Here is a 72,089-nt window from a genome sequence, read left to right as displayed (position 1 = left end):
AGAACCGGACTGAACAAACTAGCGTTGAGGTGCTCTGTTTCTTCAATGTTTCGTATTTCCTTCAGTTAATGGTATAATGGGCGCGAAGAGGCAGACATGTCTCTCTAAACCTTTGGGCTTACAACCTCAGCGTCCACGTAGGTAACGGCGTTAGCGAAATGTTTACCATTTTGACAGTAGGACAACATTGACTATATTTAGAAATGTTTGGGACACAAATAGGACGTTTAAAACGTTAGGGATATGTTTGAGACTTACCCCAAACGTTGGGGACATATATGATACTTTACTCTTATTTTATAATTTTTTGTTATTACCTTAATTTTTTAAATTCGGCCGATTCGTAATATTTAGGATAGACCACATAAGGTGTGTTTGGCAACTATGTTGTAAAGGACAAAAATGCGTTTAATTTTTGTGAACGCCATTAGTTAATATTTTGCATACATTTTTTTGACTGTATACCTGATTTTATATCCTAAAAGCGTTTACTTGATTCACATGAATTCGCTGGTTATTATTGGTTTTAATAATTTTCTCCATAATTTTATTATCATCATTAACAACTTTTTATTATATTTTAACCATTTTTATTTTTGTTAATTTTTTTAATTTTTTGTTAATGTAAATTATTGATTTTGTTAAAAGCACAAAATAAATAAAAAAAACTGTTTATACATAATAATAGGGTCACAAGTAACATAATTTTATTGCTCAAAATAAGTGTAAATAAAATAATACTGCGAGTTTTAGCACAATTATAAATTCGTTTTTATTTGATATTGTAAAATTTATAAATTAAGTAAAAAATTAAGTATATTTAATAATAAAAATATAACTTGTAAAAAATTAGAACTCAAAACACCCATGAAAATAAAATTTTTGAGAATACTAAAAAAGAGTACTAATTTAAGTTTATTTTTTATAATGTAACAAATAATTATTAATATTTACTACAAAAGAATATTCAAAATTATCAACTTTTATATGTTATTTTTAATTGGATAAATAAATAATAATATAAAATTAAAAAATTATTGACGTATTAAAACAGAGTACTATAAAGTAACAAAAAAAATACTATAAAAATACTATATAAAAAAGAACAAAAAAAATTAACTAAAAGACTAAATATATTTAAAAAAATATTATTATAATTTAATTTTATAATTCTTTAGTTGTTAACTAATTATAATGCAATAACTGATTTTAATTAATATTACTAAAAAAATATGCATTCTACCAACATTAATGTTAATCTACAATTACCAAACATAAAGCATATTTTGTTATAATAAATCATAAATTTGTTTATATAGTTATTTAATTTTTTAGGAGATAATATTTTCATGTTAAGTAACCGTACAACGACCGTAACCGCCGTTAGAGCCGCCGAAATGCCGTGTCTCGATGTGGCTAATCCCTGTAAGCCGTAACAAGCCCAATAAAAGCAAGGATACGGATTATTAGAGTGTTGTAGTAAGCGGTAAATCTTTTTCATAGTACTTCCTCCTAGTAGATAAATCATTCTGGAGTTTAATACAGAGATGCAAGCGATCGATCAGGTAGCAAGATTATTAAGTGGGTTTCTAGGAAGTTTGGGTGTTGACTTTCAGCATTTTCCCATTAACGAAGACAGTTGAAAGACAATGGACAAAGCTCTGAAGGAACATGCATACGACACAATTAAGGTATCATATTAAATTTCGTAACTTTTTATGTTATGTAAAATTAGATCAAATTTCTTATTCTCAAATTTTTAGCGGACCTTTCTATATGAGGAGGATGACCACGGGAAAAGAAAAAAGGTAATGATTCAAAGGCTAGGAAAAATCTGGAAGGAAGCAAGAAATCACTTATATCATAAGTGTTATGACGAGCAAAAGAGTTGGGAAGAAAATTTAAAGAAGAAACCATCAGGAATAAATGTACAGCAGTGGAGATGGTTCATTAACTATCGTTTGAAGGAATCTACTAAGGTAATTAACATTGAATTCATACTCCATTTAGTGTTGTAATTTTAAACATTTTGCATAACCGAATAAAATGATTGATTGAAAGTGATAGTTGTAAAAGGCCAAAAAACCAATCAAATAAGTTTCTAACCGTAAAAAAAACTGGGACAATATTAAGGGGTCATTACTTTCTTGTTTGCCTTCTGCATGATTAACTGTATTTTTGTATTTATTTATAGAAAAAGTGTAGACAAAATGCTCTAAATCGGTCGAAGCAACTTTATACACATACTGGGGCTCTAAGACAACGGCCAGGCTAAGGGATGAAGAGGTAATTATGTGTATTATCTTTCATACATTTGCTTGTGGTTTGTGATATAATTCTGTAACATGTATGATTGTGTAAATATTTAATGTGGTTACAGGAGAAAAAATAGCAAAGGCGCATTGGTAGAGGAGAGATGTTTATTATGACTCATAAAAAAAGGGATGGCTCGTATATGAATGATGATGTGTGTGTTGTTGGGGTAAGTGTTGGCTAAGAATTATTTTTGCTCTATTCATGTTACTAACTTCGAAATCACAACAACCAAACTCTTGTATGTCTGTAGGAAGCGATTGCGAATATCGAGAGCCAAGATGGTTCCTCGAAGGAGATTTCACTTACTGATTCGCTTGCGCAAGTTCTTGGAAAGGAGCATTTAGGACGAGTTCGGGGGTTAGGTTTTGGACCATGTGCGACCGAAATTATTTGTAACATGACCCAACAATCGAACTCTGGAGTGCGAATAGGAGAGTATAAGAGGGAAATTACAGAATTGAAGGGAGCAACAGCATAACAAAAGGCAGAGATTACAAAATTAAAGGCAGTAGCAGCAAAACATAAGGCAAAGGCAGCAGAAGAAATGGAAAAGAGATAGACCATGGTGAATCTGGTAAAATACATAATCCAACAGCAAGGAGACACTTTGCCACCTGAAATTGATGCACAGCTGAAGTCTTTGGAGAATGGAGCACAATAGGGATCTTTTAACAATTAAATTTTTTCTTCTTTCCTTTGTGAACAGTATACTTTGAGATCAAATTATTATCAACTATTTTATTTTGTCATCTATATATATGGATCATTTGGGATATCTTAGTATTGTGTTTTATGTCAAGTATGTTTTTTTTTAATTGTAATTTCAAACATAATCAGTTAAATTAATACGAAACATTTTTAAATTAAAATATGTCATGAATGTTGATCGTCATATGAACACAAAATTCAAATAAAGTATTTGTTTGAAAAAAAATTACATTTAGCGGTAGTTACTGGTGAATGCTGCAAAATCCAATTTTTTAAACAAAATTATATAGCGGCGGTTAACTAACCGCCAGAAAATGTTTCTCAACCCAGCCCTGGAAAGCAGCAGCGGTTCTCAACCGCCGCAAAACGTATTTGCCGGTAAAACGAGGTTTGGCAGCGGTTATTCCGGCGGTAAAAAAAACCACCGCTAAAGGTTTGCCGGTGCCTTTAGTTTCAGCGGTCACTTACCTATTGCTATAGACAGTCAAAAAATCGCCGCTATCCGAACTTTTAACCGCCGCTATCTGCCGCTCCTGTTGTAGTGATTTTGGCAATGTGTTTAACGATTTTTTTTCTTAATCTGTTATATCCGTAAAAATTAAAAAAATCGTGTTTGTTATTAATTTAATCGATTTATTTGATACTAATTGATTGGTAAAAAATGAATGGAGTTAAAAATTCAATTGAAAATATAGCAGAATCATTGAATTTACTTATTCTTATGGATACTCGGATAATATCACTAATGTGCACTGTTGCCATGACCTCCAAACTTAAATTTACTTGATGATTTCGTTGTATTTTATTTACTACAAGGAACAAAGTCATGTAAAAGTTTAAAAGAACTGATTTCCATAGTTAAAACACCAATAAATTTTTGTTTTATTATCATAAATTTTTGAGGAGGGATGATGAGAATTTCTTAGAGACAGCACCGACATTGAAGTAAATGATGCCGGAGTTGGGGACATCGAGACGTTGCTGTCGTAATGCAACACGCTCTCGAACTTGGTGTTGCAGGCTTAGTAAAGGTGCACCCAGAGCCATTCGTCCGTGCCCAACTCAAAATACGTCATTCCCTTTAGGGCTTTGTAGATCGTCATCGCGTTCGAGCTGTTGTATAATAAAATCGATTTCATGAATAATAGAATCGATTGTCTCATGAGAAATTGCAAAATAAAAGATTTTATTCACTAACTAATCAATTTTCGGATAAAACAATCAAATTTTTTTTTGAACAACGTAAGATGAAAAAGGACTCTTTCACGAACTAATCGATTACTACAATGAAAAAATCGATTGGATCTTTGCAGATTACAATTTCTGCAACTGCGAAGATTGCATAACGATGAACAAAAATTAATAATCAAAGAGATGGATAAACGATGAACAAATTAATAATAAAAAGATTGATAAACGATTACAATTGTAGAATTAGACAATTAAAAAACAAATTAATGATAGATTATGTACTAATTATTAACCTTAGTATTGTAAAAAAAAAGATTATGATATCTAAATCAAAATAAAATTGAAAAAAATAGAAGATACAATTTTAAAATAAAATAGATGAATAATAAAATAATAATTTATAAAATTAAAAATAAATTTTAAAATTAAATAATAGATAAAAAATTAATTTATTAATAATATTAAATAAAAACTATTTAATAATTATTAAAAAAAATAAAAAATTATACTTTATTACTAGAATTATTTAATAGTCTAAATATTGTTAGACTATCAACACTCTTATGTAATAGGTGGTTTTTTTTCTTCATAAGTTGGTTGATTCATTTTTGTTAGATTTTCTTTTCTTTTTGTTGAAATTTTTCAATTGTCAATAATGGTGATCAAATACTTGCGTATTCTTAATTAAGGTGGCTAAAATTTGGTCATATGAATCGCACCGTTCTTAACTCCTTATGATGATTAAGTTAGCTATAATAATGCGTAGATGTTGATATTTATCCAATTTGTCAATTGTTTTCTCAAAGATATATTTTTTATTGCATAAAAGAACTTTATACCTGGAGTACATTATGTTCTCCTAGAGTACATTATGTCAAGACAAAAGAATTTTCCAATCGAGATGTTAAATAAAAATAATCTAATAGGTAAAGGAGAGAAAGAAAACAATTAAGAAAGAAAGAAGTTCCAAAGTGCTAGTTACTATTGTTCATAGAGAAGGTGGTCTGAGAAATGATGTCGCTGGTATTTCTCCTCCAACAATATCGCCTGAGACTGAATTTTCTCAGGTTCCTGGCGTTGGTCCTCGAAGACTAAAGCGTTCCGCGCCAACCAAATCTGCCATAGAAGGTAAGCCACCTGAGCACTTTTGATTCTGAAATTGGGTTTGGATTTCTCAGCTTCCATGAATTGACTCCACCAATCCCAAGCTTTTAGGTAAGGGTCGCGGGGAATAATGCTAGCTACTGGGAGCTGTTCCAAATTTGAAGAACTTCTGGGCAGGAGACAATGGCATGCATCGGTGTCTCCGGTGCTGATTGATAGCGGGGACAAAGGCTGCTAACATGTGGTAATTTCTCGTTCAATTTTGCTTTAACTGCAATGCCTTCATGGGCTAATCTCCAAGCAAATAATTTGACCTTTGGTGTTACTCTCATTTTCCATAAGGTCTTCCACATTTCTGAATCTGCATACCGGGGATGGAGTGAATTCACTGGAGGGTGAAAGAATTGGTATGCTATACTATACCCATAATTTACCGAGTACTCTCTTGAGTTGTTATTGCACCATATAATCGAGTCTTCCTCTTCTGTGATAGGAATTTGTTGAATTTGCTGAGCTGTGTCTAGTGGAAAGGCTTCCATAAGGAGTTGCTGATTCCATTCTCCCTCGGCTGTGATTAGCTGTCCAACCCAGGTAAGTGATTCATCTCTGCATTCATTAACTGCAATGCGAAATGGTGGTTGGTCCCCAAACCATGGGTCTTATCTGATTCTGACAGATCCCTGAATTGAAACTTTGCACTTAACTCCTTTCTCCAAAATTTTCCTTCCTTCCAAAAGACTCTGCCAAGCCCAGGATGGTCGATTTCCTGGATTGGCTTCTAGATAGAATCTGTATCTGAAATACTTATTCTTGAAGATTTGGTAGAAAAGAGAATGTGGTTTAGTCATCAGCCTCCATCTTTATTTAACTAATATGGCTAGATTGAATGCCTTTAGGTTCTTAAACTCCATACCCCTAAAATTCTTTTCTTTGTCAATTTGTTGTTAAAGCCGAGTTTGTTATTACGTATATTTACCTAGTCAGATATTTGACAACTGTAATGTTAGTAACTAAATCAAGTTATCAACTTACGAAAGTTGTAGGTCTTTCAGAAGTCTTTTAAGAAATTGTTAAATTTTTACAAGTTTATCACTATCGTAACCGCCATTTAATCATTTTTATGAAGCAAGCTTTGCTGGAACCTTTTGAATAGTTTTTTTGTAATGAATACTCAAATGAAATTTGTCTCAAGTTTTTAAAGTGGCTATTGAAATTTTAATTGTTTTAATTTAAAATTTAATTTTTTTTGATAACTCACATTACTCTTTTAACTAATTTTTGTTGAAATTGTATTGGCGTAATATATGCTGATGTAAAAAATTAGTACTACGTATTAGAATAAATTTTGACTAAAACGAAGTGATGAAATATCTAATAATGACATTTAGTAGGTTAATATGAATAATAATACCACGTGTCTTAATATAATTTGTTCACATGTCAATTTAGTATTATATATGTTACAATATAATTTATCTATTTATTCTAATATATATGTGACACTAATTATTTATGTTAGTATACTATGCTAATACGATGTTAATAGAAACTAATTCACAAACTAACATGAAGATCTAAATTAAGATCAGTAAAAATTCAAAAATCAATGATCTTAATTTAGATCTTAAATTTTTAATTTCTAATCATGTTAGTTTGTGAAGTAATTTTTATTAACGAATTTTTATTTTAATAAATAAATTAATTATAATAATTATCGAAATAAATAATTTAAAAAATATTTACCGAAATAAATATCATTTTTTATCAGTGTAAATGAGATAATTTTGTATATATCTCGTTTACAGTGTAAACGAGATAAGACGGGTAGACGCAAAACGTGTATATTTCGTTTGCAGTGTAAACGAGATACATGTATTTTTTTTTTAAAAAAATTGAAATTAATAAAAAATATTAACATTATCAATAATTCAAACTTTTAGCATACAATTAGTACATAAAAAGGTTGGTAGAAAAGATTAAAATGGATATGCTTGATCAATTAGTACTAAAAAAGTTGATGAGATAGTGGGAAGAGAATTAAAACGATTATCTTATTGCTTTTCTATACTTTTGTTTTGTGCCTTCCAAGTGTTTGATAAAATACTTGGTTGAATTTTAAATTAGCTTTTTATGTTCTTAGCTTAGATTGAGTAAATTGGAGACTCTTGAATGGTCAAAGTCTCTTGTTGGTTGGTGATTAAAACTTGCTAGTTGGCTTGAGCTTCACTAACTCTAGTATTTGATTAGGACTTGTAAATTAAAGTTGATTTTCTCACTTGACTTACTTTCAATTGTTAGAGGTTAACTAAGTGAGTGCAATTTACATCTACCGTTGCAATTGATATTGATAATGAGGATAGGAACACGTGTGAGATAACATTTCAATTTTCTTCCCACTATCCCATCAATCTCTCATAACGATTGACAAACCGTTATTTTTATTTTTTAAATTTAAATCAATTCAATTGGATCATAATTTAATTTAAAATTTTTAAAATAAATATATTTGATCAATTAATACTTAAAAAGAATATATAAAAAATTTTAGTTATTAAAAACTCATGTATGTGGTTTCAAATCTGCACGTGCCTTTTACTAAATGTGTCATTGTTTTCATTATAAATAAATAAAAAAAAAAAACTCTCGTTCTAAACAAAACCTAATATTTTTTAAATAAATATTTTATTTTAAAACTTATTAAAAGATGTAATAAAATATATTTATTTTTTGATAAAACTAAAGTATAAAAACTGTACTTATTTTAAAAATGATGGAGTATAAAAAGCGCTTGGTTAAGTAAGTATAATAGCTAATTTATCAAATATGTCTATTTTAAAAATTTTAAATTAAATTATGATCTAATTGAATTGATTTAAATTTAAAAAATAAAAATAATTATTTGCTAATTGTTAGGAGTGATTGATGGGATAGTGGGAAGAGAATTGAAACGGCTATTTCTCAGGTGGATAGTGGGAGATAACGTCGGAGATAATCGTTTCAATTCTCTTCCCACTATCTCATTAACCTTTTTGAGTACTAATTGATCAAACATATCCATTTTAATCTCTCCTACCAACTTTTTTATATACTAATTGCATGCTAAAAGTTTAGATTATTGATAATGTTAATATTTTTTATTATTTTCAAATTTAAAAAAAATACATATATCTCGTTTACAGTCGTTTACACTATAAACGAGATATACACGTTTCGCGTCTACCCGTCTTATCTCGTTCACACTGTAAACAAGATACATGCAAAATTATCTCGTTTATGGTGTAAACGAGATAAGAGAGGGATATTTTTTTGAAAGAAAAGCTCAACACTACAAGTGGAGCGTAAAGGCGTCTGACCATAATAACAAACAAAATAACCAAAACAAAGGAAAATAACAACCTTACTAAGAATAAGGATAACCCATTGTCGTCTTCGGCATAGCCATCAACAACAAAAGGGGTCCGCACCAATCCACTCCCTATAATTCATAAAGCACATGTTGATTATCTCCTCAACCCTTCTACCTTTATTCTGGAAAATTCTTCTATTCCTTTCCAACCATATATTCCAAATTATAGCACAAAAGCACACCATCCACCTCTTGCACTCCTCCTTCCTGGTAGATAACTCAGTCCAGCTTAGAAAATGCTCCTTTAACGTACCCAGGTAAGACCATTGTCTACCAACATAAGACATCCAAGCACACTAAACCTGCCAAGAAAAGCTACAGACGAGAAACAAGTGGTGCCCATTTTCAACACCTTCATTACACAAAGCACAAAATTTATCTTATTGGTTAATGATTCCAAGCCGTCCCAGTCTCTCTTTAGTGTTGATCCTGCCAGACAAAACAAACCAGACAAACAATTCCACTCTTGGAGGCACTAGACCTTTCCAGATAGACTTGGTGAAGCTATAGCTTGTGACTTCCTCTGGGGCCAATTCCGCTTGCAGCACCTGCACAAAAGAGTTAGTTGAAAAAACACCTTGATTATCATATTTCCAGACCACTCTATCCTCTCTATCATATGCAAGTTTAACCAGCCTTAATGTATCATACAGCTGGTTTAGCATATCTAACTCCCATTGGAATAGATCTCGCCTCCATAGAAAGTTCCAGTTCCACTCAAGCCCATCCCAAAACCCACAGTTCCCTATCACTGATCCCCTTTGGTTTGAAATCGAGAAAAGTCGTGGAAAACGATCTTTCAATGAGCCTCCCATAAGCCAAACATCCTCCCAGAATCTCGTGCCTCTCCCGTCGCCAACCTCCATAGACAACCCTATGATTAACTTCTGTCTAACTTGTTGATCCATGCCTTGTAATTGAAAGATATCCTTCCAATGACCCCCCTTGACCGGTAAGGCTTGGGTGGACAGAAGCTCATTTGGATTCAGGTTGTTACATGAGCATACCACCTTTTTCCACAATGGACATTCCTCCTTAGAAAAGCGCCACCACCACTTAAACAGAAGCGCTGCATTGCGTACCATAGCATCCCCAACTCTTAAACCGCCTAATTTTTTAGGAGCCTGCACAACATCCCACTTAACCAGAGCCATACCGTTCTTCCCATCATCTTTACTCCATAGAAACCTTCTCTGCAGAGAGATTAGTTTCTCTGCAACACCTTTAGGCATCTTATACAAGCTCAGATAGTAAACCGGAAGGCTATTCAACACCGACTTGATGAGAACCAACTTACCGGCCTTATTGAGAGCCTTGGCTTTCCAGAGACTAAGTTTTTCCTCCACTTTGTCTATTATTGGCTTTCAAGTCTTCACCAACCTTGGATTTGCTCCTAGTGATATACCCAGATATTTGACTGGAAGAGAGGCTGCCTTACAGCCCAGCACACCACACATTCCTTGTACCCACGACTCTTCATAATTAATAGAAATCAAACTCGATTTGTCAAAGTTGATGCTTAAACCTGACATTAGTTCAAAGCAGCGAAGTAGCCTCCTGTAATTCTTGATAGTCTCTTCTTTCGATGGGCAGAACAGTATAGTATCATCTGCAAACTGAAGATGAGACAACTCGATGTGATCTCTTCCAACCAACAGCGGAGATATGCGACCATTTCTAATAGCCTCTCCAATCATCCTATGTAGGACATCCACCACGAGGACAAATAAGAATGGAGACAGGGGTCACCTTGTCGCAAGCCCCTTTCCATTTTGAACGGCTTAGAAGGTGAGCCGTTTATCAATACTGACATCGAGCACGTACTGATGCATTCCAGAACCCACCCTCTCCATCTTCGACCGAACCCCATCTTTTGCAAGACAATGTCAACAAAATTCCACTTGACTCTATCGTAAGCTTTCAGGAAATCTAACTTTATAATTGCTGCTTGCTTCTTCTTCAGTTTGATCTACTGAACCGTTTCACACGCAATTAGGGCTCCATCATGTATCTTCCGGCCATTGAAAAAGGCACTCTGGGTCTCTCCTACCAATCCTGGCATTACTGTTCGCATTCTCCTTACCAGCATCTTCGAAATAACCTTATACACACACCCCACCATGCTGATCGGCTGCAAGTCTTTAATTTCCTTGGCACCAGTAAACTTGGGGGCCAACACCACCCAAGTGACATTAGCATCCGCCGGTAGCCTGGAGGATTGGAAGAAAGCCATAACTGCTGCAGTAAAGTCGGCACCAATTTTGTCCCAACACTTTTTAATAAAGTTCATATTATAACCATCACTACCTGGCACATTGGATGATTCACAATCCCAAACTGCCTCTCTAACCTCCTCGAGTGTCGGAAGCCTCTCTAAAGCCAGTGCATCTTCCTCACTGATCATTTTTACCAAACCATCTCTGAATCCCATCTTAGGAGACTTCTCTTGGTGATACAACTCCTTGTAAAATCCCCTAATGGCAAGCTTAATTCGAGCTTGATTCCTTATCAATCTTCCGTTAATAACCAGAGCATCGATCCTATTATTCCTCCTTCTTGCAGACGCTAGATTGTGAAAGTATCTCGTGTTCTTATCCATATCCCTCGCATGCCTAGATCTTGACATCTTTTTCCAGTGTAATTCTTTTCTCACATACAATTTCTCACAACATGCCACTAGTGCCCGCCTTCTTGCTTCCAACGTTCCATCATACTCCCCATCACCCACCCTATCGTCTATCTTCTTAATCCCTTCCTCAAATTTCATGATTTTGTTGTCTATGTCACTAAACTTGTCTCTATGCCATCTTTTCAGCGGAACAGACAAAGCCTTCAGTTTATCCGTGAATTGTACCTCTCCTAACCCTCTCCATTCCTCCTTGACCATCGTTAGAAAACCTTCATGTGTAAACCATGAATCCAAACTTCGGAATGGTCTTGGTCCGTCCCTAGGTCTCTTATCTTCCACAATTATAGGGCAATGATCTAATAGACCTGTGGACCACCTCTCAATCGAGTCTCCGGAAACTCCTCCAGCCATTCTACGTTAACTAGTGCTCTATCAATACGACTGCATGACCGTCTTCGAAACCATGTAAACTTCCGGTCAGTAATCGGCAAGTCCACCAAACCCATGTCGTTTATCCAGCTCTTAAAATCTTCCGCTGACAAAGGTAGGCTATCAGAACCTCGCCTCTCCTCGACTTGTACGATTTCATTAAAGTCCCCCAAGAAGCAGCAGGGACCCTGGCACAGCCCAGCTACGTAACTCAATTCCTCCCACACAACAATTTTCTCATCTCGAGTATGGGCACCATAAACTAAGAAGAACGCACAGTTACTATTATTTTCTGACAGCATCCCCTCAACACACAGCCACCTCTCACCTTTGTAGCAATTACTCCTTTTAAAACAAACATCATCCCATATTAGCAACAGTCCTCCAGACGCTCCAATAGACTCTACATACTCCCACCCTGTATCATTTTTCCATAATTTCAACACATCAAATCTCGTTACTGTCTGCCTTTTCGTCTCAACTACACCTAACATGTTCAAACTGTGTTTTCTCCTTAGGTCTTTTATCATTCTACACTTTCCATCTCCCCTTAACCCCCTAACATTTCATGAACAGATAATCATTTTGAGACATTATTACACACCTTTTTATGAGTTTTGGGCCTGCTTCGTCTTACCTTCACCTTCAACTTTGCCATACGTCTTTTCCGCGCAATTTCCTCATTTTGTTCTTGTAGGATAGATATGATGTCATCTTCTTCGTCGTATAGCAATGCTCCAGATTCCTTTGCTAACTCCCAAGTTTTTATGTTTTCTATCCGCTGCTCTTCCAATCTTGAACAACTGTTGTCCCTATCCTCGTCATTAATACCTTTTCCTTCTTCCCGGAGGTAGCCTTCCTTATCACCAATTCTGTTGCCCAAGAGGTTAGTTTCTAGGCCTTTATTGGTTAAATCTTCAGTAACCTCCCTGTTTTCAGAGCTGACTCCATCAATAATACCATCAATTGCCCCTGTATTTGTAGCCCCAACCCCTTGTATTCCCTCTTCCACTATCACTGCCCCGTCAACCCGTTCATGGTGTGTACCATCACAACAAACCCTAGCCAGTGCATCATAGATCCTTTTGGCTGCTACCCGTTCACTGTCAGCACCACCCCTGGCTAGCGCACCACCGAAGGCGAGTTACGTGGCTTCTCCCTACAACGAATTCCGCTGCGGTTTGGCTGAGTCCTCATGGGAAACTCTGTCTTCAGCACCCCTGGTGGCAAGGGTATTCGTCTTCACCCCATCCCCTACCGCGCTGCTCTGATGGCGCGGAGAGGCCACCGCACCGGAGAGCATCAAACGGCAGTCGCCGTCGCAAGTCTCATCCTCCTCAGGTCTATCGCACTCAGCCCCTACCACATGAAGATGCTTTTGCGGCGTATGCACAAAGACTGGCCCAGTGCTTCTGCTGGGTCCCTTGCCAACCCGACCCAGCTTGGAGTGACCCAGCCCAATACGGCTTCCATCAGCGCCTTTCCTGGATCTTACTTCATTTGGGCCACATTGGGCCACATAAGTAACAGCATGTTCATTAATAATAGAATCCCCATCAATAATTTGTTCATTACCATCATATGTTGCTCCGCTCTCCATCATAAGAGAGGGATATTTATTTCAATAAATATTTTTTAAATTATTTATTTCGGTAATTATTATAATTAAATTATTATTAAAATAAAAAATTCTTCTATTAACATCATATTAACATAGTATACTAACATAGATAATTAGTGTTACATACATAGATGGTTACAGGCTTATCTATGGAGATTGGTGATGGGCGGCGTACGCGGTTTTCGGAGGATATTTGGTTGCCTGTGGGCCTTTAAAAGAGTGGTTTTCCAGACTTTTCTCTGTTTCAAACCAATGTGGATCTTTTATAGGGGATTGTGGGTTTTTGGGACGGGTTAGACTGGATTTGGAACTTCCAATGGAGGAGAGAGTTCTTTCAATGGGAGTTGGGACTACTGGGTCAATTACATGAGACATTAAGACCTGTGCAACTAGTAGTAAACAGAGAGGATAGAATAGTATGAAAATTTGATAAACAGAGAGTTTATACAACTAACTCATTTGTTCAGGTTTTGCAGGAGGCGATACTCCCGGAGGAGGTGACAAGCTACAACTTTACAAAGACCATCTGGAAAAGGTTAGTTCCACCTAGAGTAGAACTATTTGCTTGGTTTGTCCTGCTAGGTAGGGTGAATACAAAAGAACGATTAAGTTGCTTGGGGATCATTAACCAGGATGACAACATCTGTGTCCTATGCAATAAGTGTGTGGAACACATGCACCACTTGTTCCTATGCTGTGAATTTACCTGGCAGGTGTGGAGTGCTTGGTTAGCAATGACTGGACAACAATGGTCTATAATGTCTATTCCAGGGTTAATGAGAGAACATTTTCTAGGTTGGACAGAATGGCCAAGGAGGAGGGAGGATAGAGAGCAACGACTGACGTGCTTCTGTGATCGTTTGGAACATCTGACTAGAGAGAAATAGAAGGATATTTCAGAATAAAAGTAAAGGTGTTGAAGAAATCACCCACATGACTGTGTTGAGCCACAATGAGTGGAGAGGTGTAGACCCCTTTAGTTGTTGATGGCAATGCCGAAGATGACCAAAGAGCTTCTTTTAATGTTACTAGGTTTCTTTTATTTTGATTGTTTTTCTGTTTGACTGCTCCACAGTATTGTGTTAAACTCTTTTTTTTCAAAAAAAAAAAAAAATACATACATACATGTTAGAATAAATGGACAAATTATATTGTAACATATATAATACTAAATTGATATGTGGACAAATTATATTAAAACACGTGGTATTATCATTCATATTAACCTACTAAATGTTATTATTAGATATTTCATCACTTCGTTTTAGTCAAGATTTATTCTTGAGATTCAAGACAAATTTTATGATGAATTTAAATATTAACTCTTTTTTTAGTTGAATTTTAAAAGTCGAATAAAATATTCTATAGAATTATTTACGTGAGTTGTGATCTTAGATCAATTAATCTGTGGGTTTTAACCTACATGCGAAAATTTTTTAGTGCGGCAAATAGATAAGTCATAGTACTAGGTATTAATTCATTTTCAATAAATTTAGAAAAAATATATTAGTTCTATAACTAAATTAATTACTATATATTTATATAATTAGTTATATATTAATTTATATTTTTAATTAATAATTAATAATCAGAATAATTCAATATATTATTTTAAAATAATTAAATTTATAATAAATAAATAAATATATTTGTTTATATTAGTAAAGGCTTTATTACGTATATATTAAAATTATCTACCAGTATAAAATACATGTTCGAATATAAATATATATTAAAAATAAATTAAATTACACATATATTTATATACAAATATATTAACAGCTAATTTTAGTAACTGATTTTGATATACGAATAATATTTTTCATTAGTAAAATATGTCTTTTATAAGATAACAAATATCTATTTCTATTTGTGACTAATTAATGATTACTTAATTAGTAATTAGCTTTTTCTTCTTTTTTTATTATTATTCTATGATGTACGGGCACTGACACGGACACGGGACACGACACGACACGGGACACGCCGACACGCGAATTTTAAAGTCTTACATGACACGGGGACACGTATATATATAAAATATAAAATATTTTTTAGATAAATTGTAATGATATTTTTGGATATTTATTGATATTAAAATATAAATTAAAATTTTTAATTATTTTTAATGTCTTATTTTAATTATATCAAGTATTTAAAATATTTTTTGTTTTAATAAATAATAATATATATTATATCTAAATTTATTTTCAGAATATATGTTAAGAATAAGACTGGACACGCGGATACGTGATGGTATTTAGGTGTGTACAGACGTGTCCGGAGAAGAATTTTTTATTGTTTATTAAGACACGGTTGGACATAGCAGACACGTGTGTCGGACGAGTGTCGGTGAGTGTCATATCCGAAATGTGTCCGACACGCGGACACGATAACTCAACGAAGTGTCCGTGCTTCGTAGTTATTATTATTTGAGAAAAGAGTAAATGAGTATCTAATCTTTTAGTTTAAACACAAATAAATTTTCACTAATTAAAAATATAAAAAATATTTTTTATTTTTTAAATTTTTTTTAGAAGATTTGTTTATTTTTATATATTTTGAATAAAAAAATTTAATTATTCTGTATTTTTAAAAAATTATTTTTATTTTTAATTAATAAAAAAATGTATTTATCTTCGAATTAGAAAATAAAGAATTTATTTGTTTTTTTTTTATAACTGAAAATTCCTCGTACTCTCTCGTTTAGTTATCAAATTCGGTTTGATTTGGTCGGTTCGACTGAAAACCCGGTTACCTAGTTATCTGGTGGAACCGAATTATTTGTCGAATCATTTAAGTAATAAACCCAGTGAAAATTGGTTCGACTCACCGGATTTCATAAAAAACAGTGACTCGGGCCGGTTCATATAACCCAGACCGGTTTTTTTAATGGAAAACAGTGCTGTTCTCTTCATCACTTACTCCCCTGCGTTGTGGTGCCCTAACCTAGAACCAACACCCATCTCACATCTCTCTTCTCTCGCCACTCTCTCCCAGTCTCCCTCAAGCTCGCGTCGCCACCTCAAGCTCGCGTCGCCGCCTCAAGCTCGTCGCAAGCTCTGTCGCGCTAAGCTCGTTTTCCTGCTTCGGCCATCAACACTTCCTCCGTCGTGAGTATGGGTTTAGGGTTTCAACTTCGCCCCAAATCTTTCATCAACGCTTGCTTCATCTCTCTAAACTCTGAAGCAAAGTTCAAAATCACCCAACTAAACCGTAGGTTCTCCCTGCAACGGTTCTGTTGTAGTGCCACTGCTGTCCATGCTGTCGGCGCCTCCGCGTCCTCTTTTGTAACCTAGGCCCTTTCTTGTAGCTCGGCGTCCTCCTTTCCCCTGTCCCCGCCCTCCCTGACTTCTCTGTTCGAGGCTTGGAGCAGCTTGTCGCCGTGTCGCCGGTCGCCGTCGTTTCGCCGGTCGCCGTCCGTATCTCCGTCGAAGGTTAGTGGCACTGCTTTCACTTCTTTGGTTCTTCTCTTCCTTTTATGCTCTTTTTGCTGATTTTTGAATGTGAAGTTGTGAATGGATTAATGAAATCAAATAATTGATTTTGTGCTGCTGCTCTTTTTTTAATTCTTAAAATTTTTGTTGAAATTTTCTTGCTGCTGCTAAAAAAGGATTAGGGATTAGGGATTACTTGTTGCTATTTTGTAATTAGGGATTACTTGCTGCTGTTTTGTAATTAGGGATTATGCTCAGTTAGCTTTATTGATTTCAGGTTTAGTGTGATTAGGGATTACTTGTTGCTGTTTTGTAATGTTTGTTGCTGAAGCTAAAATGGAAATCAAATTAAATGCTGTTTGTTGCTTCCATATATTTTCTTTGATAATATTTTTCCTATTATAAATTATGGTTTTGAGTCAAAACTTTATATTTGTTTTGTCTGTAGTTTGATTTGAGATCATTAGATCTGATCCGATCCTATTAAGTTCAAACTATGGGTTTGGATTTTTGGTGTAGAATTGTTGGTTACCTGTTTGAAGTGTGTATTTCTTGAAATTGGATATGTTTTGAACTGGATTGTGATTTTATGCTGCATTAGGTATTGATAGTTCATCTTGGGTGTAGTTTTGGGATCATTTACTTGTTAATTCTCGGACATTCAGTTTAGTAAGGATCTTCTTGTACAAATTTGTTATCTTTCTTTAGGTTCCTTATAGATTTATTGGTAATAAATCTATATAAATGCTGGATCATTTTGAACTGGAGAGGTATCGTAGTAATAAAAGACCGACAGAGCACATCCAAGAGCCTATCCCATGGTGCATGCTTTTTGCCGATGATATCGTCCTTATGGGAGAGTCAAGGGAAGACCTAAATAAGAAGTTGGACTTATGGAGAGAAGCTCTAGAAGTGTATGGTCTGCGTATAAGCCATAACAAGACAGAATATATGGAATATAAGTTCAATCTGAGAAGGAAAAACCCTAATATAGAGGTGAAGATTGGAGAAAACATCCTACCAAAAATTAAAAGTTTTAAGCATCTTGGGTGCATCATACAGGATAATGGAGAGATTGAACAGGATGTAAATCATAGGATCCAAATAGGTTGGTCAAAATGGCAGAGTGCATCTGGTTTTATATGTGACAAAAAAAATGCCTTTAAAACTTAAAGGTAAATTATATCGCACTGCTATAAGACCGGTTATGCTTTATGGTACGGAGTGTTGGGTGGTCAAATGGGAGCACGAACATAAGCTGAGTGTGGTAGAGATGAAGATGTTGAGATGGATGAGTGGTCATACGCGATTGGATAAAATAAGGAACGAAGATATAAGGGAGAGAGTTGAAGTAGCACCCATTGTGGAAAAGATGGTTGAATCGCGTCTCAGGTGGTTTGGACATGGGAGAAGAAGACCGACAGAACACCCAATCAGGAGGGTGGATGAGATGGAAGATGGAGAAGGGGTGAAAGGTAGAGGAAGGCCTAAGAAGACCATCCATGAGGTGGTCAAACGAGATCTACATGTAAACGGTCTCTCTGCAGACATGATACATGACAGAGAGCACAATGGCGTCATTTGATTCATGTAGATGACCCCACCTAGTGGGACAAGGCTTTGTTGTTGTTGTTGTTGAACGGTCCCTTTGCTAGATCATTTTGAACATGTCTGTTGGCGTAATTTCACTTTGTAGTATATATCATTATATCTTAAATGGTCTCTGAAGTCTTATCTTTGAACGAGGTGTTTTTGTACTCTTTATTTTTAGTTAGACCATTTTCAAGATGGAGTATTATTTTTTCTTCTTTTCAGTATATATAACATTATTACCTGTTTTTATCTGTCTAGGTGGCCACAAGTCCACAACTCAAGGAGTATATAGGTTATGTAATATTTCTACAGAAATTCAGGCATAAATATGAACAAAACTTCTGTTTAAATATATTTCTTTTATTTGTCTATAGAGATTCAGACATAAATATGAACAAAATTAATATTTGATTATTATTATTATGTTTATAAAGACTTACATTTTAAATTTTAATACATAATTTTAATTTTATTTATATAATTTTATATTTTTTTTAATTATGATCGGATCAACCGGATGAATCAGTAACTTACCGGTTGAACCAGTAACCCAGTGACCCAGTCATATGGGTTGATTGTCGGTTCGATTCTAATAAGTATGCTCTCTCGAACTCTCTCCTCTGTTTTCTGAACTACTGGGCTCGATCCCCCATTTCTAACCAATTTGGAAGAAATAAAACCAGCTAGATCTAGCGGTACAATAGAGTCATTCTCTTCCAGTTCTTTGCATTGAAAACAGAAGCAAATTCATAATTTGGTTGAGTGATAATTCTTTTCTAGTGAGTATAATATTCTAGACAATGTGTGTAATAAAATAAGATGCCATCATTTCTCTTGTTCTTTTAGTTAGATAATTTTACAATAAGATACCATCGACATTGGTTAATAATTCACAAGGAAAAGCTACTTCTTGTGATCACTTATGACAGTGAACACAAGGTGCTAATCTTACAATAAATTTCTTTCATGTTCGCTTGATTTGATGGATTCTCCCACATAATTAGTTCTCTTACTTGGTTCTCAATCTTTATGATTTCTCTCACCAAGTTACTAATGCAGAATCCCAAGCAACTGTAATGAAAAAGCATTTCCTCATCTCTGTTAGTGTGAGTTCTGCTAGTTACGCCCTCCAGGTGTTTGAAGAAAGTCCCCAAAATGATTTCCACGTCCTCATCTCCAATCAAGAATGTTTCTGCATTGGGATATTCTCCTGACTCAATATCACAAGGAAGATTTCTTTTCTTCAACTCTTTCTCTAGTTTCTTAAGCGACTTCATCTTTGTTATCTCTTCGAGGCATTTCAATGTCGGGCCAACTTTGTTCTTAAAATTCTCTATAGTCTCATTCATTCCGTTTCGTAGGTCGACCTCGGATCCTCCATTACCCTTCTGTGATAATTGTGTGAGTTGTTCCACTGAGTATGCCACAAAGAGTAAGAGGTCTGCTGTCCTTGATAGAGATTCGAGCATCTTTCGGTAGCAAGCACCATGAAATGGAAGGAACCAGAAATTTGGCTCCAAATCAGCTTCTGCTATAAATGCTTCCAGTTGACACACCAGAGATTTCATCTTATTTTGTCCTTCTCTTAGTGCTTGAGAACTTATAGATGGCATTGGCATGTCTTTGTTAATGCAATCTTCAAGTGTTCCCAAGCTTTCCGAAAGTGCAGTTTTCGCTAGAGTAGTTGCTCTTGAGGGACTCACTAGAATCTCTACAATGATGAAGCAAACGAGTCCTATCGTGGCCTCGGTGATTCTCGTTATTGCGAATTGAGTTGGAGGGCCGTAATGCTTCCTACCAAGGATAAGTGAGGCTCCTATAACAGCTGAAATCGCACCAGATTGCCCATACATTTTGCTATGCCTAAGAAAAGTATAGAAAACCAGCCATGGTATAAGAGGCAACAACCTCAAATCCGCATATTTATGGAAAATGGAGCAACAAAGAACCCCATAGATTGATCCCATTGCTGTTCCCTGTCCGCGCGCATTTGCAACCGAGAACGTTGGTTGGCGTCTAGTATCAAAACTGATAGCGATTGTGAGTCCTGACCAATATCCATTTTCCTTATTATATGTCAAACCGAAGAAGACAGCAAGACCTAATGAAAGGGAGCACTTGAATGCAAAAACCAAGTTGTGAGTGCTAGGCATAAAGTTCATAACAACCTCTGCTATCTTTCTGAAGATCCTTTTGGAATCACCAATTTTCTTTGTTTTCTCCACCATGTGGTCAATTTTCTTTGTCACAGGTGAATTGTCTAGGAGAAGTTGCAAACAATACAAGAAGAATGAAGTTGGAAGATCTTTATAGGCTTTGGAAATGCTTCTGTTCAAAATTTCCTTCTTGGTCTCTAAGTTGGTGGTTGCATCAAAAGGTGCAAAACACTTGCCTTGTTGATCTAATTTTTGGCTGAATCTTCCTTTGCAATGGATCAAGGCACCTCTGAGCTCTTCATCAATGACATCAATGGGAAAAGAAGTGCAACTTGATAAAGCAATGTCCATCCCTCTGATTGGTACCTCCAAGTCTTGCAGTCTCTCCTTTGGGTCTATGCAGTGAGGATTACGAGGCCTTTCCCAATGCATGCCTTTCTTTTTAGTGAGAAAAAGATGACCAAATATTATAATTAATTCATAGCTGTTACTAGGAAACTAATTAACTGAATATGCAAGTACTGTTCAATCCAATGCTTTTGGTTATGGTTGATAGCTTACCATGTTAACTTCGATTCTCCGGAAAAGCTTGGCTCCTATTGTAGAGAGGGTCATGGATTGATTGAAAAAACCAACAGCAGTTGAACTATCTGAGGCAGTGATGGTGTCTATATTCCAATTTAACCTTTCAGATATGTTATCAGTGTATAATCGGTAGAGTTTCCTCACCTGAAAAGTACAAATTGCACAAAAGGAGCCAATAATTATAAAAAAATTGCGCTAAGGCGGACATATGTCTGAACTTTCATTAAGGTATATAATTGGATGTGCTATTCATGCTTTAGCTTATTTATTTATTTATTTTTTCAGTGAATGACGATTTCCTTAAAAAAGAAAGAAATAAAGAAAAACAACAGCAATTGGTGTTAAAAGTCTCAATTCTTATGTGGAGAGAAATTATTCTGCGCACATGGTCATGAGCTCATGGATTCATGGGGCACTTAGCGATGACAATACAACTCGTAACTACCGGTACCCGACCTGCCTCTATACGATGGGACGAGCAATTACCTGACTCAGTGCAGGCGGGTTTTTGTTTGGGACATGGTAGGGTTGGTATCTACAGATAACCGTCTTTATCGGCTCTGGTATAAGTCAATAAAAAAGTTTAGGATCAAGATCCTCTAAAGTGAGAAAGTTATAAATTGAAGAGTTAATCACTTTTAAATTAAGATAATAAGATATATATTTCATGAAAGTTACAAAATTAATAGTTCCTTCACTTTATCAACTTTTTTATTTCAGAGGATACAAATTCAAAATTTAGCATAAGAGATTAGGAGTGGATAGAATCAAGGTTGAATATCTTGCAGGACCAATTAAGGTGCAAATTTTTACTACCTACAAGTAGTAACAAAGTAGAATTTATAGAATAGAATAAAGTAGAGTGAAATTGGATAAGGCAAAAATTCGCTTCTATCCTTCCCATTATCATTCTTAAAAACACTTAACTAAATCATTCTCAAACTATTATAATAAAGTGATATTGTATGCTCCAAAAGATCGAACAAAAACAAAAGTAGAAAAAGTAGTATTTCACCTATCTATAGCCCATTATTATCTTGGATGTTTAGTTAAAAAGTCTATTTATGAACGGCATGAATATAGATATAGTTTATCTAAGTGCTCATAAAGTATTTAGGAGTAATAATTAAACCTATATTAAATGTCTTCAAAAAATATTCTAAAAAAAACTTGCAAGTATATTCCTATAAACCATTGTAATATTCGGGAAGGAGGGACAGAAGATTTTGGGAAGGAGGGGAAAATCCAAGCTTTTGCTTATCTAAAACAAGTGTTGACCTATTTCTTATTCACTCAATTTTAATTATTATTTCTCCCTAATCACTCAAATGATGTTGTACAATGTACACTCAGCCATGTTAACCTTTCTCTCTAACAAACATGTGTGGAAACATGCACATGGAAACAAGATTTCTCCTATAGTCCTATCTCATTGGAACATATCTCATGGGTCAACGGAAAAAAATTTTTGTGACGTCTAGTCATTACATACAGATAAAAAGGTTTCATTAATAAAGGATGTGTATAATATCTGTATATAAGGGGAAATTAAATATACAAAATGTTTCTCTTAATGTATTTTCCATAATAATACTAAAACAAATCCTCCAAAGGCATAAATTTTGCCATTAGGCAATTGGTGGTAGATAGATTGGCCATTAGATAACATAAATGATATCATTTTATGTTTTTTTTTTTTTTTCTTTTCGATTTTCTAGTGTTATCTTTATGTCATATACAGGTAAATTTTAGGATTAAATTTAAGATCATAATATCATATTAAGGAAGGTGGTTTCTTTAAGCTTAGACTAACACTACTATACCGTCTAAAAAAGAGAAAAAAAAAACTAACATCCTGTTGGTATTATTCTATTTATATTTTTTTCTCAGCATCACAGTGAAGTATTATTGCTCTTGCACATTAACAATGTTATTTCGCTCATCATTTACTCTTCTCAATTTAGATTTGGTCACTTTTTTATATTTTATTAATATTTCTTTAATTTTTCTTGTTGACAAGACGAGCATTGCTTGCTCTAAACTAATAATTGCTGTATTTTAACTTTCACGAATAAGTTATTTTGCAAGATGTAATCACTAAGAAAGAAAAAGAAAAAATGAAATAAAATGCATATGCTATGTAATTAATAGAATGGAGAGGGACTACTGGAGGCTGCAGGGCAAGGAATTTGATTTTGTATTAAGGGGGAAGTTAGTAAGATTATCCTATGATTTTGATTTGTTTCTTTTGAATTTATTTAGTTGAATATTCTTGTTACTCTTGTACGTTGCTTGTGGTTTTTGTATGTTGTAACTACCACCCTCGCTCCCGGTTCACAGCCTTCATGTGAGTGGATAATAATAATAATAATAATAATAATAATAATAATAATAATAATAATAATAATAATAATAATAGTATAATTTAACTCATTTTAAACATTTTTTATTATGTAAAAAATACTATACTCTTTATTAATTAAATAAATTTTAACTCTTTATTTATTATATTTTATATTAATGATTCAGATTTAAAATTTAAAAATTAAAATTTCGAATTTAGAATTTAAGATTTAGAGTCTAAAATTTATAATTTAGAATTTATAATTTACGATATAAAATCCAGAATTTAAATTTTATAATTTAAAATTTAGTATTTAAATTTTAGAATTTAAATAGCGCTGTACTCCTTACTTAATTTCTCGGAAACGCATATTAATTTACCAAAGTAGGCATTAAATTTACGTTACTTTATTAGGAGTAATACAATGATCATTTTAGTCCAAATAAAAAAATAAAGTGTAAAATCTTTTTTTGTCTCTATCTTTTTTTAATTTAGCCAACTCACACTTTAATAATTAAAAAATGATAATTTGTCTCTATTTTTTTTGTTAGATTCATGAATCCTTTTATGAAAATCTTCGATAAAAAGTAATAGAAAATATTTGGGTATGATATTAGCTAGTATGATTTGGTCTTTATCTATTTTATATAGATGATAACCATTTGATTGATACAATTTATTACTTATACAGTTATCAAAACAACGCTGCAAATGAATGATAACCATTTGATTAGGAATCATTTTGATGATTATGTAAGAACTAAACAGTTCTAATCGAATGGTTATTATTCACATATGATTGATAAAGGACGAGCCATACAAGTTATGTTACACGTAAGTATTTTCGTCATTCTTTGCTAAAAATTCTTACAGAAGGGTTCATATGTTTAATAAAAAGGAAGGATAACGGCTCATGCGTCTAATGAAAAGAAAGGATAATAGATAGATTGTCAGCCCCAAAAAACAAACTCTTTCCAGCCCTTGATATTTAATTCCATGAAACTGATTAGTCCCTCTGTTAATGATCTCTCTTTAGAACATGTTTGTGTAACACGTTAATCACTAATATATTTTCTATTTAATTTTTATAAGTAAAAACATTTTTTTTTAAGGAAGAAAAAGCTCAACACATCAGGGTGGAGCAACTGGAAGTCAAGTAACAAAAATCTCAAAGAACAATCCGTGAACGAACAACTCAAAAGTAAAGGAACCTCTAGTCATCTTCGGCATTGCCATCAACAACCAAAAGGTTCGCCACCACTCTATTTGTCGAAAAAAAATAACCAAAAATAGTTTAAAACTCACTAATATTTCTTAGTTTTACACAATAAATTTAGTTAATGCATTTGAAAAAAATAACAAAAAATATAAAAAAACAAATTAAACGGTCTTGACAATTATCCTTAAAAGACAATAAAACTCTCAACAAAAAAAATTTGTCAATCTTAGTTAGCTTTTAATAGATAAATTAATAATTTAACATGTTATTTAGACTTATTCCATTAATACAGAAAAAAATATTAATAGATAGATTAATAAATTTTATAAAAATAAAAATAAAAAATTAAAAAGAATATTTTATTTTTATTGAAGATCTCGTTGCCTTTCGAAATAATTATCAAAAGTTATTTAGATTTTTTTTTCATTGAAAAAACATATCAAAAGTTATTTAGAGTTTTTTTTCATTGAAAAAACATAGGGGTCGAAAAAAAATTTTACTCAAAAATAAATGAAAGTTGCTTTCTTAATTTCTTTCACAAATAAGGATGAAGGTTAGCGTTCTGCTGTATAACGCTAATTTGAAACAAACGAAGGAAAACAAAAAATTAATTGTTTGACAGATTTTTTTTTTAGAAAAAAGTAATGTATGAAATATAAATTTCGGATTAAGTCATGGGTTTTATAAAAATAGATAAATAAAGAAAGTATACAAATAAATTTATTCAATAAGTAATAATTTTATATACACCGCCGTCGGAGAATATTACATCAAATAAGTCTTCTAACTAAAGTAACAATAATTGTTATATATCACTCTCTACCAACAAAAAAAATAGTGCTACATCACTTTTTATTTTAAAATTATATTCGACATAAAAAAACTTTTAACTTCTAGTGTGATGTCATCGATCTACTAATTTCATGGAACTACTTCGTAGTATTTTCGAGGGATGATAGGCATATACCCCAAAGTGGACTCATCACTAATATAGTAATAAGTGAAAACAAGTAATTTTCTTTAAAAAAATTCTTTTATGTTAAACAAAAAGGCTAAGTATATATTATAATTAATCATAATATATTTGTATATAAATACACGTATAATTTAATTTTTTTAATATATTTTATATTAATGGTTAATTTAGATGCATATCAAACATAATTATAAATTAAATCGATGTCAAAAAGAATAAAAATATTATTTGTATATAAAAATTAGCCATTAATATATTTGTCTATAAATATATATGTGATTTAATTTATTTTTAATATGTATTTATATTTTTACATATATTTTATACTGATAATATATTTTATACTGATAAATGATTTAGTAGCTGATTTTAGTGTACACGTAATATAATCGCAAAAAGAATTACTATTTTTCCCGATGATACACGTAAAAAAGTTTCCCTAACAAGATTTCATAAGGATTATTCTTCTAATTCCAAATTCAATATGTCTAAGCATGAATTAATGCATAATTAGCATAGATGTATGTATATATATTGCTACAAGCTAGGTTACCTCATAATAGGCGAGGCGAGGATATGGTACCAACATGGCAAGGATTGAAGCCACAACTCCAAGGGCTGTGGAGGATGCGGCATGAATTGGGTAAACCGTCACCCCTGCTTCCGCCGCGCTATTTATCGCGGCGCTTACATGAACAATCACTAATTGCCCGAATGCAATCCGCTTAGCCACCAACTCCAACGATCCAGGAAGCGCCACTAAAAATGAACCGGCCGCGACCATCATCGCGGCCGTGTGGTTAGAGAAGTTGGTAGGTCCTATCACATGAAGGCTAAGAAGAGAAACGATCATGACCTGGACAGTGGCAAAGAGGACGTGGCAACAACCTCTTAGGGTGTCACCGAGTGTTGCGTCCGAGACTATGAGGATTGTGGTAACATACGAGAAGGCCGGGAACTCGAGATAGTGCCGGAGGGGTTCGGGGCCGTAGAGGGAGGTGCAACCTACTATGGTGCAGGCTAGAGTGGTCCTTAGGGCTGATCCTAAGCGTGCTTGCCACACCTCTGCCCTTGTGCTACTAATTGTGTTTATAATCTTTGACATGATAATATTAACTAATAATGAGAGGGAGTATATAATTTGAAGTACAAAAATTTGAGATTGTGAATTGAATTGGTAGCTTGTGAAGTATTTGATGAGGAGTTAATAAAGGCATATGTGTGAAGTATGGTTTGACAAATAAGAAATGAGTAATGACAATAAGGCATTAGAAAGGGACACTATTTCGATTTTGCTAGCTAATACAAGTAATAAATGTCATGCCATATTACTAAGTTATAGGTTTTTTTGTCATATACTATATTTTATTTTAAACCGAACAATAATATTCGAGAGCAAGAGAACGCAATGTTCCGATTTTGTTGGGGAGTAAAAAAAAAAGAAAAGTCTAGGGGCAGCAACTTTGTTAAATTGTGGCCAGCATGTAACCAGAAAAAAAAAATGAGCTATTAGATGAAATTTCATACCAATCTCACACCATTAAAACCATAACTGATGGCTATTTGATGACTATAAATTACAAAAGTTGCTGGGCTTAACATTCCTAAAAAAAAATTCATTAGCAATGGATAATAAAAATTGGCACACCCAAAAAAGTACATATAAAATTTAGAAACCACACATAAAAAATTTATAGTAACTATTTATTATTTATTTTTGTTTTCAAATTATTCTCGGAGATTTGATAGCGCCATAACCCTTACTTCTGCTATCTTTCTTCCAATTGTACTATGTTTGTTAATAGAACAAAGTTAGTGGGGAATAACTAATAGGACTTATGCCTCAAGAGGGAAAAGCATGAATCAATTTGGGGTTGTCAAGTAGTTAATTTATTTACCTGCTTTAATAAGTGTTGAGTATTCGAATTTTATCTGATAACATAACAGTTTGTTATTGGCCATAACAAATCTTTAAAAAATATTTCTATTTGTGACAGATTAATCTCTGTGACTGGAAAATACTTTGAGAAAAAAAAGAAATATTGATGGCAGGAATGATCAGTTACTTTTCTTTGTCGGAACAAGTGTTTGCCTCTAATATTTTTCTTCGTCCGTTGCATTAAAGCTTTCTTATACTGTGGAGCTGTGCAGAACTAACTAACTAAGTACATGTTTAATTTTGGACCATGAGAACGTTATTCATGTGGAATGTTAATCATCCAAAATAGTGGTGTTGCTATTGTTTGAATTGTTGGGTGTGCACTATTTACTATTAAGAAGCTAACATATCTTCTTCTAATGTAATGATAACGATATATATTATATCAAAGACAATGAAATCATGTAAGTGTTAAAATAAGAAAGATGGAGACAGAAAAATAAAACGAATTGAAATGACACCAAGTGGCATTTGAAATCTAGATTATAGGGAGGGAGATGAATCAGCATGACCCACCCCCCATTCGTTAATGGTGTATATAGCTCCCTCTAACCCAGGGTACTGGATTCCCTTTCCCTATGGGTGGCCATACTTAACTATACTACTCGCTTCTCAGTTCTCACCCAAATGCACATTAGTTGGTAGTTGCTATCTATACAAGTTTATTTTGAAAATACATAAATACTAGTCCTTTTAATGAACTAGCATTTATTATTAGATTTCATTACGGCTCTTTTTATTTAAATAAAAAAATTATATTTCATTTTAAATCATTGTACAAAGAATGATATTTGTGTATATTATCTCTTAATTTTACACTAGTTGGCAGACCAATTTTACACATTATGCCGGCAAAATCTATTTTTTAATTCCTAGATGCAAAATTTTTGAAATGATTTTTTTATACCTCAATTTAACTCCATTGCTAGTGAAATTGAAGAATAACGTGTTTTATCTGGGTGGTTGCAACCACTACCAGTAAAATTGAGGAAGAATATTTTTATGGAATGATTTTGAAATAGATATATCATATATGTAACCAAAACAAACTTTTGGGGTATGGTGAATAGTATAGACTATAGACAACGAGAGAAGCCTAATGCCCTAATGTAGCTAATGTATAAAGGGGAGGCCACAAAGATCCCCACTCCCCAGTGACACGACCTTGGTTGAACCGGCACCTAAATGTGGATGTGGTTTTGTAGGCAAATTAGTTACACAAGGCGGCAGACATCCGATAGTCATACTTAAAACTCATTTTTATATTGTTAATTTTCCGTTGATGCAAAAGTTTTTTGTTTTGTTTTGTTTTGTTTTTTTTTCTGTTGCATTGCTCTATTTCAAGGCTACTGCTATGTCAATATTATTCTTCAATTTCGTAACCGTTGAAAACCGGTTCAAACTGTGAACCGTTATCAAATACGATTCGAATAGAAGCCAAAATCAGAAAATTGGGAAACTGGCATTGGACTGTCGAATCGGCCAGAAATTAGTTGGTCAAATCGAACTGTGACCCGGTCGATTTTTGAAAAATTTCCAAAAACGGCCACGTTTTCCTTTTCCAACCCAAACTTCCTTAACCATTACTCCTCTATTTTCCAATTCCACAACGGGCAGAAGCAGAACGCGAAGCAGCACTGCCCTTTTTTCCGGTTCCCCTTTGTCTCATCGTCATCAAAGCCACCGGCGTAACTTCCGTCCACCCATTGGTGTAACTTCTATCCACCCACCATCGCCGTTGCAACTTCGACCTTCGAAGCCACCGGCGCAACTTCTATCTAGACAACATCCAGCCACTACCATTTGAGCTTCGAAAACTGAAACCGTCGTCATCAGTCTTGCCTGCTGCCTCTGTTGCGCAGCCACTTCCCGCTGGCACCAGCTCTGTACCACCGCGTCAGCCACTGTCTTGCCAGCCACTGTCTCTGCCAGCTCTGCTTTGTTCTAGCTTCTAGCCCTACGTATTATTTTTTTTTGTAATAATAATTGTTGTTAGTTAACCTTGTTGTTGTTACTGACTTACTGGGTTAAATAATTGTTCAAAATTGAAATCTGTTAAAGATGTGATAAAGATGCCTCAACTGCATATATGCAATGGCCATGGACAATTTTTGACTGCTTTGAATAACAAAATTCCTAGTAAGATTCTAACTTTAGGGTGTTAATAAAGGTATGTTGGGTTAGGGAGAATTGCAGAAGCAAGATTTTGATATATACGCAGACTCATAGGAGCATTTCTAACACTAATAACAAATTGTGAACATTATTTTTCTTTTGTTCCTTTTTCATTTTATCTTCTAGTTTTTGTTGGTCAAAGTAAGCAAATGACTTACCTTAGGCATGTAAGTATTTCCATTTGGTTGCTCAAAATATTGGGTCTTGTTATTTTTTTTTGTTAGTTCTTGTACTTAGATACTTTTATTTTGTTTTTTTATATTTGTCATATTATGATTTGTATTCCCTGTGGCCTGTACAATAACAATAGTAACTTGATTAATAAGTAGTGATTAACTAACTGATCAGTAATTATGGGATTCTCTGGTGTCTTTTCTTTTAGATGGTTTCATTTGTTCTTCTACAAGAAGCCAAAACTTTTTTGTTAGTATAAAGCACAGTTGTTTAAGAGCTGGTTATCAACATATGCATACTTAATGGTTCTTAGAGAAGAGATTTGCTAGGATTAGATACTCAATAATAAAGCTTTGTTATCTTTATAGAGGTTAATATAGTAATTCACATATAGTACTAATATATCATTTTAATGTATAATTTAATTTTATTCGTAAGTCAGATGATAGGTTTAACTACATTCAAGTTTGGTCAAGCTAAATAACTCTTCACCTCGTAAATGTTTGAAGAGGCCTTTTAGTGTAAGAATTCCAGTTTGTATTAGCATTATCCTATCCTTGAATTATTTTGTACATATGTTTCGAATTGAGTTTTTCTTGTTTGTTCAATAAACCAAGTTATATAATTTGTAAGAGAATGCAAACAATGGATTTAGTTATCAATAACATTTTGTTGATATAAAAGTAAATTATAATTATGTTTTAATATGTTTATTTTTATTTTATCTATTATTTTATTATAAAATGATTATTTCGGTTAAATTACAGTTGAACTGGTCGAACCAATAAACTAATAGTCAAAATGGTTCGATGATCGGTTCGATTTTCAAAACCTTGTGTAAAACATGTTATTTCTTAATTTCATTGAGAAAGAATATGAAATTGAGGTAGAAAAAAGTTGTTTCTAATTTCGTAGTTAGTAGCACAAAAGTGATTTTTTTTTTAATTTCGTTGGCACAAACTACAAAATTGGACTACCTATCAAAAAATAAAATTGCATGAAAAACGCAATTTTTTCTATAATGATTTTGATCTATACAAATAATAACACAATGGAATGCCAATTAAATGATAATCCGACATTACGAGATAACGATAACGGCAGCATCAACAAGCCACGAAAACGTCAAATCCAAACATTAAGGACGCGATATAAAGGCACCAAATACTGAGAAACGATAACTGATGGGAAGATTATTGTCGATCTAGAATTTCATCAATAGAAAAGAATTGTTATAGTATAGTCCTAGACCGACGTGTAACCCTCTCAATCAAATTTTGATATGGTTGTCACAAAGTCAACCCCAATAAAAAGTAACCGAGAGTATTGGTCTCGGGTCGTCCTCAAGAGAATGGACAAACATGTGCATCAATATTGGTTAGAATTTCGGGGTTGGGAGTCATAAACAAGAATTTAAACTACTAAACTTAACATGCAAGAAATCTTAAAGTGCAAGAAACTAAATTAAAGCAATTGAAGCAAGATGTAAGTAAATGCAATCTAACAAGATAACATATAAAGCTACTTCTATTCTAAGACTAAGTGAACAACTAAATTAACTATAACAAGAATCAAGCAATTGAGATTTTTTGGGTTTCAAATATGAATTACAAAAAGGAACTCTTGGCTAGGCATAGGAATTGGGGTCACCATCCTTGTCTAATAACCATATCTTGACAATTATGAGGAACCAAGTCCATTAAGTCTACTTCTACAAGTGAAGTATGTCAAATGGCTTGGTCAATTTCAACTCATAAGTCCTAATCTACCTACTAATTGTGTGTATTGTGTGAATGATTGAGTCCCCCCTTCCCCCTTGGTTCCTTGGGTCTTTTCCATGCAGAATCAAGTTGGATTTGGGCCTGGAGCCTCTCAAAAATCGCCAGCCAAGATTTCATTAATGAGGTCACGTGTTGGGCGTCACGCGTGCGTGTCAGCCACGCGTGCGCGTCATTTGAATTCTGCGAGCCATGCGTTGATAAACCACTATTTTATGGTTTATTTTTTATTAAATTGGGTGGATTTTATCCATTATTTTCACACTTATTCATATAATTTGCATGTTTTATATTTTTGTGCTATGATTGAACACATGCTTCTTTGGCCTTAAATTTGCTAATTTTAATCTTTTCTTATTACCATTCGATGTCGTGATATGTTTGTTAAGTGTTTTCAGGGTTTATAGGGCAGAAATGGCTTACAAGATGAAAAAGAAGCATGCAAAAGTGGAAGGAACACAAGAAATTAAAGATTTCAGAATCTGGTAGCGACGCGCACGCATGGGCGACGCGTACGCGGGACCAGTGCTACAGACATACGAAGCACACGCGTGGCTGACGCCTATGCGTGGCCAGTGAAAAGTCTAGCGACGTGTACGCATGGCTGACGTGTACACGTGACGAGCGTCACGTGCTGCAATTAACAGAATTCGCCGGGGGCGATTTCTGGGCTGCTTCTGACCCAGTTTCAGGGCCAAAAATACAGATTAGAAGCTGCAGAGTGGAGCTGGAAGGGAGACTAGCTTTCATTTACACAATTTTAGATTTTAGATGTAGGTTTCTAGAGAGAGAGGCTCTCTCGTCTCTCTAGGTTTTAGGGGTTTTTGTCTCGCTCCTTTTCAAATTCAGATTTCTACCTTACTTTAATTTAGTTTCTCTTCTACTTTTATTTGTTCTAGTACTTTAGTTTATCTATTTCTCTCGTTGATTTCTTTATGTTGCCAATTTAGTTTATGAATTCTTCTTGTTTCCTTTAATCCATATTAATGCAATTTATGTTTCTATGTTTATGATTGCTTTCTTTAATTTGTTGTTATTGTTTCCTCTTGCAATTGTTAGTCTTAGATTTTGCTATGTCTTGTTAGTTTTCTATGTTTTTTATTTTATGCCTTCCAAGTGTTTGATAAAATGCTTGGTTGGATTTTAAGTTAGATTTTTATGTTCTTGACTTGGATTGATTAATTAGAGACTCTTGAGTTATCAAAAGTCTTTTGTTGATTGGTGATTGAAGATTTCCGGTTAGCTTGAACTTCACCAAAGCTAGTCTCTCACTATGAGTTGACTAGGATTTGTGAATTCAAGTTGATTATATGCACTTGACCTTCCTCCATTGGTTAGAGGTTAACTAAGTGAAGGCAATTCACATTTACTGTCACAATTGACGATGGTAATGAGGATAGAACTTAGTTATTAGTTTATTTTCTCATCATTTTACTTTCTTGTTCCTTATTTCAAAAACCCCCACAAATATACTTTCCCATAACCAATAATACACTTCCCTGCAATTCCTTGAGAGACGACCCGAGGTTTAAATACTTCGGTTAATTTTATTGGGTTTGCTTAAGTGACAAACAATTTAAACATTGACCGAGGATAATTTGTTGGTTTAGAATTATACTTGCAACGCGACATTTTTTGTGAAATTCTTTACCGACAATTTTTCTCCATCAAGTTTTGGCGCTGTTGCTGGGGAATTGCAAATGTGTGCCTTATTATTGGTTATTGTGAATATTGTGAATATGTTTGCCTTTTCGTTTCTTTGTTAGTTGTTTCTAGTTTTAGGAGTTTATTTTCATTATTTCTTATTAGTTTTTGTTTTTATTTTCTCTTGTTACTCTGAATTCTCACCCCTTTGGCTATGAGTTTGGTTTAAATTATGTTGTAGGGAATGGAAGCTACAATGAGAACATGCATCAAGGATAGGACAATCAAAGGTAGGAGGAGCCTCAAGCTTATGGACAACCTTCTTGGCAACAACCCCCTCTAACTTATTATGAGCAAGAGTCATTCCAAGATGCATACCAAGACAATAGATATGGTGGACCTCCTTGTGACTACCAACAACCACCACCATATACCTATGAACCCCCTTTTCAATATAGTCTTGAACCACCATACTCACAAGCCCCCTACAATCAAACACTTCCATATGACCCTAACCTATATCCACCATACCAACCACCTTATGAGCCATATGAACCATGCATAGAACCACCACAATTCCAACCCAATTACTCCCAAGAACCACCATTCTCACATATACCACCTCAATATACACCATCACCATACCCTTATCAAGATGAACCACCTTCCTATCATGAATCCTTCCTCCCAAGTAACGAACCCTCATATCCACTCCACTCTCCAATGGATGACACCCTTGGTGTTTTTCTTCAAGGGTAAAGAGAGATGCAACGGACGACACTAGAGTTCGTAGCTACCTTGACCGAGGTAGTAAATAATTTAGTGATCCTACGCTTTGACACTCAAAGTACCCCCATGGACACATGTGGAGAATCTCATGAGGAGTGTAGTATGAACGAGAGATTAGAAGCTCCGGTGGAAAATGAGGAATGTGATTTTGTACTAGAACGATTGGAGGAAGCCATAATTGTTGAAGAGAAAGAAGTGGTTAAAGACTTAGGAGATGTTGAGAGTCCATGGAAACCTCAAGTCATAAAGCCTCCTTCCAAGAAGTTTGAATTTGATGATGACGAGGGTGTACAACCTCCAATGCATATCATGGTTGAAGACTTTGAAGAGGCTGATCAAGAGATGAATTCAATAATTGATGAATTTCTATCTACAATTGAGTCCCCCTCCATTGGACTGGAAAAAGAGGTTAAGGAAGAAGGTGCACAACTTCCAAGGCATATTCCCTATGAAGAATTTGATGGAATAGATCAAGAGGCAAGTTCCTTTGGTGATGATGATCATGAATCAAGTCTTCCTAGTGATGAATCTACATCCGCAAATGAACTCCTTGAGTATGAAGAACCTTCTCTGATTGAGTTTGAGAATGATGTGGAAGTGGAAGTCCTTCGGAAAGGATGGACGGGGGTTGAATATGCTTTGTCAAGATCGTTGGAGACCTCTCTACCTAGATTGCCGTCTACTCCTTCATTTGAGTGGGTAAAACTTATCTCTATTAGCTTTACTGTCCCACTTGAGTATGGTATTCTTGAAACGGATGACCAACTTAGGTTGCCGTCTACTCCTTCATTCTTCATGTCCCTTCCACTTGTGCATGCTTCCTTTCCATCTTCTAGGCCATTCTTGCCCTATAGATCCTGAATCCACTTAATAAACACATCACGGCATCGAATGGTAATAGAAGAGTATTAAAAATTGGCGTTTTTAGGGTTAAAGAAGCATGTTTTAAACCATGAAGGAAAATTAGGAGGGAAACACAAAACCATGCAATTTATATGAATAAGTGTGAAAAATATTGATAAAACCCCCCAAATTCTACACAAGATAAACCACAAAATTGGGGTTTATCAAACCTCCCCACACTTAAACCAAGCATGTCCTCATGCTAAAAATTAAAAGGCCAAAGAACATAGGAGAATGAGGTTTATGAAATGCAATTTACCTACATGGATGCAACTAATGCAAATGCTTCTTTCTACTTAGTCAAAAGTGAATCAACTTCCAAGAACATACATGAACGAGTAGGGCTAAGGTAATATGATAATTCGTGAACTCTACCAATTCAAATATCAAAATGAAGTGTAAGCAACTTTCAAGAAGAAAGCTTGTGAAAGCCGGGAACAAGGAGTTGAGCATTGAACCCTCACCGGAAGTGTATCCGCTCTATTCGCTCAAGTGTATAGGGTTGATTCGCTCAATTCTCTTCTAATTATGCTTTCCAAGATTTGTTTTTCATCTAACAATTAATAGTTATTCGGTGCATGCATACATTCATTATGAGGGCTTATCTTTAGGTTGTAATGGGGCTAGGGTAAAGGTAAGGATGCATATATGGCCAAGTGAGCTTGAAATTTGAATCCTTGATTAACCGAAGCTCTCACCTAACACAAATAACAACCTATACAATTCTAATACACAACCTAGCTACCCATTTATTCACTTTTCACACACTCATACATTCTTTTTCAATTCACAACCCATATGCATTGGTTATTATTGCATTCGCCTTGGGGCATTTTGTCCCCTTTTTATTACTTTCTTTTTCCATATATTTTTTTCTTTTATTTTTCTATTTCTTTTTCTACATATATATTTTTTTCCTTTTATTTTTCTCTTTTCTTTTGATGAATTACATACAACGGTGCCAATGTATATGGTTCAAACATTCAATACATGAGTGTGTTCCCAATTCCCAATATTTTCAATAAAAATATAAAAACACACTTTTACCTCTACCGATGTTTCCAAGCTTCCCTCCCGCTTAAATGACACACACCCTCACTAGCCTAAGCTAATAAAAAATATCCAAATTAGAGGACATTTATTGTTTTTTACTTAGGGGTAGTGATGTGCTAAATTAAAGAACAAAGGGGTTTAACGTAGGCTCAAAATTGGTGAACAATGGTAGATAAAGGGTAAGGGTATTTGGGTAAGTGAGCTATTGAAATAATGGCCTCAATCATATAAATGCGTTCATACACAAAATAATGGACATAGAGAATCAAACAAATCAAGAATTGCAATCATAAAAAGAGAATAATGCACACAAGAATGGAAATAAGTGGTTATATGATGTAACCACGCAATTGGGCTCAAAACTCACATGCTTGTGTGTTCTTAGCTCAAAAAACTTTTCCAGAATTGATTCCTTCAAGCAAGTTCAACATATTTTTTTTTTCAAATTGCTAGGGTGCCCTAAAAACAGTTTCTTAGAAAAGAAACCACCCTAACCAAGTAGTCCTAACAAGAAGTGATTGGATGGAAAAAGTAATTCATCTAGTTCATGCATACCCAATCACTTAACAAGCATACTCTAGATATATTTACAAACAACTACCATGCAGAAAGTGTTTACATGAAAAAATAAACTAGCCATGCAATGCAAATTATCCTAATTGACAAAAGAAAATTAAGATTTGGGTGTTGAAAAGAAGGGTTGTTACCTACGCAAGTCGGTAAATGACCACCCCACACTTAGAAATTTACACGGTCCTCCGTGCTATCGGTAATGCACAAGGTGGGATTGGGGTCGGCACTTCTACTATCCATCTCTTGAGTGCTCACTTCACTTTGGTCTAAAGTGGATTCTGAAGTGTCCGGCTCCTCCATAGGTGGGTTAGCACAACCCAAGAGCTTCTTCAAGTAGGCATAGCGGCGTTTGTTCCGCCGCTCATTCCGGTCTACCTTTTGAGTGAGCTTAACAAACAATTGGTAGGATGACTTCTGTGGTGCCAATGAGGTGGTTGGGATGTCGGAAGGAATAGCCATATCGAGGCTTGCGGTTCCCGCAAGAGGCTTAAGATACTTTCCACTCGGGACGATGGCGTCCTTCGCTGGAATTATTGCCTTCACGTCCTTAGCCTCGTGGGGAACTCCGGCGGCAGCAATCAAATCCGTTACCAAGGCGGGAAATGGGAGGTTACCCTTAGTATGAACGCAGCCCATTGCTTGTCAGATAAGGTAAGGAATGTTGATAGGCCTATCAGTGAGGATGCACCAAACAAGAAGGGCCAAGTCCGCTGTGATTGAGGACTCATGAGTGCTCAGAAGTACGTAGTGAGACATGATTTGGGCCCACACTCTAGCCTCCACAGTAAGCACTTGTGCCGAAATGTACTTAGGCCGAGCCTTGGCTCTCCCTTGGGTCTAATGTTCTCCCGGTTGGGCAATGACCCTAAGGACAAAACCCCAATCATAACCGGGTATGCAGCGCTGTAGTAGGGCTTCTTGGTAACCAACCATCCCATCTGGCACTGACAAAACTTTAAGTATCTGCTGAATGGCTTCCTCCGATATGGGGACTTACTTCCGGCGCACAAAAATCGATTGAAGAGAAGGTGAGTGATAGTTGGAGTAGAACTCCACCACCAAGAAAGGTTAGCTTCCTGCGGTTTTCGATTGAGAAATTTCCACTGCCACCGCTCAATGCGGGGTACCACAAACTAAACAAGGTGCTCCGGAGGAACGAGGAGATGTTCAAAATGGTAATTCCTTTCAACCAAAATAGGGAACATGAGCTCACAAAAGCGATTGGCGAACCTTGCGGAGTCCTTCGCAGGGTTGCCCTTCTCTTCCTCATCAATATAAATGACCCTTTTCACCCTCTTGGAGGGAGGCTTAACTTTTGGTGTAGGGTGCGCCTTGGTAGTTGTTCTTTGAGGTGCCCTCTTTTTGGGCAGATTTTTCGAAGCCTTTTCCTTGCCCTTTTTGATGGCCATCCTGAAAAACGAAGGAAAAAGAGAAAACATTAAACTGAAAGAAACAACATTGGATAACAACATGCAAGTGAGAAATAGTGCCACAAAGGAGCAAATTATCCTGAAGACATGACAGCTGCAACATGTAAGCAAGACAACAATATAATCATGGAGCACATCACTAGCATGAGATGCAAGAGTGAGAGAAGCATGCAAGTGTAAAGCATGAGAAGAATGGGCTCAAGCATCAATAACATCAATAAAAACACATGCAAGAAAGATACTAAACACAAAAAAACCATTCACCTAGTCTAACCCCAAGACAATGAAGCATGCAAATGGAATAAATTAGAGTTAAAGAGGATGGAGTCACTAATCTTGCAATATGCTACAAAGAAGTAAGTCATAGGTAATGAGCACATAGATGGTAAAGATGAAGCACAATAGGCTCAATGCACATGAAGAAAAGCAAGTGTAATGAGAAAGAAGCACTAAGTTGAAAGCATAATATCAAATTTGAACTAAGATGTCATTGGTGTTTTTTAACAAACACTTGGTGTGCATCTTCCAAACAACAAGCAAGTTGGAGAAATTCAAGAAAGTAATAAACCCAAAACGAAATGCCAATCATCAAAACAACACCACATAGCACAAATAAGCCAAGAGATATCAAAATAACCTACCAATGCAAAAAATACATTGAAGTTCAACACCCATGGAAGAATGTAAAAAGAAAGAGAAGAAACAAAAATGAAATATAAACAACACAATCAAAATGAAACTAAGAAGAAAGAAATAGAGTAATGAGATGCAATTAAAAAGAAGGAAATTTTAAAAAGGTAAAAGAGAAAGAAGAGAAGCAAAACCTTGAAAGGAGGGAGAAGGTGAAGTTGGGGGTAAGTGAGAGTACGAGAAGAGAAGGGAGAAGAAGAGAGGAGAGAGAAAATATGGGACCGCCGGAGGTGGTGGTCGCCAGTGGTTGAGGTCGCCAGTAATTGTGGGTGGAGAAGAGGTGGTAAGGAGGAGGAAGAAGAGAGGAGGAAGGAAGAGAAGAAAGGGAATTAAGAAAGGAAGAAAACAAGGGTGCTGCACTTTAGTTGCGTCGGTAATGTGACGCGTGCGTGTCACCCACGTTCACTCGTGGGTGGGGAATAGAGCAACCGATGCGTACGAGTCACCCACGCTTATGCATTGGGAGCAATTGTGCTCCACGCATAAAATTCGCACAGTACTGGCGCAACTCTCTGGTTTTTGTACCATGAGTTCCAAGATCATCAAACGATGCGTACGCGTCGGTGCGTGGCAGAAGTTAGGCCAATTAAGAGATTGTAATATAAGAACAACATTGCAAGTATAGCTCTTAACCAGCTAAAATCCTCCTCACCAATTTAGAAAGGTATCACAAAAATTAGAATAAAAATACTGGGAGTATGAGTCACAGGTCGTCTCCCAACGAGTTGCAAGAAATAATGCTAATTTATTAATCAGGAGTTTTCAAGAGAGTTTGAGTTTGGATAATGAGCAATTAAATAATTGTAAATTAAAGCAATAAAAACTAAGAATGATTATTAATATTCTAGATAAAAAGCCTTGACTGGGGGAATGATTAATTGGAAGTTCCATCCTTGTTGGGATCTCTTAAGTGTAGTATTAAAAAAGTTGTTGTTTTCACTTAGTTAACCCTTACTAAATAAAGAAAAGTCAAGTGATTGAGCTAACTCTTATTCGCAAATCCTACTCCTCTCCCTTGGGAAGGTCTAGCGTTAGTGAATACAGAACTAGCCAACAACTTTCAGTTTAATCAGCACTTAAGCCTTCCAACTCAAGTGTCTCCTTTTAATCAACTCCCATGTCAAGTATGGAGTCTACTCCATTGACATGAATAAAATGCTCATAAAAATATAAGAAGAAGACATGATAAATTAAATAAGATGGGGATTTAAAATTTATTAAAAGTAAAAGTAATCCTTTGCATTAACAATCCATGAAAATAATCCAATTACTACTCTAAACAAGAATTAAGAATATGGAATAAATAAAAGAGTAAGTAAGGAAACAAACTAGAATAGTGCCTTCAACGGAGGTAATGACTCTTCAATATCCAAAAGCAAAACTAATAAACTATGAATGTAAAAAAGAACCTAGAGGGAAAGTAATCCTCTCTAAATTCCGATCTAAAAACCTAAAAACTATCCTAATCAGAATATGTGAATGTATCTCTATGTGTGTCGAGTCTCTGCATGTTCCCTAACTTTATTCTGTGTTTCTGGGTCGAAAACTGGGTCAAAACGCCCATAAAAATATAAGAAGAAGACATGATAAATTAAATAAGATGGGGATTTAAAATTAATTAAAAGTAAAAGTAATCCTTTACATTAACAATCCCTGAAAATAATCCAATTACTACTCTAAACAAGAATTAAGAATATGGAATAAATAAAAAAGTAAGTAAGGAAACAAACTAGAATAGTGTCTTCAATGGAGGTAATGACTCTTCAATATCCAAAAGCAAAACTAATAAACTATGAATGTAAAAGAGAACCTAGATGGAAAGTAATCCTCTCTAAATTCCGATCTAAAAACCTAAAAACTATCCTAATCAGAATATGTGAATGTATCTCTGTGTGTGTTGAGTCTCTGCATGTTCCCTAGCTTTATTCTGTGTTTCTAGGCCGAAAACTGGGTCAAAACGCGGCCCAAAATCGCCCCCAGCGTTTTTTGTTAACTTTGCAGATCGCGCAGGTCACGCATACGCATCAGTCATGCGTGCGCGTCATTTGGCATTTTTCCTTGTCATGCGTACGCGTCGTCCATGCATGCGCGTCATCTTGCAGAACTCCATTCCACACATACGCATCAGCCACGTGCACGCTGATGCGTGAGCATCTTGTCTATCTTTTCCTAATGAATTTGCATCTAAATTGTTGAATTTAATTAAGAATTAATTATATTTTAGCCACTATGGATGCTATTTTGAGTTTTGTACAAAGCTGTTTATTTTAGGTAACATTTGGCGGAATTTGATGGAGTTTCTGCAGAGAAAGAGAAGAAGCCAAGGAGATGACCAGCGAATACCGACGCGGACGCATGGCTCACGCGACCGCGCGGAATGGAGGAAATCGCAATAACACGATCGCGTGCCTGACGCAATCGCGTGGACTGGAATCTGCACAAATGACGCGAACGCGTGGACGACGCGGACGCGTCACATGCGCCACGTGCAGAAAAATGCTGGGGGCGATTTCTGGGCTATTTTGACCCAGTTTCCAGCCCAAAAAACACAGATTAGAAGCTGCAGCATGGACAATTCAAGTGGTCCCCATCCATCCATTGAAGATTTGATTATTTAAATTAATTCAAATTTAAATTCAAATTTTAATTCTAGGAAAAGATATTATTTTAATTTTTAGTTTTAGATATTAGATTTTAAATTTATTATGATTAGTTATAAAAGGAGGAAGCTTTTCTTCCTTTAGGGAGGTCCTGGGAACATTCCACCTGATCCCATCAGGGGAACATAATTGACAATCCTAATTTTCTCTCTTTTCTATGAGCAACTAAACCTCCACCGTTAAGGTTAGGAGCTCTGTCTATTTCTATGGATTGATTTTATTGCTTTTTCTATTTTAATTTATGTATGGATTTATAATTTAAGAATTATTTTCGCTCTTTATTTTATGAATTTGGGTGGAACGGAAGTATGACCCTCTTTCTATTTGAGTTCCTGTAAAACTTGGAAAAGCTCTTTACTTGAACAACAGCTTGAAAACATTTTCTCCTAAATTTTAATTATTTGGATTTAACGGGATACATGACATATAATCTTTTTATTTTTGGGTAATTAGAGTTTTTGTGGCATATAAACTGGAATTTGATTATCACCCTCTAATTGGAATTAATTGACCAAGGAATTGGCTGTTGATGAATTTTAGAAGAGACTAGAAAAGTCTAAGGAATTAGGGTCTAGTCACATATAGTTTGCCATAAATTAAATCCTACATGATTAAAATAGTTAGTAAGAAAAATTAATCCGGAAAAATAGATAACTCTTAAACCTTAACTATCTTCTCCATATTTTATTCCCACCTTATTTATCTGCCTGTCTTTAATATTTTTAATATTGTTTAATGTCTTTTATATTGCATCTCAACACTATTTTCTATTTGTCTAACTAATCCTATCAAACGCTATTGTTGCTTAATCCATCAATCCTCGTGGGATCGACCTTTATTCACGTAAGGTATTACTTGGTACGACCCGGTGCACTTACCGGTTAGTAAGTGTGGTTGTAAAGTAACCGCACCAAGTTTTTGGCGCCGTTGCCGGGGATTGACTGTGATTAACAACTATTAGTTGTTTGATTGTTTAGATTAGGCGTTTTAATTTTAATTCGTGAAAAGATGTCTCATGTATTACTCACTGAGCTTAAAAAAAAAATTTATAGGAGTGATATATTGCATCAAAAACTTGGTGCGGTTATTTTACAACCACACTTACTAACCGGCAAGTGCACCGGGTCGTACCAAGTAATACCTTACGTGAGTAAGGGTCGATCCCACGAGGATTGATGGATTAAACAACAATAACTTTTTTAGCCATCCGTTGGAGGCCAAAGTGACCACAACACACAGATGAATGACAAGATTCAAGAATAGGTTGGAATTCGGACTCCGGGACACATCTACGAATCACTTGGTGTACCCCCCATTTCCACAAGTAAGGGTCATTGATGCGTGAGCATCTTTTCTATCTTTTCCTAGTAAATTTGCATTCAAATTGTTGAGTTTAATCAAAATTTAAATATCTTTTAGCCACTATGGATGCTACTTTGATTTGTGTGCAATTCCATTTATTTCAGGTAGCATCCGGATGGATTTGACGGAGTTTTGTAGTAGAAAAGGAAGAAAGAGAGTGATGCTGTCAACCCCGACCTCCTTGCACTCAAAAAAGAATAACTTGAGCTATAGAGGTCCAATTGATGTGATTCCAGCGGCATTAGAAAGCTAATTTCCAGGGCTTTCCAACGATTTATAATAGTGCATACTTCTTCAGCATTTTTGGCCTCCTCCACTTTGAACTTGAGCTTTTTCAAGTTCAGCGTGGAGTCCACGTACAAAGGAGAAATCACACATTATCCACGCTGAACTTGAGAATTTCCAAGTTCAGCGTGGACTCAAGGAACTCGCTCAAAGAACCACTGCCTCCTCCATGCTGAACTTGGAAATTCTCAAGTTCAGCGTGGACTCAAGAATGAACGCCAAAGGAAACACTGCCTCCTCCACGCTGAACTTGGAAATTTCCAAGTTCAGCGTGGACCTTAATGCTACCAGTGGTCCCCAACCTCATCTAAAGGGCTCGCGCAAATCATTCCTTTAATTTTGATTTAAATTTTTATTTATTTATAACTAGGAAAAGATATTATTTTAGTTTTAGAAAATATATTTTACATTAATTAGGATTAGATATAAAAGGGAAAAGAATTAGCCCTTCGGGCTCTTCTCTCTTCTCTTCTACCTCATTCTGCAATTTACAATTTTTTAGAATCCTAGTTTTTCTCTCTGAACCATGAGCAGCTAAACCTCCATTGTTAAGGTTAGGAGCTCTGTCTATTTGTATGGATTGATTTTATTGCTTTTTCTATTGTAATTCATGTCTTGATTTATATTTAAAAATTGTTTTTGTTCTTTATTTTATGAATTTGGGTGGAACAGAAGTATGACCCTCTTTCTAATTGAGTTCTTGTATAACTTGGACAAGCTCTTTTCTTGAAGAACAACTTGAAAACATATTCTCCTAAATTTCTAATTACCTGGACTTAACGGGATACGTGACATATAATCCTCTTATATTTGGGTAATTAGGATTTTTGTGGCATATAAACTAGAATTGAACTTCATCCTCTAATTGGAATTAAGTGACCAAGGAATTGGCGGTTGATGAAAGTTAGAGTAGACTAAGAAGGTCTAAGGAATTAGGGCTTAGTCATATATAGTTTGCCATGAATTGAATCTTACATGATTAAAATAGTTAGTAAGAAAATTCAATCCGGAAAATAGATATCTCTGAAGCCTTAACTGTTTCTCCATATATTATTCTCATCTCAATTTACTGCTTGCTTTCTGAATTTATGAATTTACTATTTATGCTTTTGAACTCTTAAAACATCATTCTCTGTTAGTCTAACTAAGTAAATTAATCAACCATTGTTGCTTAGTCCATCAATCCTCGTGGAATCGACCCTCACTCACCTGAGGTATTACTTGGTACGACCCCGGTGCATTTGCCGGTTAGTTTGTGGTTATAAATTCGGCACCAAGTTTTTGGCGCCGTTGCCGGGGATTGATAGTGATTAACAACTATTTGTTGTTTGATTGCTTAGATTAGATAATTTTTACTTTAATTAGATTTTTTTTCTTTCAATTTTTAATTGTTCTTTTTTTTCTTTATTTCCGTTCACCCCTCCCCTACCCCCTTTTTCTTCTTATTTCTTTTACTGTCGTTTCTTTTTTATATTTCTTTTCGTTGTGTTTTCTTTTTAAATTTTTTTCTTCTTTTCTCGTTAGCACCCCCTCCCTTGTTTCGTTTTATTTTCTTTTCTTTTATTATTTAAAAAAATAAATAAATAAAATTCTCTGCATTCTGATAAAATTTTTTTAGTTTCTAAAATTATGTTTGGTGTTACCTAGTTAATTTTATTTTAATCTCTCTTTTTAATTCTCCCTTTAAATTTTCAAATTTTTTATTGAGTAATAAGTATTTTTAATTTATTATTTTACACAGGTTACCTCACTAGGAATTCTCTGCACTCTGACGTAGAGAGTTCCATCTTTTCTTGTCTTCTATCTATTTATGAGCAGGAACAGGGACAAGGAACCTCTGTTAGACTTTGATCCTGAACCTGAAAGGAATTTGAGGCGGCGTTTGTAACAAGCAAGACTTTACAAGGCTGTAGAGTCCACTATGGATCATAATAATAATGCTGTTAATGCCAATGTGGCAAATCCGAATGAGAATGAGCAAAGGAGAGTACTGGACTCTTACTATGCTCCTACTGCAGATCTTTATGGAAAAAGCATTGTGGTGCCTCCTATAGCTGCAAACAACTTTGAGTTGAAGCCACAATTGGTCACCCTAGTGCAACAAAACTGCCAGTATCACGGTCTTCCCCACGAAGACTCAAATCAATTTATTTCTGATTTTCTGCAGATTTGTGATACTGTGAAGACAAATGGAGTGAACCCAAAGGTGTACAAACTCATGCTCTTCCCGTTTGCTCTGAGGGATAAAGCAAAGCTATGGCTAGATTCCCAACCTAAGGAGAGTTTGGATACTTGGGAAAAAGTTGTCACTGAGTTTCTTACTAAATTTTTTCCACCATAGAAGCTGACTAAGCTTAGGTTGGAAGTTCAGACCTTTAGGCAGAAGGATGGTGAAACTCTGTATGAAGCTTGGGAGAGGTACAAGCTACTGACTAGGTAATGCCCTCCGGACATGTTCTCCAAATGGACCCAACTAGATATCTTTTATGAAGGCTTAGGTGAGATGTCCAAGATGAGCTAAGATACTTCTGCAGGTGGTTCATTGCACAAGAAGAAGACACCAGAGGAGACTGTTGAGCTTATTGAATTGGTGGCTAGCAACCAATATTTATACTCATCTAACAGGAATCCTGTGAACTCTGAGACCTCTCAGAAGAGAGGTGTGCTGGAAGTGGAAGCCGTTAATGCTCTTATTGCTCAGAACAAGCTTATGTCTCAGCAAATAAATCTACTTACTCAGCAGATGGGCGGCATGCAAGTCTCAGCTATCAACACCCAAAATCCACCTCAAGAGTTCTCTTATGATATGGCAGGTAATTTTGTACAAAATGATAATTATGATTATGCTCAATCTGCTTCTGAACAGGTCAATTACATGGGGAGTGGTCCTAGAAATCCCAACAATGATCCATATTCTAAGACATACAATCAAGGATGGAAAAATCACCCAAACTTTGGGTGGAGGGACCAACCTCAGAGTCCTCAAAATTTCAATAATAATTCTCAGGGCGGCATCCAACAGAATAATTACAACAACCGCCAATTTTAGTCTCAGCAACAACAACCACCTCAGCAGGCAAATTCTAAATCCCAAGAAGATTCTAATTGGGAGATGATGAGGAGTTTCATACAGGAAACCAGAGCCTCCATTAGAAACTTAGAGGTGCAAATGGGTCAAACGAGCAAGCAATTACCTGAGAGGTCTTCAAATACATTTCCTGGTGATACAGTGGTGAACCCAAGAGAAGATTGCAAGGCTATTGAATTAAGGAGTGGTAAAGTAGCTGGTTCTGAGACCAAAGTCAATGAGGAGCTAGTTGAAAAAGAAGCTCCAGAGGAGCAGAAGGAAGAAGTAGAATACAACCCTCCACTGCGTATAGATAACCCATTCCCTGACTCTCTTGACACTTATCCTACATTGGCAAAGGCTCCTGAATACAAGCCAAAAATGCCATATCCTCAGAGGCTTCAGAAGGCTTCCAAAGACAAGCAATTTTCTAAATTCTTAGAAGTCTTCAAGAAGCTGCAGATCAACATTCCTTTTGCAGAGGCTCTTGAGCAAATGCCTCTTTATGCTAAATTTATGAAAGAATTATTGACTAACAAGAGGAATTGGAGGGAACAAGAAACAGTGGTGTTAACTAAGGAATGCAGTGCTATTATTCAACATAACATTCCTGAAAAGATGCAGGACCCAGGAAGCTTTGTGATTCCTTGCACCATTAGAGATGTCACCATTCAGAGAGATTTATGTGATCTTGGAGTTAGCATCAATCTAATGCCACTTTCAGTGATGAAAAAGCTTAAAATGGAGGAGGTAAAACCCACTCGTATTTCTCTTCAACTTGCTGATCTTTTTATTAAATTACCTGTGGGTGTTGTTGAGGATTTACTTGTGAAAGTAGGACCATTTATTTTTCCTGCTGATTTTATTATGTAAAATCCTCTATTATTCTTGGTAGACCCTTTTTAGCTACAGGTAGAGCTCTGATTGATGTACAAAAGGGTGAATTAACTCTGAGGGTAAATGAAGAACAGGTGGTCCTTAATGTTTTTGACGCTCTCAAGCACCCTAATGACTCTGAAGGGTGTATGAGAATTGATGTTGTTGAACCACTTGTTCAAGAAGTACTGGAAGCTGAGGTACTTGATGATGTTCTAGATCCTATTTCTGAGCATGAATTAGTTGAAGTTGATGATTCAGCACCCCAAAAGGAACTGATGAATACGCCAATAAAGGAGGAGGAAGTCCCCAAGCTTGAGCTCAAACCTTTGCCCCATTCTCTGAAATATGTGTTCTTGGGTGAAAATAATTCATATCCAGTTATTATTAGCTCTTCCCTGAAGCCTGAAGAGGAATAGGCGCTTATTTTAGTACTCAGGAGCCATAAAACAGCTCTTGGGTGGATCATTAGTGATTTAAAGGGGATTAGTGCAACCAAGTGCATGCACAAGATCCTTCTTGAAGATGATGCTAAACCAGTGATGCAACCACAAAGGAGACTCAATCCAACCATGAAAGAGGTAGTCCAAAAAGAGGTAATGAAATTTTGGGAAGCATGTATTATTTACCCTATTTCTGATAGTCCTTGGGTAAGTCCTGTGCAGGTAGTTCCCAAGAAAGGAGGAATGAAAGTGGTCAAGAATAAAAAGAATGAGCTTATTCCTACAAGAATAGTCACAGGATGGAGAATGTGTATAGACCACAGGAGGCTCAACACTGCTACAAGGAAGGATCACTTCTCCCTGCCTTTCATTGATCAGATGCTTGAGAGGTTAGCTGGTCATGATTTTTATTATTTTTTAGATGGATATTCTGAATATAATCAAATTGTACTGGACCCTGAAGATCAGGAAAAGACAGCATTTACATGCCCTTTTGGAGTATTTGCTTACAGAAGAATGCAATTTGGACTTTGTAATGCTCTAGCAACTTTTCAAAGGTGTATGCTTTCAATTTTTTCTGATATGGTTGAAAAGTTTATTGAGGTATTTATGGATGACTTTTCTGTCTTTGGTAATTCTTTTGAATCATACCTTAAGCATTTATCTCTGGTCTTGAAACGGTGTCAAGGATCAAACCTTGTTTTAAATTGGGAAAAATGTCATTTTATGGTTACAGAAGGTATTGTTCTTGGACATCGAATTTCAAGTAAGGGGATTGAGGTTTATAGAGCAAAGGTGGAGGTAATTGAAAAATTACCACCACCAACCAATGTTAAGGCAGTCAAGAGTTTCTTGGGTCATGCAGGATTTTATAGAAGATTCATAAAGGATTTTTTAAAAATTGCTAAGCCACTAAGCAACCTATTGGTTGTTGATGTTCCTTTTGTGTTTGATGCTGAATGCCTGTATGCTTTTGAAACTCTGAAAGCAAACCTTACTTCTGTTCCCATTATAGCTCCCTCTGACTGGGATTTACCATTTGAATTGATGTGTGATGCTAGTGATTTTGCTATAGGAGCTGTTTTAGGACAGAGACATGGCAAGCTTGTACATGTCATTTACTATGCCAGCCGTGTGTTAAATGATGCTCAAAAGAATTACACAACTACAGAGAAAGAACTATTAGCTATTGTGTATGCTGTTGATAAGTTTAGGTCCTATCTAATTGGTTCTAAGGTTATTTTTTATACTAATCATGCTGCTTTGAAGTACCTTCTAACCAAACAGGACTCTAAACCAAGATTAATCAGATAGGTGTTGCTCCTCCAAGAGTTTGACATTGAAATAAAGGACAGGAAATGGTTAGAAAATCAAGTAGCCGACCACCTCTCCAGGATAGAGTTTGAAAAAGGAGTACAACCACCCACAGATGTGACTGAGACATTTCTGGATGAACAATTGTTCCTCATTCAGCAGGCCCCATGGTTTGCAGACATTGTAAATTACAAGGCCGTGAATTTTATTCCAAGGGAGTACAGTAGGCAACAAGTAAAGAAGCTATTGACTGATGCAAAGTACTACATTTGGGAGGAACCGTACCTTTTTAAAAGATGTTCAGATGGTATAATCCGGAGATGTGTCCCGGATGAAGAAAAATAGCAGATTCTTTGGCACTGTCATGGTTCTGATTATGGAAGATACTTTGGTGGTGAAAGGACAGCTACAAAAGTCCTTCAGAGCGGGTTCTATTGGCCGACTCTCTTCAGGGACTCAAGAGAATTTATGAAGCACTGTAACAGATGTAAAAAAGCCACGAATCTTCCTGCCAACCATGAGATGCCTCAGCAGGGGATTCTTGAGGTTGAGTTGTTTGATGTATGGGGTATTGATTTTATGGGACCTTTTTCACCTTCACATTCAAACAACTATATTTTAGTGGCAGTTGATTATGTGTCCAAGTGGGTGGAAGCCGTGGCTCTACCCACCAATGATGCCAAGGTGGTGATGAGCTTTCTTCAGAGATATATTTTTAGCCGGTTTGGTGTCCCAAGAACACTCATTAGTGATGGTGGAAGTCACTTCTGTAATAGACAGCTGGACTCACTTCTGCAGAGATATGGAGTCCGTCATAAAGTGGCAACCCCCTATCACCCTCAGACAAGTGGACAGGTTGAAGTCTCCAACAGGGAACTCAAGAAGATTCTAGAAAAGACCGTCAGTGTTTCAAGAAAGGACTGGTCTAGGAAGCTTGATGATGCTCTCTGGGCATACCGGACGAATTACAAGACCCCTATTGGCATGTCCCCTTATCAGTTGGTCTAAAGCAAAGCCTGTCACTTGCCAGTTGAGCTGGAGCATAAAGCTTACTGGGCAATCCGGTATCTGAATCTTGATTCAGAATCTGTAGGAATTAAACGAATGCTTTAGTTGAATGAGCTTGATGAATTCAGATATTCAGCCTATAAGAATGCCAAGCTCTATAAGGAGAGAACTAAGCTCTTGTATGACAAGAAGATTGCCATCAGACTCTTTGAGCCAGGACAGAGAGTGCTTCTGTATAATTCAAGGCTCAAACTCTTTTCTGGGAAGTTAAAATCCCGGTGGTCAGGACCGTTTGTGGTTACCAGAGCCTCACCATATGGTCATGTGAAAATACAGGAAGAGAATTCTAACAGGAAATTTACAGTGAATGGCCAGAGGTTGAAGTACTATCTTGGAGGCGCGATTGATCGCCAGAGGTCCACTCATCTGCTGAATTAGCAGATCTGACCGTCACGCTAGTAACGTTAAAGAAGCAATTGTTGGGAGGCAACCCGATGATTTCGTATCCTTAGCTATTTTTCCATTGAGTTGATTATATTATTTGTTTGATTTTTATTGAGTTTTTACTGTTTTCCTTTGTTTTACTTGTGTTTTGATCATGCAGAATTTTTAAAACAGGAACCGAACACTTAGAAAAAATTTTGGAACACTATGGAGAAGGTTGAGTCTGCCAATTCCACGCTGAACTTGGGATTTTCCAAGTTCAGCGTGGCATGAGCGTGTAATTTGGAGAGGTGTCGTTGCCAGTTCCACGCTGAACTTGGGATTTTCCAAGTTCAGCGTGGTTAGAAGCGTGCAAAGAAGGATTTCTTACTGCCAAGTCCACGCTGAACTTGGAAAATTCCAAGTTCAGCGTGGAAACCACGTACAAAGCAAAAGTTGGGGCTGCCATTCCCACGTTAAACTTGGCCTTTTTCAAGTTCAGCGTGGGAATTAAAAATAAAAAGAGATCATCAGTTTAAAAAGTAAAAAAAAAAACAAAAAAAAAACATTGGGCCCACGTTGAACTTGGGTATTCACCAAGTTCAGCGTGGATAGGAGAGCTTGCATACGGGAGGGTTGGCTCTGAACTTGGTATTCACCAAGTTCAGCGTGGATCTTGCTTCTTTCTACCCATATCCCACCAAATCACAACAAATCTGCACCCAATTCCCTGATTCTCTTCTTTCTTCACCTACCCCCTACAACCTTCCCATTCCAATAACCCTCTTCCCAACTTTGACCACACTTTTCCTTGTCAGCCATACCCCTTCCACCAACCCGTGAAGCCTTCTACCTTTCCCAATGTATTCCCACACCATTCCCTTCCTAACACACCATAGACCAGCCTCTCCTTCCATACAACCGCGTCCGTGACCCCCCACCCCGCATTCTATATAAACCTACCTTCTATCCCACTTCTAACCACACATAACCCCTATCAGTCTTCGTCACTCCTCTCTTATACCCCCACCTCTCTCCATACTATAACTCACCCCTTCTACCATTCCCCACACACCGGCATTTATACACGCAATTTTCCCCTCTCCCCTGTAGCCTTCCCGAACCCCTCTCCCCCATCACACAACCTATTTCCTTGTTCCACCCAAGATACCAAACCACCAACATTTACTTCCCTCTATCCCGTGTTTCCCCCTCCTATTCCCCTGTTCTTTCTTTTTTTTTTAATTTATTTTGCTGTTCCGTGTTACCTTATTTCAAAAAAAAAAAAAAAAAAAACCAGCAGAATACTTTTAGCATTGTATTTTATTTTCTGCTATTTCAATTTCTGTATCTCTTTCTTCTACCCCCTATATTTCTTTATTTTGCTCGGAAACGAGCAATAGTTTTAAGTTTGGTGTTGCAGCTCCACTGTTCTATTTGATTTATCTTTATAGCACCTAAGACCATCCAACCGTCCAAAAAGAGAAAGGGGAAGGAACCGGCAACCGGTTCTTATGACTCAAGGCGCTTCAAATCTAAATTACATGAAGAACATTTTTTTGATATCACTGGCAAGAGGCCGGTTTTACCAGAAGTGCAGTTTAAGCTCCAACCGGATGAACTTCCGAAAATTACACATGAGATTCAGAGAAGAGGATGGGAAGTTCTGTGCAATCCACACACACAGGCGGGACAGTTGATGGTTCAAGAATTCTATGGGAACATGTGGATCACCTACAAGAATGTGTCTAGCATGAATCAAAGGGACCACAAAACTTTTGTAAGGGGAAAAACCATTGACTTCAGCCCAGAGACCATCAGACAGACCTTCCAGATACCAGAGACCGAACAATCATTTTATTCCTATAGTGAGAAGATGTACAGAGATCAGCGGCTGGGACAAGTAATCGCCGACATTTGTATTCCATGTGCGCAGTGAAAAAACCAGTCAGAAGGGAAATCTGGCCATATCAGAGTAGGTGATCTGACACCTTTAGCTAGAGGATGGCACCATTTCATTCGCCGGTCCATCATGCCCATGAGCAACCGGTCCGAGTGTACTGTGAACCGAGCAGTCATGATCCACTATATTTTGTTGGGAAAGCCAGTGGAGGTGGCAAACATTATTGCTGATCAATTCTACCACATTGATGAGCGGATAATTTATACGCTTTTTGACATTGTTTTTAGTATGTTTTTAGTAGGATCTAGTTACTTTTAGGGATGTTTTCTTTAGTTTTTATGTTAAATTCACATTTCTGGACTTTACTATGAGTTTGTGTGTTTTTCTGTGATTTCAGGTATTTTCTGGCTGAAATTGAGGGACTTGAGCAAAAATCAGATTCAGAGGTTGAAAAAGGACTGCTGATGCTGTTGGATTCTGACCTCCCTGCACTCAAAGTGGATTTTCTGGAGCTACAGAACTCGAAATGGCACGCTTCCAATTGCGTTGGAAAGTAGACATCCAGGGCTTTCCAGAAATATATAATAGTCCATACTTTGGCCAAGAATTGATGACGTAAACTGGCGTTCAACGCCAGCCTTCTGCCCAAATCTGGCGTCCAGCGCCAGAAAAGGATCCAAAACCAGAGTTGAACGCCCAAACTGGCACAAAAACTGGCGTTCAACTCCACAAATGGCCTCTGCACGTGCAACACTTAAGCTCAGCCCAAACACACACCAAGTGGGCCCCGGAAGTGGATTTATTCATTAATTACTTACTCATGTAAACCCTAGTGACTAGTTTATTATAAATAGGGCCTTTTATTAATCTTTTTTTCATCTTTGGTCTCAGTTTTATTCCATTGTTCATCTTAGGAGACTATTGATCTCGTTTAGGGGGCTGGCCATCTCGGCCATGCCTGGACCTTCACTTATGTATTTTCAACGGTAGAGTTTCTACACTCCATAGATTAAGGTGTGGAGCTCTGCTGTTCCTCAAAGATTAATGCAAAGTACTACTGTTTTCTATTCAATTCTTCTTATTTCGCTTCTAAGATATCCATTCGCACCCAAGAACGTAATGAAGGTGATGATTATGTGTGACGCTCATCATCCTTCCCCCTTATGAACGCGTGCCTGACAAACACTTCTGTTCTACATGGATTGAGCTAGAATGAGTATCTCTTAGATCTCCTAACCAGAATCTTCGTGGCGTAAGCTAGAATGATGGCGGCATTCAAGAGAATCCGGAAGGTCTAAACCTTGTCTGTGGTATTCTGAGTAGGATTCAATGATTGAATGACTGTGACGAGCTTCAAACTCGCGATTGTTGGGCGTTAATGACAGACGCAAAAGGAGGGTGAATCCTATTCCAGCATGATCGAGAACCGACAGATGAATAGCCGTGCCGTGACAGGGTGCGTGAGCATATTATTCACTGAGAGGAGGGGATGTAGCCACTGACAACGGTGATGCCCTTGCATACAGCCATCCATGGAAGGGAGTAAGACTGATTGGATGAAGATAGCAGGAAAGCAGAGGTTCAGAGGAACGAAAAGCATCTCCATTCGCTTATCTGAAATTCCTACCAATGATTTACATAAGTATCTCTATCCCTATTTTATTATATAATATTCGAAAACACCATTACCAGGGATTGTTCGAGCCTGGAGATCACAATTTCGTGCACCAAGTTTTCGTGCACCAAGTTGTTGCTCATCCACCTGCTGCTGATCCATGATCACCTGCTGTATCGAAGTTGTGACAATTATGAATTAAGATCAAAGCACCAAGCTTTGGAGCCATTACCAGGGATTGTTCGAGCCTGGAGATCACAATTTCGTGCACCAAGTTTTTGGCGCCGTTGCCGGGGATTGTTCGTGTATGGACAATTGACGGTTCATCTTGTTGCTCAGATTGGGTAACTTTCTTTTCGTTCTCTTTTCAAAAATCTTTCAAAAATATTTTCAAAAAAAAAAAATTTTTTTCCTCTTTTGTTTTCGAAAAATAAAAATAAAAATGTTTTCAAAAATTTATTCAAAATTTTTAAGAATGAATTCTAGTGTTTCATGAAGCATGTGAAGCCTGGCTGGCTGTAAAACCATGTCTAAATTCTTTTGGACTGAGGCTTGCAATTTGTTATCAAGAGCAAGCTAGTTGGAGCTAATCCACCTGCTACTGTTCCTGATCTACCTGCTGAAGCTTGGCTGGCCATTGGCCATGTCTAGTGTTTTGGACTGGAGCTTTCTTTGAAAGCTTGGCTGGCTAGTGAGCCATGTCTAATTCCTGGATTGAAGCTTTAGACTAAGAATGCAAGATTCCTGGAATTCATATTAAAAATTTTGGAATCCTTATTTTTCTTTTTTTGATATAATTTTTGAAAAATATAAAATAAAAATCCAAAAAAATTAGAAAATCATAAAAATCAAAAATATTTTCTGTTTCTTGTTTGAGTCTTGAGTCACATTATAAGTTTGGTGTCACTTGCGTATGCATCTTGCATTTTTTCGAAAATATCATGCATTCATAGTGTTCTTCATGATCTTCAAGTTGTTCTTGGTAAGTCGTCTTGTTTGATCTTGATGATTTTTTGTTGTTGTGTCTTTTCATGTTTAGCATATGCATTCTTGAATTCTTAGTGCGTAAGCATTAAAGAATTCTAAGTTTGGTGTCTTGCATGTTTTCTTTGCATTAAAAATTTTTCAAAAATATGTTCTTGATGTTCATCATGACATTCAAAGTGTTCTTGGTGTTCATCTTGACATTCATAGCATTCTTGCATGCATCACATGTTTTGATCTAAAAATCTCATGCATTGCATCTTTTTAGTGTTTTTCTCTTGCATCATAAAAATTCAAAAATAAAAAAAATAAAATAAAATAAATATCTTTCTCTTTTTCTCTCATCAAATTCGAAAATTTAAGTTGACTTTTTCAAAAATTTTTAAAATCAAATTGTTTCTCATGAGTCAAATCAAATTTTCAATTTGAAAATCTTATCTTTTTCAAAATCTTTTTCAAAAATCAAATCTTTTTCAAAATTCTTAGTTATTTTCGAAAATTCAAAAAAATATTTTTCAAAAATCTTTTTCTTAATTTTTTCACAAATTTTCGAAAATAACATAATCAATTAATATTTTGATTCAAAAATTTGAAGTTTGTTACTTGCTTGTTAAGAAAGATTCAAACTTTAAGTTCTAGAATCATATCTTGTGATTTCTTATGAATCAAGTCATTAATTGAGATTTTAAAAATCAAATCTTTTTCAAAACTAATTTCTATCATATCTTTTCAAAAATATCTTCTTATCTTATCTTTTTCAAAAATATCTTTTCAAAATATCTTTTCTAACTTCCTAACTTCTTATCTTTTCAAAATTTGTTTCAACTAACTAACTAACTTTTTGTTTGTTTCTTAACTTTTTCAAAACCACCTAACTAACTCTCTCTCTCTCATTTTTCGAAAATATCTCTCCCCTTTTTAAAAATTTCTTTTTAATTTATTAATTATTTTAATTTTTAAATCTTAATTTTCGAAAATTACTAACACATTTTCAAAAACCAATTTTCAAAAATCACTAACTCCTTTTCAAAAATAATTTTCGAAAATTCCCTCTCTCTCTCATCCTATTCTATTTATTCATTCATATCCTAACATCGCATCTCACATCTCTTCCATTCGTACAGCTGCATTTCTTCCTTTACATCACATTCTTTGTCTCCCCCTTCTCTTCCACTCACAAAGGGATCCCTATACTGTGGTATAGAGGATCTCTATTATTATTATTATTTTTCTGGCCATTCTTCCTTGTCATATGAGCAGGAGAAAGGATAAGAACATTCTTGTGAAAGCAGATCCAGAACCTGAAAGGACTCTGAAGAGAAAATTAAGAGAAGCTAAAATACAACAATCCAGAGATAACCTTTCAGAAATTTTCGAACAGGCAGAGGAGATGGCAGCTGAAAATAATAATAATGCAAGGAGGATGCTTGGTGACTTCACTGCACCTAATTCCAATTTACATGGAAGAAGCATCTCCATTCCTTCCATTGGAGCAAACAACTTTGAGCTGAAACCTCAATTAGTTTCTCTGATGCAGCAGAACTGCAAGTTTCATGGACTTCCATCTGAAGATCCTTTTCAGTTCTTAACTGAATTCTTGCAGATATGTGATACTGTTAAGACTAATGGAGTAGATCCTGAAGTCTACAGGCTCATGCTTTTCCCTTTTGCTGTAAGAGACAGAGCTAGATTATGGTTGGATTCTCAACCTAAAGACAGCCTGAACTCTTGGGATAAGCTGGTCACGGCTTTCTTAGCCAAGTACTTTCCTCCTCAAAAGCTGAGCAAGCTTAGAGCTGATGTTCAAACCTTCAGACAGAAAGAAGGTGAATCCCTCTATGAAGCTTGGGAAAGATACAAACAGTTGACCAAAAAGTGTCCTTCTGACATGCTTTCAGAATGGACCATCCTGGATATATTCTATGATGGTTTATCTGAGCTATCAAAGATGTCACTGGACACCTCTGCAGGTGGATCCATTCACCTAAAGAAAACGCCTGCAGAAGCTCAAGAACTCATTGACATGGTTGCTAATAACCAGTTCATGTACACTTCTGAAAGGAATCCTGTGAGTAATGGGATGCCTATGAAGAAGGGAGTTCTTGAAGTTGATACTCTGAATGCCATATTGGCTCAGAATAAAATATTGACTCAGCAAGTCAATATGATTTCTCAGTGTCTGCATGGAATGCGAGCTGCATCCAATAGTACTCAAGAGGCATCTTCTGAAGAAGAAGCTTATGATCCTGAGAACCCTGCAATAGCAGAGGTAAATTACTTAGGTGAACCTTATGGAAACACCTATAACTCAACATGGAGAAATCATCCAAAATTCTCATGGAAGGATCAAAAGCCCCAACAAGGCTTTAATAATGGTGGAAGAAATAGGTTTAGCAATAGCAAACCTTTTCCATCATCAACTCAGCAACAGACAGAGAACTCTGAACAAAATGGTTCTAATTTAGCAAATCTAGTCTCTGATCTATCTAAGGCCACTGTAAGTTTTATGAATGAAACAAGATCTTCCATTAGAAATTTGGAAGCACAAGTGGGCCAGCTGAGTAAAAAGATCACTGAAATCCCTCCAAGTACTCTCCTAAGCAATCCAGAAGAGAACCCAAAAGGAGAGTGCAAGGCCATTGACATAAGTGCCATGGCCGAACCTGTGAGGAAAGGAGAGGACGTGAATCCCAAGGAGGAAGACCTCCTGGGACGTCCAGTGATCAATAAGGAGCTTCCCTCTGGGGAATCAAAGGACTCTGAGGCTCATCTAGAGACTATAGAGATCCCATTGAACCTCCTTATGCCCTTCATGAGCTCTGATGAGTATTCCTCTTCTGAAGAGAATGAGGATGTCACTGAAGAGCAAACTGCCAAGTTTCTTGGTGCAATCATGAAGCTGAATGCCAAATTGTTTGGCATTGATGCTTGGGAAGTTGAACCTCCCTTGTTCATCAATGAACTAAGTGATCTGGATCAACTGACATTGCCTCAGAAGAGACAGGATCCTGGAAAGTTCATAATACCCTGTACCATAGGCACCATGATCTTTAAGGCTCTGTGTGACCTTGGTTCAGGAATAAACCTCATGTCCCTCTCTGTAATAGAGAAACTAGGAATCTATGGGGTGCAAGCTGCTAAAATCTCACTAGAGATGGCAGACAGCTCAAGAAAACAGGCTTATGGACAAGTAGAAGATGTATTAGTAAAGGTTGAGGGCCTTTACATACCTACTGATTTCATAGTCCTGGATACTGGAAAGGAAGAGGATGAATCCATCATCCTAGGAAGACCTTTCTTGGCCACAGCAAGAGCTGTGATTGATGTTGACAGAGGTGAAATAGTCCTTCAATGGAATGAGAACTCCCTTGTATTCAAAACTCAAGGATCTCCCTCTGCAACCATAGAGAGGAAGCATGAAAAGCTTCTCTCAAAGCAGAGTCAACCAGAGCCCCCACAGTCAAACTCTAAGTTTGGTGTTGGAGAGTCTCAACAAGAGCTCTGCACATCTGTGAGGCTCCATGAGAGCCCACTGTCAAGCTATTGACATTAAAGAAGCGCTTGTTGGGAGGCAACCCAATGTTTATCTAATTCTTATTTTTATTTTTTTTCATGTTTTCTTAGGTTCATGATCAAGTGGAGTCACAAAATAAAAATAAAAATAAAAAACGGAATCAAAAACAGCAGAAGAAAAATCACACCCTGGAGGAGCATCTGCCTAGCGTTCAAACGCCAGAACATAGCATGGTTCTGGCGCTGAACGCCCAAAATGGCAACATCCTGGCGCTGAACGCCCAGAACAAGCATGGTTCTGGCGTTCAACGCCAGAATTGGCACACAGATGGGCGTTGAACGCCCAAAATGGCCACCAACCTGGCGCTGAACGCCCAGAGTTGGGTACAAAGGCATTTTTACATGCCTAATGGTGCAGGGATGTAAATGCCTTGACACCTCAGGATCTGTGGACCCCACAGGATCCACTCAAGATCTGTGGACCCCACAGGATCCACTCAGGATCTGTGGACCCCACAGGATCCCCACCTACCTCCACTCACTTCTTCTCACCACTCTCTTTCACACAACCCCATAAACACTCTTCCCAAAAAACCCTTCACCAATCACCTCAAACTCTCTTCCCCATCACCTCTTCACCACTCACATCCATCCACTCTTCCCCATAAACCTACCTCATAAACTCCACCTACCTTCAAAATTCAAAACCAATTTCCCACCCAAACCCACCCATATGGCCGAACCTTAACCCCCCCTCCCTTCCCTATATAAAGACCTCCATTCTTCATCAAATTCACACAACACACCCCTCTACACTCCTCTTGGCCGAAACCACATCTCCCTCTCCCTCTCCATATTTCTTCTTCTTCTTCTTCTATTCTTTTGTTTATTGCTCGAGGGCGAGCAATATTCTAAGTTTGGTGTGGTAAAAGCATAAGCTTTTTGTTTTTCCATTACCATTGATGGCATCTAAGACCGGAGAATCCTCTAGAAGAGGGAAAGGGAAGATAAAAGCTTCCACATCCGAGTCATGGGAGATGGAAAGGTTCATCTCCAAAGCCCATCAAGACCACTTCTATGATGTTGTGGCCAAGAAGAAGGTGATCCCTGAGGTCCCTTTTAAACTCAAAAGAAATGAGTATCCGGAGATCCGACATGAAATTCAAAGAAGAGGTTGGGAAGTTCTAACAAATCCCATCCAACAAGTCGGCATCCTAATGGTTCAAGAGTTCTATGCCAATGCATGGATCACCAAGAACCATGATCAAAGTAAGAACCCGGATCCAAAGAACTATGTTACAATGGTTCGGGGGAAATACTTGGATTTTAGTCCGGAGAATGTGAGGTTGGCGTTCAACTTGCCATACATGGAAGAGAACACACGCCCCTACACAAGAAGAGTCAACTTTGATCAAAGGTTGGACCAAGTCCTTATGGACATATGTGTAGAAGGAGCTCAATGGAAGATTGACTCCAAAGGCAAGCCGGTTCAACTAAGAAGATTGGACCTCAAGCCTATAGCTAGAGGATGGTTGGAGTTTATTCAATGCTCAATCATTCCCACTAGCAACCGGTCTGAAGTTACTATAGACCGGGCCATCATGATCCATAGCATCATGATTGGAGAAGAGGTGGAAGTTCATGAGATTATACCTCAAGAACTCTACAAGGTGGGTGACAAGTCCTCCACCATGGCAAGGTTAGCCTTTCCTCACCTCATCTGCCACCTATGCAATTCGGCTGGGATTGACATAGAGGGAGATATCCTCATCAAAGAGGACAAGCCCATCACTAAGAAAAAGATGGAGCAAGCAAGAGAGCCCAGTCATGGAGCTCAAGAGGCGCAAGAAGCTCATTTCCATGAGATTCCGGAAATGCCTCAAATGCACTTTCCTCCACAAAACTATTGGGAGCAAATCAACACCTCCTTAGGAGAATTGAGTTCCAATATGGGACAACTAAGGGTGGAACATCAAGAGCACTCCATCATGCTTCATGAAATAAGAGAAGATCAAAAAGCAAAGAGGGAGGAGCAACAAAGACAAGGAAGAGACATAGAAGAGCTCAAGGACATCATTGGTTCCTCAAGAAGGAAACGCCACCATCACTAAGGTGGATTCATTCCTTGTTCTTGCCTTCTCTGTTTTTCGTTTTCTATATTATGTGCTTATCTATGTTTGTGCCTTCATTACATGATCATTAGTAGTTAGTAACTTTGTCTTAAAGATATGAATGTCCTATGAATCCATCACCTCTCTTAAATAAAAACTGTTTTAATTCAAAAGAACAAGAAGTACATGAGTTTCGAATTTATCCTTGAACTTAGCTTAATTATATTGATGTGGTGACAATGCTTCTTGTTTTCTGAATGTATGCTTGAACAGTGCATATGTCTGTTGAAGTTGTTGTTTAAGAATGTTAAATATGTTGGCTCTTGAAATAATGATGACTAGGAGACATGTTATTTGATAATCTGAAAAATCATAAAAATGATTCTTGAAGCAAGAAAAAGCAGCAAAGAACAAAGCTTGCAGAAAAAAAAAATAGGCGAAAAAAAAAATAGAAAGAAAAAGAAAAAGCAAGTAGAAAAAGCCAATAACCCTTAAAACCAAAAGGCAAGGGCAAATAAAAAGGATCCTAAGGCTTTGAGCATCAGTGGATAGGAGGGCCTAAAGGAATAAAATCCTGGTCTAAGCGGCTAAACCAAGCTGTCCCTAACCATGTGCTTGTGGCGTGTAGGTGTCAAGTGAAAACTTGAGACTGAGCGGTTAAAGTCAAGGTCCAAAGCAAAAACAAAGAGTGTGCTTAAGAACCCTGGACACCTCTAATTGGGGACTTTAGCAAAGCTGAGTCACAATCTGAAAAGGTTCACCCAATTATGTGTCTGTGGCATTTATGTATCCAGTGGTAATACTGGAAAACAAAGTGCTTAGGGCCACGGCCAAGACTCATAAAGAAGCTGTGTTCAAGAATCATCATACTGAACTAGGAGAGTCAATAACACTATTCGAAATCTGAAGTTCCTATAGATGCCAATCATTCTGAACCTCAATGGATAAAGTGAGATGCCAAAACTATTCAAGAGGCAAAAAGCTATAAGTCCCGCTCATATGATTGAAGCTCTGTTTCATTGATAGTTTGGAATTTATAGTATATTCTCTTCTTTTTATCCTATTTGATTTTTAGTTGCTTGGGGACAAGCAACAATTTAAGTTTGGTGTTGTGATGAGCGGATAATTTATACGCTTTTTGACATTGTTTTTAGTATGTTTTTAGTAGGATCTAGTTACTTTTAGGGATATTTTCTTTAGTTTTTATGTTAAATTCACATTTCTGGACTTTACTATGAGTTTGTATGTTTTTCTGTGATTTCAGGTATTTTCTGGCTGAAATTGAGGGACTTGAGTAAAAATCAGATTCAGAGGTTGAAAAAGGACTGCTGATGCTGTTGGATTCTGACCTCCCTGCACTCAAAGTGGATTTTCTGGAGCTACAGAACTCGAAATGGCGCGCTTCCAATTGCGTTGGAAAGTAGACATCCAGGGCTTTCCAGAAATATATAATTGTCCATACTTTGGCCAAGAATTGACGACGTAAACTGGCATTCAACGCCAGCCTTCTGCCCAAATCTGGCGTCCAGCGCCAGAAAAGGATCCAAAACCAGAGTTGAACGCCCAAACTGGCACAAAAACTGGCGTTCAACTCCACAAATGGCCTCTGCACATGCAACACTTAAGCTCAGCCCAAACACACACCAAGTGGGCCCCGGAAGTGGATTTATTCATTAATTACTTACTCATGTAAACCCTAGTGACTAGTTTATTATAAATAGGATCTTTTACTAATCTTTTTTTCATCTTTGGTCTCAGTTTTATTCCATTGTTCATCTTAGGAGACTATTGATCTCGTTTAGGGGGCTGGCCATCTCAGCCATGCCTGGACCTTCACTTATGTATTTTCAACGGTAGAGTTTCTACACTCCATAGATTAAGGTGTGGAGCTCTGCTGTTCCTCAAAGATTAATGCAAAGTACTACTGTTTTCTATTCAATTCTTCTTATTTCGCTTCTAAGATATCCATTCGCACCCAAGAACATGATGAAGGTGATGATTATGTGTGACGCTCATCATCCTTCCCCCTTATGAACGCGTGCCTGACAAACACTTCTGTTCTACATGAATTGAGCTAGAATGAGTATCTCTTAGATCTCCTAACCAGAATCTTCGTGGCGTAAGCTAGAATGATGGCGGCATTCAAGAGAATCCGGAAGGTCTAAACCTTGTCTGTGGTATTCTGAGTAGGATTCAATGATTGAATGACTGTGACGAGCTTCAAACTCGCGATTGTTGGGCGTTAGTGACAGACGCAAAAGGAGGGTGAATCCTATTCCAGCATGATCGAGAACCGACAGATGAATAGCCGTGCCGTGACAGGGTGCGTGAGCATATTATTCACTAAGAGGAGGGGATGTAGCCACTGACAACGGTGATGCCCTTGCATACAGCCAGCCATGGAAGGGAGTAAGACTGATTGGATGAAGATAGCAGGAAAGCAGAGGTTCAGAGGAACGAAAAGCATCTCCATTCGCTTATCTGAAATTCCTACCAATGATTTACATAAGTATCTCTATCCCTATTTTATTATATAATATTCGAAAACACCATTATCACTTTATATCTGCCTGACTGAGATTTGCAAGGTGACCATAGCTTGCTTCATACCAACAATCTCCGTGGGATTCGACCCTTACTCACGTAAGGTATTACTTGGACGACCCAGTGCACTTGCTGGTTAGTTGTATCGAAGTTGTGACAATTATGAATTAAGATCAAAGCACCAAGCTTTGGAGCCATTACCAGGGATTGTTCGAGCCTGGAGATCACAATTTCGTGCACCACACATCGTCACCAACACCAAGGACAATACTAGATTGGGCTTCCCACATCTCATCTTCTGCCTCTGTGGTGCTGCTAGAGTGAAGATAGAGAATGACTTCCCTATCCCAACCAAGAAGCCCATTACAAAGAAACAGCTGGAACAAACAAGGAAACATCGAAGGCACCCCATAGAACAGGCTGAGGAAGGAGATGAAGAAGAGTTGCCTCATGGACAAGATCAGCCACCACATGAGTATTGGTAGCAGCTTGCATCCTCCATGGAGTAGATGAGGGTCACCAATGACAACCGCTAGCAGTAGTACATGGCATCTGTTGATGAGATGAGAGCCATACAGAATAGTCGATGGGAGCATCTCTGTACATCCCTTGATGAGATTAGAGCAGATCAGCACTCTCAGCAGCAAGAGATTCAGCAGCTGAGGCAGGATTACAGCCATCTGAGAGGACCCTACGGAGCTCAGCCCGAGGAGATAGATTCCCACCAGGGAGATTGAGGTGGCTCAGTTCCTTTTTATCCTCATTATCATTTTACTGTTATTTTTATGATTAGGTTTCTGTTTTCTGTTTATTTTATTATTGCATGATCAGTGGTTATTTCAATTCCTAGGTCTAGTTAACTTATTACCTATTTCATTATTTTATTCTCGTTTTCATGCTAAAAAAAAGAGTGTCTCATGTATTGCACACTGAGCTTGAAAATCAAAAGAAAAGAAAGAAGTGATGTAATGCATGAAAAGAGAGAGTTTATATCTAAGATTTATCATATTTACTTAAATGTGGTGGTGTTATTTGTAATTCTGAATGAATGACATGAACAGAGCATATTTGAATTTAAATCAAGGGATGTTGATGTATGAGGAACATGGATTTAGAGAATTATTATGACTTCTCTGAAATAAACAAAAATTTAATCCTTGAAGCAAAAGAGATAGCAAGATAAGCATAAGAGCAAGGTCCAAGGCTCTGAGTATCAATGACTAGGGAGGTCAGACATGATTAAAAGCTCAAAGAGTTGTTTCCCTAGTCATATGCTTGTGGTGTTCTTGTGTCAAGTAATCCTTGAGACAAAACATTTAGAGTCGAGATCAAATGCAATTAACGGAGTATGCCAAAGGCTTTGAGCACCACTGTCTGGGAGTAACTGAAAAGAAAAAAATCAAATAAAGTGGAGAAAAATCAGAATTTAGAAAGAGTTCCCCAGTCAAGTGCTTGTGGTGTTTCTGCGTCAAGTAAAGTTTGAGACAAAATATTTAAAGTCACGGCTAGGCTCAAGATGCAAAGCACCAAAGAAAAGAGAATTAAAGTAAATCCTGCCGTGTTCAAGGATTAAACTGGAGTATAAAGATCAGAGAACTCATAATATGATCCGGATTCCCAATTTCGAATGACACTAACATTCCTCTGATTCAAAGGAGAGTGAGATGCCAAAACTATTCAGAGCTACAATGAATAAACCCCATTTTTAAGAATAGGCTTGAGCATGACTAAACTCTCACTTCTCATGCAAATTCACATCTTAATCATATACTTATTTTGGTTGCTTGAGGACAAGCAACAATTCAAGTTTGGTGTTGTGATGCGTGAGCATCTTTTCTATCTTTTTCTAGTAAATTTGCATTCAAATTGTTGAGTTTATTCATGATTTAAATATCTTTTAGCCACTATGGATGCTAATTTGAGTTGTGTGCAATTCCATTTATTTCAGGTAGCATCCGGATGCATTTGATGGAGTTTTATAGCAGAAAAGGAAGAAAGCGAGTGATGCTGTCAACCCCGACCTCCTTGCACTCAAACAAGAATAACTTGAGCTATAAAGGTCCAATTGACGTGATTTCAGCGGCATTAGAAAGTTAACTTCCAGAGCTTTCCAACGATGTATAATAGTACATACTTCTTCTTAAGAATTTTCGGCCTTCTCCACGTTGAACTTGAGCTTTCTCAAGTTCAACGTGGAATCCACGTACAAAGGAGAAATCACACATTATCCACGCTGAACTTGAGAATTTCCAAGTTTAGCGTGGACTCAAGGAACTCGCTCAAAGAACCACTGCCTCCTCCATGCTGAACTTGGAAATTCTCAAGTTCAGCGTGGACTCAAGAATGAATGCCAAAGGAAACACTGCCTCCTCCACGCTGAACTTGGAAATTTCCAAGTTTAGCGTGGACCTTAATGCTACCAGTGGTCCCCAACCTCATCTAAAGGGCTCGCGCAAATCATTCCTTTAATTTTGATTTAAATTTTTATTTATTTATAACTAGGAAAAGATATTATTTTAGTTTTAGAAAATATATTTTACATTAATTAGGATTAGATAAAAAAGGGAAAAGAATCAGCCCTTCGGGCTCATCTCTCTTCTCTTCTATCTCATTCCGTAATTTACAATTTTTCAGAATCCTGGTTTTTCTCTCTGAACCATGAGCAACTAAACCTCCATTGTTAAGGTTAGGAGCTCTGTCTATTTGTATGGATTGATTTTATTGCTTTTTCTATTTTAATTCATGTCTTGATTTATATTTAAGAATTGTTTTCGTTCTTTATTTTATAAATTTGGGTGGAACAGAAGTACGACCCTCTTTCTAATTGAGTTCTTGTATAACTTGAAAAAGCTCTTTACTTGAACAACAGCTTGAAAATATATTCTCCTAAATTTCTAATTACCTAGACTTAACGGGATACGTGACATATAATCCTCTTGTATTTGGGTAATTAGGATTTTTGTGGCATATAAACTAGAATTGAACTTCATCCTCTAATTGGAATTAAGTGACCAAAGAATTGGCGGTTGATGAAAGTTAGAGTAGACTAAGAAGGTCTAAGGAATTAGGGCTTAGTCATATATAGTTTGCCATGAATTGAATCTTGCATGATTAAAATAGTTAGTAAGAAAATTCAATCCGGAAAATAGATATCTCTGAAGCCTTAACTGTTTCTCCATATATTATTCTCATCTCAATTTACTGCTTGCTTTCTGAATTTATGAATTTACTGTTTATGCTTTTGAACTCTTAAAACATCATTCTCTGTTAGTCTAACTAAGTAAATTAATCAACCATTGTTGCTTAGTCCATCAATCCTCGTGGAATCGACCCTCACTCACTTGAGGTATTACTTGGTACGACCCGGTGCACTTGCTGGTTAGTTTGTGGTTATAAATTCCGCACCAGTAATCCTAAATGTAATACTTGGAATTACTCCTCAGTTTGTCTCTTTGATATTTTGAAAAATTAGGAAGAAAGATATTGGCAACCAAGTAATTTGCCATCAATGCAAACCAAGGAAGGCTATCCGAAATAGCATGCAAACCATCCAAAAGGAATGAGTCGTCAATCGGAAATGGGTCATATTTAAGATTTTCACGGTGGCTCAGATGGTCCGCAACTAAATTTTGTGACCCACTTCGATCCCTAATCTCAACATCAAACTCTTGCAAGAGCAAGATCCAACGTATAAGCCTAGGTTTCGACTCATTCTTTGTCAACAAATATTTTAAAGCTGCATGATCCGTATACACCACTATTTTGGAGCCTAGCAAATAGGATCTAAACCTATCCAATGCATGAACAATCGCTAGAAGCTCTTTTTTCATAGTGGTGTAATTGGATTGCGCCGTATCCAATGTTTTTGAAGAATAAGCAATAATGTAAGGGAGTTTACCCTCGCGCTGGAAAGCATGGCACCACAGCATGATTGGAGGCGTCACACATAGTCTCAAATGATTGTGTCCAATCAGGGCCTCTTACAATAGGTGCTGTAGTGAGGGCTTCCCTCAACTTCTCAAATGCTTCTTTGCAAGCATCATCAAACTCAAATTCCACATCTTTCTGCAACAAGCGGGATAGTGGTATGGCAATCTTGCTAAAATCCTTGATGAAGCGCCTATAAAATCCTGCATGTCCCAAAAAAGAGCATACCTCCCTCACAGAAGAGGAGTAAGGTAAACTAGTAATGACATCAACCTTGGCTGGATCCACAGAAATGCCTTTATTAGAAACTACGTTCCTAACACTATGCCTTGTCTCACCATGAAGTGACATTTTTCGAAATTGAGGACAAGGTTAGTGTTAACACACCTCTCTAAGACCTTAGCCAAGTTATCTAAACAGCTATTAAAAGAAGTCCCATATACACTGAAATCGTCCATAAAGACTTCTAGACAACTCTCCATGAAATCAGAAAAGACACTAGTCATGCACCGCTGAAAAGTAGCGAGTGCATTGCACAACCCAAATGGAATCCTTTTGTATGCAAAGGTGCCAAAAGAACAAGTAAATATGGTCTTTTCCTGATCCTTAGGAGCAATATGTATCTGGATGTAGCCAGTAAAACCATCAAGGAAGCAGTAATGGGATTTACCTGAAAGTCGATCCAACATCTGGTCAATAAATGGCAAGGGGTAATGGTCTTTCCTTGCTGCGGCATTCAGCTTCCTATAATCAATGCATACACGCCAAGCATTTTGCACCCTCGTCGTGACCGTTTCACCATCTTCCTTCTTGACAGCAGTGATTCCTGATTTTTTTGGAACAACTTGAACTGGGCTCACCCACTCACTATTGAAAATTGGATAAATAATGCCCGCATCAAGCAACCTTGTGACTTCTTTTTTCACCACATCAAGAATGGTGGGGTTGAGCCTTCTTTGGGGTTGTCTCACCGGCCGAACTCCTTCTTGGAGGAAGATACGATGCAGGCACATATGTGGGTCAATCCCCACAATGTCGACCAAGCTCCAACCGATTACTTTCTTGTGCTTCCTTAGGATCTCTAGGAGCTTCTCTTCTTCTTGGCTAGAGAGCTCACTAGCAATGATTACCGAAAACCTTTGGTTGTTCTCAAGGAATGCATATTTCAAGTGAGAAGGTAGAGGCTTCAATTCGGTTTTCGCTTCAAGTTGAGGTTCTTTTTCACCATGATCATTGATGAGAGAATTATTGTTGATCTAGAATTTAAAAAAAAATAGAATCTCATTGCAAGCATAGTCTAGACCAACAATTAACTCTCAATCAAAGTTTAAATAAAAGATGTCACAATCAACACAAAATAATCAAAAGTTTTAATTCCCAGGTCGTTCTCCCTAGGAATTGCAATGAAGTGCTCAATTATTGGCAATGAGGTATTGGGGGTTGTGATTGCAAGCGACAAGAAAATTAAAAGGCAAGAAATTAAATAAGCATGCGAGGAATTAAATAAAAAGCAATTAAAGCAATGAAAATGGAAATTAAGTGGCAAAAAGGAACTCTTGGCAAGGGTTAGAAATTAAGGATTCCTATCCTAGTCATGGACCAAAAATATGGTAATTGTGTAGAATTAATCCCAATTTGTCTATCCTAACATCAAGGATAAGTCAAAAGGGCATAATTGATCTCAATCCAGAAGTCCTAGTTAACTCACTAATTACTTAGTGAAAGACTAGCGTCAATGGAAACCAAACCAACTAACAATCCTAACACAATGTAGAATAGACATCCATAACTTAAGGTCACCTAAGTCCTCAATTCCAAGCTAAGAGTGGGAAAAACTACACTAAAATTAGAAGAGACATTTTATCAAACACTTAGTATGCATAAAAGTGGAAAGCATATTAAATTGCAACAATAATAAAATCTATAACTACCAATTGCAATAAAATGATAATAAAACTCCAATAAGCATTAAAGAAATATAAAACATCAAAATTGCATTAATGAAACCAAAATTAACAAGTGTTCATAAACTAAAAGTGACAAAATTGAGAAAATAACAAAAGAAATGAAGATGATCAAGACAAGAAAGCATGAAAACATAAATATAACTACATTAGAACAAGAATTAAAGACTAAAATTAAAGAGAAATTAAGATAAAAACACTAAATTCTAGAGAGAGGGGGAGCTTCTTTCTCTAGAAAACTACCTACAACATAACAAAACCTAAAACTAATTGCTCCCCCATTGCCTCCACTTGAATTATGGTTGAAATAGCTTCAGAAATGAGTTGGATTGGATTTTAGGGCCCAAAATTTGCAGCCAGCAAATTGCATTAATAAGGTCACGTACTGGGGCCTATGCGTATGCACACTTTCTATTTTTCCACGTGTGCGTACGCACACATGCTTGTGCGTGCGCACACTTGCTGAAAAGCTCCAAACTACATTTCTTCATGATTTCTCCACTTTTGCATACTTTTTCCTCACTTCTTCAATCTATATTAGCCTTGTAAATCTAAAATCACTCAACAAACACATCAAGACATCAAATGGAATTAAAGTGAATACAATGTAGCAAATAAGGGCCTAAAAAACATGTTTTCACTTTTAAGCACAATTTAGAGAGAATTTACAAAACCATGCTATTTCATTGAATAAATACAAGGAAAGTTGATGAAATCCACCCAATTAGAGCAAATAAATACCATGAAATGTGGATTCATCACATCCTCACACATAAACAATAGCATGTCCTCATTCTAAACTCAAGAAAGAAACAAGGGGTATTACATTTATTCATTGCAAGGAAACTACCTATATGCAATCTATCTAAATGAATGCAACCACTTAGTCAAAATGAATCAATTTCCAAGAAAGCATATATGAACATAAGGGCTAAAGTAATCTTAACCAAGTCAAATCCATAATTGATTAGAGTTATTGAAAAGAATTTACAAACTTGTAAGAAAGGAGATAATCAAAGGCGGAAACATAGAATTTGAGCAATCAAACCCCTCACCGGATGTGTATCCGCTCTAATCGCTCAAGTGTTTAGGGTTGATTCATGCAATTCTCTTCTAATCAAGCTTTCTAAGATTTGTTTTTCATCTAACAATCAACAATCATTCAATACATGCATACAAGTATCATGAGGATTTTTCATGGTTGCAATGGGGCTAGGGTAAAGGTAAGGATGCATATGGTCAAGTGAGCTTGAAATTTGAATCTTTGACTAACTTAAGCTCTCACCTAACCTACATAACAACCTATACAATTCAAATGCAAACCTAGCTACCCATTTCTCACTTTTTCACACACTTATGCATTCTTTTCATTTCACATCTCATATGCATTATTCTTATTACTCTACTTTGGGCATTTTATCTCCCTTTTATTCCTTTCTTTTTCTATTTTTTTTCAATACAAAATATATACAAGAGTGTCAATGCATATGGTTTAACATTTGATGCATGAGTATGTAGCTAATTCCCAAGATTTTCAACAAAAGTATAGAAAATCCACTTTTACCTCAACCAAAGTTCCCAAACTTTTCCACACTTAGATGATTCACACTCTCACTAGTTTAAGCTAATCAAAGATCCAAATGAAGGACATTTATTGTTTTCCACTTTAAGGCTAGTCATGTGCTAACTTTTAAGAACAAAAGGGGATTGAAATAGGCTCAAAGTTGGTTAACAAAGGAAGATAAAAGGGTAGGCTATTTGGGATAAGTGAGCTTAATGAAAAGATGACCTCAATCATATAAATTCATATATACATCAAACAATGGACATAAAGAATCAAACAAATCAAAGATTGCAATCATAGAAAGAGAATAACACACACAAGAATGAAAATAGTGGTTATATGAAGTAACCACACAATTTGGCTCAAAACTCACATGCTTGTATGTTCTTAGCTCAAAAACATGTTCCACAATATTTTTCAAGCAAGTTTCAATACAAAAAAAAAACCAACTCAAATCAATTAGGATGTCAACGCTCTATAAAAATTATTTTTCTTGAAAAATTTCACTAAATTAACTAAGCTTATTATATGTATGCAAAGACACAATAAACTAGGAAAAAATGCAATTAAAGCTCTAAAATATATACACACTAAGAAAAAATAAAATGTGCAAGTGTTTAGGATTAGAATTTGTCACCCAAGATTGCCGATCAGTGACGACCTCCCCACACTTAAGGGTTTGCACCGTCATCGGTGCATCCAAGATGAGCAAGGGGGTATGGCGACTTCAGATTACCACCTTCAGCTGATGGATCAATCGGCTACTGCGTGCTCTTCCTCCTGCTTCCCTTGTTGCATATGGTGACTCATCCATGAAAAATAGAAAATAGGATAGTAAGATGAGTGAATGCAAAAACAAGGAAGCATAGATTGTCAGAATGAGGTGATGAATCACTAAAATGAGTGAGTGAATAGGTTTGTTACATGAAGGAATAAGTGTGTGAATTCTAAGTTGCGCGGTTTAGAACACACACACTAGTATGGAAAGCTATGTCACAATTACACAAAAGAACATGCACTTCACTCATTCTAGTATGCTTGAAATACTTTAAAAAGGAAACTTGTAGGTTAAGATAAACAAACAAGCAATGAAGAAGCACAAGAGTATTCAAGCAAGAATTAAGAAATTGTGAAAGGCTAATGAAAGAAAGTTTATTTGCAACACCTAATTGACATGAAGTGGAAGACATGTCAAGCATAATCCACAAAGCTTAAAAAGCTCAAAAAAAATGTCACTAGGTAAGCTTATAATCCAATTTCACAATTCCTTAATTTCAATGCATCAACTAGATGACTTAAATAAAAATCAATCATAACAAGCATCACCTAACAAAAAATGCATCAAGTAAGAACAAATTGCCTATCTATAGATAATGAAATCAAATTACATGGTGGTCAAACATGTAATTTAGAAATCCAAAAAGATTCATGAAGGCAATGTTATGAGTACCTGGTATGCACAAAATTCAACATTCAAAACTCAATACCAAGCAACAAAATATGACCTCAATGAAGATATCCAACAATATTTAGCAACAACAATATCAATAATTCAGCAGCAATATCTCAACAAAATTAACAAATCAACTCAATCATCCAACACTTAGCACCAAAACAGAAAATTAAACTAACTCACTAAATAACTAACTAACTAACTAAGTAAC

At 36.3% G+C, this 72,089-nt stretch overlaps 1 protein-coding gene and 1 non-coding gene across 2 annotated transcripts; both read right to left on the bottom strand.

Annotated features, from left to right (window-relative positions):
* Positions 1-19,354: 19,354 nt before the first annotated feature.
* LOC107648114 (uncharacterized) lies at positions 19,355-26,887 on the bottom strand. Its single transcript, XM_016352113.3, has 3 exons — positions 26,268-26,887; positions 21,152-21,319; positions 19,355-21,028 (listed from the first exon to the last, which is right to left on the bottom strand). The coding sequence occupies exons 1-3, from the start codon at positions 26,817-26,819 to the stop codon at positions 19,355-19,357; spliced, it is 2,394 nt and encodes a 797-aa protein (XP_016207599.1). The 5' UTR covers positions 26,820-26,887.
* Positions 26,888-56,588: 29,701 nt separating this feature from the next.
* Positions 56,589-56,696, bottom strand: LOC148554969 (small nucleolar RNA R71). Its single transcript, XR_015887268.1, has one exon. It is a non-coding gene; the product is annotated as a small nucleolar RNA R71 (small nucleolar RNA).
* Between the last annotated feature and the right edge of the window lie 15,393 nt (positions 56,697-72,089).

This window comes from Arachis ipaensis, chromosome B6 (assembly GCF_059453495.1).
Source record: "Arachis ipaensis isolate K30076 ecotype BB chromosome B6, ASM5945349v1, whole genome shotgun sequence".
Lineage (NCBI taxonomy): Eukaryota > Viridiplantae > Streptophyta > Magnoliopsida > Fabales > Fabaceae > Arachis > Arachis ipaensis.
Note: the sequence above shows the minus strand (reverse complement) of the source record. Positions and strands in the feature narration are given on the sequence as shown.

Coding starts and splice junctions, on each gene's coding strand:
- LOC107648114 (XM_016352113.3), bottom strand. CDS start 26,819: ATGTCAAAGATTATAAACACAATTAGTAGCACAAGGGCAGAGGTGTGG. Junction 21,320..26,267: donor CTCGCCTCGCCTATTATGAG/GTAACCTAGCTT, acceptor TGTACTTTTCAG/GTGAGGAAACTCTACCGATT. Junction 21,029..21,151: donor GGAGAATCGAAGTTAACATG/GTAAGCTATCAA, acceptor CTCACTAAAAAG/AAAGGCATGCATTGGGAAAG.